This window comes from Sturnira hondurensis, unplaced genomic scaffold, assembly GCF_014824575.4.
Source record: "Sturnira hondurensis isolate 20B ecotype Veracruz unplaced genomic scaffold, ASM1482457v3 Scaffold0024770, whole genome shotgun sequence".
Taxonomy (NCBI): Eukaryota; Metazoa; Chordata; class Mammalia; order Chiroptera; family Phyllostomidae; genus Sturnira; species Sturnira hondurensis.
The window spans coordinates 194,672-266,760 of NW_028097401.1; the positions used below are offsets into that span (position 1 = coordinate 194,672).

A 72,089-nucleotide genomic window follows, 5' to 3' on the forward strand; every position below is an offset into this window, starting at 1 on the left:
TCTTTCAACTCTTTCCAGCCTTTGCCCAAGGGTCATCCCAGTGAGGCTTTCCTGACCTTGTGCTAGAAAACACCAATTCAAGGACTGTCTCATTATCACCCACCCCACACACCTTTCTTTTTTCCTATAGAATGCATCGTCTGCTTATATGCTATGTATTTTACCTACTTATTTGTTTTGTTGTCTGTCCCCTTGATTGGAATGTGAGCTTAGTGACAAGGACTGGGTGAGTTTTGTTCCCTGCTGAATCTGTTGGACAAACAGTGCTCAGTGAATATATGTGGCACAAGTAGGTATTAATTTTACTATTAAATAGAGGACACTGAAGCAGGGGGAAATTGAGTCATGGGTTCTGAATAGTCCAAAAGAGTAGTTAAACCTGGTGGTCAAGAGCTTAGGTTTGGGTCTCAGCTCTAATCTTGGCTTTGCCACACATTAGACCCATGGCCCTGTGTGTGACCAAGCCCCTTGTCTCGGTTTGCTCACACATAAAATGGGAGACAACAAACAGCCTGGGGAGGGCTGTGTGGGAAGTACATGTGATGTGCCATGTCAGGCCAGCACACTCAGAACCCCTCAAGATCAGGTGTCACTGTGGCCCCGACCAGCTCCCAGGATCCCCAAGTCTAGGCCACCCCACTAGGGTCACACCACCTATTTTATACCTCAGTTATGAAGAAATGTAGTCAGGAGGTCTGTTTTTATTTTTTAAATAAAAAATGGCCCCTGTCCTCAGAAAGCAGACATTCGACAAGAGGGCATGACAAGGGAAGCAATGAGCAGCACCCACTCTCAGCTCAGGGAGGCCGACAGGAGTTCTGCTAGAAGGGGCATACTGGCCTTTAATTCTAAAAGGTGAGTAGAAGCTAGACAGATCAGCTTCTAGTCTGTGCTCTGGGTAAACCTAATGCAGTCCATAATCTTTACAAACCCCACAATCTATCTCCTAGGCACAGGGGTTCACTGGGAAGGTGATTTAAAATACAGTAAACTTGTCCACATACTAGCAGCTTGCTTGTTCCATCATAGTTGTGTTTACATCAGCACATGGTTTGGTGAACTCACTTCAAGTCACTCAAACCTATAATCTTCTACATCGGAAACAAGGAGAGCTTGTGAAAGATATCATTTTATGGAGCTGGAACCTTTGGAGACTGTCTCCCTCAAAGGCTCTGTCCAGGACTCAGATGGGCAGTGGGTTGTGCAGCCACCACGAGGGAAGACAGCTGGTAGCTCTGGTAGTTCTGCCCTGATGAGCTCACTCCTACAGTGAGGCCGGATGGCTGCGCCCACCCTGAACCTGCAGTGTGCTCCTTCTGGGGGCACAAGGCTTGGCTCTGGCAGAGACTGAGTGTATAGCTCCGGAGTAGGGGCCACTTTCCCCTCACTGAGAGCCTGAGCAAGCTTCCCCCAAGTAGGAAGGACCACACGAGCTTGGTCCTTCTGACCTGGGTAGCCCCACCCCACTGAACTCACACTTTGTGGAATGGTCTGTGGGTTGTGGCCAGCCTAGACCCACTCCAAAGTCTTTTTTTCTTGGAAGGGCACAGGGGTGACCTCTATTACCAAGGAGGTAAAAGACTTGTGTCAGAAAATTATAAGATACTAAAGAAAGAAATGGAGGAAGATACAAATAAGTGGAAGTGAATTTGCTGTGATCATGGATAGGAAGAATTAACATCATCAAAATATTCATGCTGCCCAAAGCAATCTACACGTTCAGTGCAATTCCTATTAAAATAGCAATGGCATATTTCTCAGAACAAGTATGGATATTCCAAAATGTTATATGGAACCAATAAAGACCCCAAATAACCTCAGAAATCTTGAGAAAGAATAACAAAGTGGGAGGAATCACACCACCTGACAACAAATAATACTACAAGGCCATAGTAGTCAAAACAGCATGGTACTGGCATAAAAATGGGTAATATACAGATCAAAGAAGCATAACAGAGAACTCAGAAATAAACCCATGCCTGTATAGTAAATTACCATCTGATGAAGGAGACAAGTCAACATACAGTGGGATAAAGTCAGTCTATTCAGTAAATTGTGTTGGGAAAACTGGGCAGACTCATGCAAGACAATGAACCCAGACCACCTCCTTATATCATGCACAACAATAAACTCAAAGCGAAGATCAAAGGCTTAAATGTAAGTCTGAAAACTATGAAACTTCTAGAAAAAAGGATAGGCAGTTAAATCTCAGACATTGCTCATAGCAACATTTTTTTCTGACATATCTCCTCAGGCAAGAGAAACAAAAGAAAAAATAAACAATAGGAACTACATCAAACTAAAAAAACACTTTTGTACAGCAAAGAAAACTATCAACAAAATGAAAAGACAATCCACTGAATGGAACATATTTGCTAATGATACATCAGATAAGGGGTTAATATCCAAAACTTACAAAGAACTTAGAAAAAACAAATAATCCAATTAAAAATTGCCAAGAGACTTCTCCAAAGAGGACATACAGATGGTCAATAGATCTATGAAAAGAAGCTTAACATCATCAATGATTAGAGAATGAAAATTAAACCACAATGAGATATCATACCACACCTGTGGGAATGGTTGAATAAATCAACAAACAACAAGTGTTGGCGAGGATGTAGATAAAAAGGAACCCTCATGCACTGTTGGTAGGAATGCAGATTGGTACAGTTATTGTGGAAAACAGTATGGAGTTTCCTCAAAAAATTAAAAATGAAACTGCTTCATGACCCAGTAATTTCCCTTGTGGGGATGTATTCAAAGAAATCCAGACTCTAATTTGAAAGAATATATGCATCCCTATGTTCATCGCAGATATATTGACAATAGCCAAGATTTGGAAGCAGCCCAAGTGACAATCAGTAGATGACTGGATGAAAAAGCTGTGGTTACATTCACACAATGGAATGCTACACAGATGAAAAAAGGAAATCTTATCTTTGCAATAGGAGGGGGGATAGACCTGGAGAGTATGATGCTAAGTGAAATAAACCAACCACTCAGAAAAAGATGAACAGCATATGATCTCACTTATATGTGGAACCTAATGAACAAAATAAACTAACAAAATAGAAACAGGCTTATAGATACAGAGAACTGACTGACAGCTGTCTGCTATCCAAGGAGAAGGGGTTGGGAAGCTGGGTGAAAAGGTAAATGGATTAAGCAAAACAAACAAACAAATAAACAAGAACAGACACAGACAACAGTGTGGTGATTGCCAGCAGGACAGGGATGGCAGAGGAGGGAGACCAGGGTAAAATGGGAGAAACAGAGATGGAAGGACCTGACTGGGTGGTGAACATAAAATGCAATATATAGATGATATATTTGTAAACTTGAAACTTGCATAATTTTGTCAACCAATATCACCCTAATAAATTCAATTAAAAACCCCAAAGAAATCATTTTAGCCTGGACCATGAATAAGAGCAGAGATCTCCTCCATACTCCCCAAGAAAAGGAGAAAGGAGAAAAACTTAAGAGTTAAAACCAGGCTTATGGGCTAGGCTCTCCCGACTCTTTGTTCTTCCTAAGCATCTGACATTTCTGGAGGCTAAAGCCATTTTGTATTTGGTGCTAAGGATGCCTTTCCTTCCAAAACAGTTAAGGAGTAAAGAAGTTGGTTGGAGGAAGGACACCGGGCCTGTTTTTATGCCATCTGCAAATAAAGGTGACACACTGAAAAAAAAAAACCAACAGAGGATATGCGAATGCAAGGTTAAAGCTGATTTACAATGAGGTACAGATGTCCGTAGGAACAATTTATACTTGAGTTAAAATTCTAGCTTATCGCGTACTAGCCCTGGACCTTGAGCAAGATACCTGGGGACACCGAGGCTCAGCTTTCCCATCTGAAAAGCAGGATAGCCAGGACCCCCCTGCTAATGGGGCAAGCAAGCCACATTCCACTGTGTCACACAGAAGAGCTGACCTGCAGCAGCCCACTCACCTGGCTGCTGCATCTTGGCTCCTGGGGCAGAGCTCCTGGGCCTGCGGTGCTCGGTTACTGCATGGACATGATTAAATGCTCTTTCTCTAACAACACTCTTCCAAATTATCTAGATTTAAGACACAATATTCAGACAGCCCATAGGCTTGGGTCACCTGGCCCAGCTGAAACTCCAGGTGACTGCAGCTGCATGAGGGACCCCAGGAGAGAGTCGCAAGCTCTGCCCAGCTGCCGCCAGTCCAAATTGCTCAAATGTGAGCAATAGAAGGTTATGCTCTAAGTTGTCATTTGGGGGTGGTTGTGTAGCAGCAGATAAATAAGAGAGCAGTTCTTCAAATCACTTATGACAAAAAGGTGTCATTTGTGACATCTTTTTGTCATAAGTGTCATTTTAATATAAGGTTTCCCTGTATCAAGTTCGGCCAAACAGAAGAAAGAAAAACAGTATGGATGCTACAGTGATAAGGCAGGAATTACAACATTCTGTTCAGAAACATACATATAGCAAGTGCTTTGACTTTGAGTGTTCTTTTTTTTTTTCAGAAAAAAATTGAATTCATCATGTCACTGAAGAAATATAAGAATTTACAGAAATTTTCCCAAGGTTAAAGTCAACTTATGTCAGTTCTCCACTAATTGAATTGATTGCCCTTCAGGTGCCTCTCACTGTGCTTTGATCTGTGACTCATGACACATAGAAATCACACACAGAACTTTAATACACAGCATAGTTAGAAAGCAGAAATACCACATTATGTAAGAAATAAATAATGCTAACTACTAGGGCTTATAGATCAAAATAAGAAGCTTCAGAAGACTGAAAGAGCCCTGGAGTTCAGGGCAGCATGGGAAGGGTCTTCGCCCAGGTCACCAGAGCAGGTGCTGACAGGTGAGGAGATGGAGCCACAGCCAGGAGCCTGAGTGACCACGGTGTCAGGCTGGCCGAGCCTCACAGGCTGTGGGTGGGACAGCAGACATGAAGTTGTAGGCAGAATAAAGTAAGAAGTCTTCCTTCTTTTCATCTATCAGGACTTTTCCCTGTGATGCTAAATATTGCTTTGACTCCTTTTACAAAGGTTGTGTGTGTGAACATAAGCATATAAGAGCGGGGTATTGGTGCTTAATTGTAAAAACATAAAACCATTTTAACAGAGTTCAGTCACTATCCAGTTGGCTTCAGTGAGGGAGTTCCTTCCATGTATCTGTTCAGACCCAGAGGTCTTACCAAAAGGACATGAAATGGCTCATGGAATACATGCGAAGAGCCAGCAGGAAAACACACAGACACACACACAGACACACACACACACACACACACACACACACACACACGAGAAGGAGGAAAAAATAAAAAAAAAAAGGAAGCACCCTTCCTTTGTTGGTTTCAAACTGTCCAAACCGGTTTTTCTGGTTGCCGTGTCTCTGAGGGCAGGTTTGCAGGCACCCACTAGCAGGCTGCTGATTGGTCTGTGGTCTCGCACAGCCCCATGAGGCTGCTTGTGTCCCGCGGTATCCGGCACCGTCCTTCTCCATCCCGTGGAGGACCCAGGCGTTCCCAATAGAGACTTCTCCACAAAGCCTGTCTCTCAGCCCAGCCCAATCCCAAAAGACCAAAGCAGTTGCCACCCTTTATGTTAACTTAAGTCCACGGGTCTCTGCCCGGTATTAACCTGCCTGCCTAGACGAGGAGGGGAGAGTCAGTTCTCTCCCACGGAGTGCGTTGCCCGTCCACCGGATGCCGGTTCTCCAGCGTTCACTCCGTCACCGGCGCCCCGGCCCTGGATTCAGACAGGGCTCCTGTTTCTCCCTGATGGTGCCAGCCCCCATTGTGCGCCAATTCTCCTCGGTACTCACGCTCCACCAGAGTTCGCCTGCCCTGGGTGCGCCCGGGCCGGGTGCAGTCCGCAGCCTGAGAGACCGCGGGCGCACAGCTGCTTTTGTCCTCACTCGCCTTCTGGATTCCTCGCCAACCTGCTGCTGTTTGGTTCCTCTGTCACACTCTCTGGTCTCCTATTTTCATAAATGTTGGGGAACTGTTGGTTGATTATGCTGTTCATCGGTAGATCTGCCCGGATTTTCCACCAGATGCAGGAGAGCTGGGTTCCCTCGGTGCTACTCTGTCGTCATCTTAACCCTCCCCCAGAAATAACATTTTCAAAAGTTACTTTTTCACCATTTAATTTTTCTTTCCTCTTGAGTATATGTTAGAACACTTTTTAGCACTTTCAAAGATATCTTTTTGACTGAACTCCAGTTTTTCATTTAATGTCTGCATTTGATACTTTTCTCTTAATTTTCATCTGAGTCCATTGGTCCTGCTTTGTGTTGGGCATAGCCATGTATTGTATTTGATGCTTTGTTTATTGAAGTCATTATATATTGCCATTTCAAAATGAATAATTATTTTCTTGTAGATTGTAATACTTCATTGAAACATTTTATTTTCATTCTTTATAACTTTGTTTCCTTTTTTGACATAAATTACAGTTATTTGAAGTCTTCTTTTTACTGGTGTTCTATTTGACTTGTCTCAATTTACCCCTGTTGCTCCCACAGTCACTCCCCACCCTGGTGTCCATGTCCATGGGTCATTTATACCTGTCCCTTGACTTGACATTTTCCCTCCTTATTGACTTCCTACTTCCTCTCTTGTCACTGTCAGTCTGGTCGTTGTTGCCATTCTTTGGTTCTATTTGCTTGTTTGTTTGTTTTGATCATTAGGTTCCCCTTGCAGGTGAGATCATATGGTATCTGCCTTTCACTGCCCGACTTATTTCAATTAGCATAATACTCTTCAGTTCCATCCATGTTGTCATAAAAAGGAGGAGGTTGTTCCTTCTTTAAGCTAAATGATATATCATTAAATAAATGTCACAGTTTTTTTATCTACTCATTTACTGATGGGCAGTAGGCTGTTTGTAGCACATGGCTATTGCAAATAATGCTGCTATGAACATTGGGGTGCATACGTTCTTCTGAATTGGTGTTTCAGGATTCTATAGTATAGTCCCAGCAGTGGAATCACTGGATGAAAAGACAGTTCCATTTTTAATGTTTTGAAGAAACTCCATACTGTTTTCCAGGAGCTGCACAAGTTTGCATTCTTACCAACGGTGGGCTAGGATTCCCTTTTCATCACATCTCTGCCAGCACTTGCTATTTGTTGATTTGTTAATGATAGCCATTCAGAATGGTGTGAGGAAGTACCTCCTTGTGGCTTTAATTTGCATCTGTCTGATAGCTACTGATGTTGTGAATCTTTTCATATGCAAATAGACCCTCTGTTTGTTCTCCTTGGAGAAGTGTCTGTTCAGGTCCTTTGCCCACGTTTTAATTGGATTGTTTGCCTTCCTGGTGGTGAGTCCTGTGAGTTCTTTATATATTTTGGAGATCAAACCCTTGTCTCAGGTATTAGCAATTATGTTTTCCCATATGATTGGTTTCCTTTTCTCTTTGATGATGTTTTCTTTAGCCATGCAGAAGCTTTTTAATTTGATGTAGTCCCATTTGTTTATTTCCTTTATTTCCCTCCTCCATTCCCTAGACTGGAAGGATATATTGGCAAAAATATTGCTGCATTGACTATGTGAAATTTTACTGCCTACATTTCCCTCTAGGACTTTTATGATGTCACAGCTTAGGTTTAAGTCTTAGGTCCATTTTGAGTTAATTCTGGTCAATGGTTTACATTGGTGGTCTAATTTCATTTTTATTACATGTAATGTTCCAGTTCTCTCAACACTATTTTTTGAAGAGGCTATTTTTAATCCCTTTTATGCTCCTGCCCCCTTTGTCGAATATTGTTGACCAAAAAGACATGGGTTAACTTGTGGGCTCTCTCTTCTGTTTCAATGATTTATGTATCTGTTTTTCTGCCAATACCAGACTCTTCTGATTACAGTGGCCTTGTAATATAGTTTGATATGAGGTATTGTGATCCCTCCTACTTTGTTCCTCTTTCTCAAGATTGCTGAGACTCTTTGGGGTTGTTTTGGTTCCATATATATTTTTGAAACATTTGTTCTAAATCTGTAAAATATGTCATCGGTATGTTAATAGAGATTGCATTGAATCTATGGCTTGCTTTAGGTAGTGTGTACATTTTAATAATGTAAATTCTCCCACTCCATGAATACCATATATGCTTCCATTTATTTGTATCTTCTTTAATTTCTTTCTTCAGTGTTGTGTAGTCTTCTGAGTACATGTCCTTTACCTCATTGGTTCAGTTTATTCCTACGTACTTTGTTTTTCTTGTGGCCATAGTAAAAGGGATTTTTTTCCTAGTTTCTGTTTCTGATATTTCATTGTTGGCTAGCAAAAATGCTTCTAAACTGAATATCAACTTTGCATCCTGCTAATTTGCAAATTAACTTATTAGGTCAAGTAGTTTTTGGTGGATCCTATAGGATTTTCTATGTACACTATCATGTTATCTGCAAACAATGACATTTTTAGTTCCTCCTTTCCAATTTGGATGTCTGTTATTTCTTTTTGTGGTCTGATCACTGCGCCTTGAACTTGTGATACTATGTTGAATAATAGTGGTGAAAGTGGACATCTTTGTCTTGTTGTTGATCTTAGGAAGAAAGCTTTTAGATTTTGCCCATTGAGTATGGTGTAGATTGGGTATAGATTTCTTGTATATGGCCTTTATTATGTTGAGGTATGCTCCCTCTATTTTCTCTCCGCTGGGTGTTTTTACCATAAATGGGTACTGTACATTATCAAATGCTTTTTCAGCATCTGTTGGTATGATCACATGATTTTTATCTTTCATTTTGTTTATGTTGAATTCTTTATTTGTTCCTTTGATTGCCTGTGTTATATCTGAAAATTCCACTGTTCTCTATTATGCTATACTCCTCTAAAAATTGTGGAGGTTTTGTGCATCTCCTCTGAACAAGCACTTTCTATGGGACCTCATCACTCTCAGTGACTTAATATATTTTATATGCTCCTAGAACATAACTTAATCTGTCCTTCCAGGCCTCTTCCCAAACTGCAGTGTTGGAGATCCTTGTTTACTATTACATGTCAATGTGAACAGCAGTGCCACTGAATCCAATCTCATGATAGCAAATTCAGTGTCCTTGAAGTCACTGCAAGGGCCCTAAATGTAAGAAAATAGGCTCCAATCTCCATGGGTTTTCTAGTAAAAATAGCACTTCTCAACAGATAAAGATAATTCACTCCTTTGGGAGGAACCAGTCCTTTGAGGTGCTCACCTTAACAAGCTCCATAGGGGCCACACACACCACATCATGGAGCTTAATCCATTCTCCTTGCAGGTATGGAGGTGGGTTCTACACCAGATCAGCTGCTTAGAATCCAGATACTTAGGGAATGTGGAGACTGTGCTGTGACACATCCTGTAACATCTGACTTGTCTGCCTGTTACATTCTCATGTCAAGATCCTGCTGAGTAGGACCACCCTGACATTTCTCCTGAGTTCTCACTTCTCTACTAGTATCACAGACACAGTCACTCACGTACTCACATGCACTCACACCTTCAGATAACAAAGCTGGAGGCTAGAGCAGAAGGTCAGGTTTGCTCTGTTCAGTAGGGAAGACATGGAATATTGGGAAGATGCTTTGTAATTTGTTCCTCTGGACTCCACAGGTATGTGTCTGGGGAATGGGTGGGCTTCAGGTGGTCAGAGTGTAAAGCCCTCTGGTCAAGAAGTCTCCTGAGCTCCCCTGTGTCTTGTTCTTGTGGTCTGGACAGAAGGGGTATCCGTGACTCACCACCCTGGAACCTACCTCAGGCAGTAGGTGCTTCAGCTCCAACATCTCCTCTTCCTGTGCATTCCTATCCAATTTGAGGAAAATACTGCAATTAGTACCCTCCTACATATATATCATTATAGATAAACTGGTTAATGACTAACATTAGACCAGGACAAAAGGTTGGCCAAAATCCTCAGGGTTAGAATGAAGAGAAAGACATCTTTGTGAAGATCCTTTCCTTGCACTATGCTGTGTGTGTGTGTGTGTGGGGGGGGGCGCGGGGGGTGCTCAGAGTAACATCTGCCATCCATGTTGTCAAAGCCTAGGTTTCTCACTCCTCTTGGTTAAAACCCTTCCCTGGTCACATTTATGGGGGGGGGCCTGGTTCCACTACATGCCCCTGTCTCATGGTAGCAACCTGAGAGGGGCATAAAAGCCATCTACTGCTGTTTCCTCCTTTTAAAGTGGAAGGTGAAGCTGGAGCTGTTACACAATTTCTCCTTCATGTCTTCCTATGCAAGAACCATCTGCTTCTACCACCTCCTAGAAAAGAATTTACTATTCTAACTAGGTGGCCCTCTTTTATTTTACCATCCATTCCATGGGTTGTAGCACCTTGTTCTTTGTTGACTGTCCCTCTATTACTGCCTCTTTCCATTTAAGTATTGAAAAATAATACTTCCCATTAATGTTAAACATATATGCTCATCATTTACAATTCATATGAACAGTTTCAGGGAAAAACTAGGTGTACATTTGTTACACCAATTATTTAAAGGTATTAAAGATTTGGTTAATTTTTATTGATTAATAAAATGATTCAATTTATTGAATAATTGAAGAATTACCCATGTGAAAAGATTTACTTGGAAAAGAAGAAGTTGGAAAAAATTGGAAAAAGAAGAAATTTCATTTTTATGAATCATATGAAATTACTCCTCTGGAGTAATTTCTCTAGCCAAAAGAAATTATAGTGGGGTATATTATGGAGTGAGGTTCCATTTCAGGAGAATTAACATGTTTATAATTGTGTAAATTATGCATTTACTTATTATCAATATAGTCACAATTCCTAGTGAGTGTGAGAACTTATTTATTGCAACAGAATGTGAAATAAATAAATTTATTGCACCTCCTGGCCCTTCATGATGTGGCATTAGGCTTTCCCTCTTCCTCTGAAGGAAGCTTTCTATAGTTTATACTCACTGATTCATTTCAATCATATATATATGATCATCATATATATATAATCATATATATATATATAGCTCACTGAATTGAATATCTGTGAACTTAAAAAATTGTATTAATTCCTAGTCTGGGTTTCAAAGGTTGAATACAGTCTTTCTCCATGTGTATCCTAACTGTGTAAACTCAGTAACTGCATATGTCATAGGATTTGGGAAGGAAGAAAAAACTGCAGCAGAAGGACATGGTCCTGCAAACCTGAAGGGCTGCTTGTCCATTCTCCCAGATTGTACTTTCCACTTAAACTCCATCTCATTGAGCTAAAGTTTGTTGTGTTGCGTGATGGAGAGATATTTCTTATGAAAAATACGGAGTCCTATTGCAGAGTGAATGAGCAGGCTGAGTGAAGGGACAAAATCAATACAGGTTGTGTAGGAGAACGGGGAGAAGGAGAAACCTGCAGACAGTGTGGGAGCCGAACTCACTGTTTACAACCTTGGGGGCAAACTGCTGAGCCAGTAGCTAGGCAAGAGCAGAGCTGGGCATTGGGTCTCAGGAAAAGAATTTGGGCCATGTATGGTGCCCAGAAACTTTGAGTGTTGAGCTGTGAATTATGTAGATATACAGGCTCTTTACATGTTCTCCAGTGTTTTTCATCACAGTAGTGTTGGGTCACCCCTTCTCCTCAAAAGGTTAAGTCTGAACCCTGACTCCTTTGACTTTCTCATTTGTAATCACCCAGCCTCTGGTCTATGCCCTTGAACCCTAGGGATGGCAGCTTCACACAGTTCTCTTGTTCATCCCAGAGCTCTGTGTTTACTGTTGTAGTTCCCCAGTATCCTTGTAACCATTATGTTGTACGAAAGTCTCTCTACTATCATCCAACACCAGCACAGTTTTTGTTCCCTCTTTTGTTTCCATCTTTTTCAAAGAGAAAAATTACAGAGGATTCATGTTATGGTCAGGTGTGAGATAAAACTCAGTCAAGACTAGAGGCTGGGAAAAACCTATGGTCCCCAGCTGCCCTGTGTAGCACCTACTCTATTTGGAGGGTTAGTAGGTTGGGAAATTGAGTTCTTGAGCCATAGTGAATGCAAGGTGTGGTCATTGTAATGTGTGAAGGAGTCCCAGAAATCATTCTAGAGTTTTTAAATGAATGAACATGCACTCCACAGTGAGTGAAGGAATCATCATAGCCAGTGTCTTGTCACAAGTGTCCCTGTGGAGAACACCAGAAATTAGTCCCTGGACAGCCCCTTTCCCCTGGAAGGGAGCTGATGGCAGTGTGCCTGGTGCATCTTCATCCCTCCCTACACCAAACACTCAGAAGTATATTGAGAGGTGGTGGAGTGGAGCAGAGAATAAATCATCTGTTCTGGTTCGGGCACTTTTTCTCCTAAGAGATCCTTATGAAATGGCAATTTCAATACTACCTCACAGATACTTTTCTCTATATTAGTGTGTTTTTGATCAACCCAAGTTACATTCACTTCTTGATTTTAGCTGGAAGTCTGTGGTAAGTTTCATATATTGTCCAGTCTTTTTTCACTATTCAATTTCAGACAGGATGTGATGAGGAATCACAGTGAAGAACAGAATTGTTATTGTCCGTCAGTGCCAGGTGCTTAAGTTTATAGACAAAGCTAATGGGATAATTAGAGACACCATCTCATTTAGAGACACCTAAGGTTGATCGTTTAGTGTAATATTTTTTGTTTAAATAAAAAGATATATTAGGTGTTTGAGAGAGTTGCTTGAAAGTGTTCCGACTGTCCCATGAAAGTCAGTCATGTTTCCATGAAATAATGGACCAAATTGACCGCTAAAGGAGTTTGTGATGGAAGAGTGTCATGAAGGTTTTATTTTTGAAAGTGCAAATCCACTTGGTGAATTATTTGAATATAAGAATCATCATTATTTGAGTCATTTTAACAGACCTGTCACTCCAGGCAGGTTCCACACAGCAGCAGATAGGAATTGTCTTGTATGTCTTCAGCCAAGACATATGGAAGAACATTGAATATGTTTATTAAATATCGGTGGATTTTATTTTTGTATTTTAGCTACTTGCAGCAGGTAGGAGCACAAAGAGGTGATACTCCCTGGTCCTTCTGCTTTAGTTTATTGTATCCTTCATCATTGGACGTTTTAGAAATAGCACTGCTGTCTTCTTTCTCTCCAAATGTGGCAACAAAGCTGAAACGAAAATGGCTAACACTTTTCTATACATTTAGAGCCAATGAGTCCTATAGTTGGCAGAGACCTGTGTATTTTTCTTGCTCGCCTTTTCCCATAACATGGGAATCCAAATCTCTGATTTAAAGCCCTCGCTGACATACAGCTCGGTCCTCCTAAAACAACCAGCTTTCTTCACAAAGGTGATTCCAACTGTTGTGGCTTTATTTCTTTTTTAAAATATATTTTATTGATTATGCCATTACAGTTGTCCCATTCCCCCCCCTCACTCCTCTCCTCCCTGCACACCCCTCCCCCACCATTCCCCCCTTTCATTCATGTCCATGTGTCACAAGTTCTTTAGATTCTGTATTTCTCATTGTGTTCCTGCCCTACCCCCTGTCTATTTTCTACCTACTGTCTATGCTATTTATTCTCTGTCCTTTCTCCCCCCTTTTCCTCCTCCCACTTCTCTGTTGCTAACCTTCCATGTGATCTCCATTTTTGTGGCTTCGCTCCTGTTTAAGGTGTCCACTTAGTTTGCTTTTGTTTTAGGTGTGATTGTTGATACCTGTGAGTTTGCTGTCCTTTCACTGTTCATATTTTTATCTTCTTTTTCTTAGATAAGTCCCTTTAATATTTCATATAATAAGGGCTTGGTGATGATGAACTCCTTGAATTTGACCTTATCTGAGAAGCACTTTATCTGTCCTTCCATTCTAAATGAAAGCTTTGCTGGATAAAGCAATCTTGGCTGTAGGTCTTTGGATTTCATGATTTGGAATACTTCTTTCCAGCCCCTTCTTGCCTGCTAGGTCTCTTTTGAGAAATCCACTGACAGTCTGATGGAGACTCCTTTGTAGGTGACTGTCTTTTTATCTCTTGCTTCTTCTAGAATTCTCTCCTTCATTTTCATCTTGGCTAATGTAATTATGATGTGCCTTGGTGTGTTCCTTCTTGGGTCCAACTTCTTTGGGACTCTCTGAGTTTCCTGGATTTCCTGGAGGTCTATTTCCTTTGCCAGACTGGGGAAGTTCTCCTTTATTATTTGTTCAAATATGTTTTCCTCTCGTGGCTTTTCCTCTTCCCCTCATGGTACCCCTATAATTCAGATGTTGTAATGTTTAAAGATGTCCTGGAGGTTCCTAAGCCTCTCCTCATTTTTCTGAATTCTTGTTTCTTCCTTCTTTTCTGTTTGGTTGTTTCTTTCTTCCTTCTGGTCCACTCCATTGATTTGAGTCCCAGTTTCCTTTCCATCACTATTGGTTTCCTCTGCATTTCCTTCATTTCAATCAGTTTAGCCTTCATATGTTCCTGTAATTTGTGGCTAAAATCAACCAATTCTGTGAACGTCCTGATCACCAGTGTTTTGAACTGTGCATCTGAAAGGTTGGCTATTTCTTGGTCACTTCGAATTATAGGTTCTGGGGCTTTGAGCTGTTCTTGGGTCATAATGTTTTGTCTGTTCGCTCCTGTTATGTATGAGGGGCAGAGCCTTAGGTGTTTGCCAGGGCTGGGCAACCGAGGTCGCTGGGTTGTGACATTGTATGTGGGGGCGGGGTCAGAGAGGGGAAAAAATGGCACTTTGCTTTCTCCACTCTCTCTCAGATTTCTGTCCCCTCTGGGGCTTCTCACAAGTGAATTGGGCCCTTCTGGTGCTGGTTCCAGGGTGTGTGGACCCGTGTACTCTCCAGGACCCTGTGGGTCTCTCCAACGAACTCTCTCTGAGCCTGGGAGCCTCTCCTGTCCCCTCGATCCAGATAAAGTGTTTCCAGTTGGTGCTTTCAGGCTCTAGTTCCCATCACTGAGGTCCTAGCCTGAGCGGTCTGTCTCACTGTTTGCTCCTTTGCTTAGTTTATCTGTGCGTGAATGTGTGACTGCAGTCAGCCAGCCACTGTGCACCCTCACTGGGTCCGCCCATTTCCACCCCACACCTGGAATCTACCAACCACCTCCGCCTCTGCTCCTGGGTCAGTATGACCGAACAGTCTTTCCAGCCTGACCCCACTCTGCTGCTGACTCCACCCCTCTTACAGGTCTGGCTGAGTGGTTTGTTGTTGTTGGACTTCTGTACAGTTCAATTTTCACTGTTTTGGCTGCATTTTTATTCCTAAAACTTCGCTGTCTCTAAATTTAGTTGTGGGAGGGGGCACGGTGTTTCCACCTACGCCACCATCTTGGCCGGAAGTCTGTTTCTTGAACTAAGATAAAATCATCTGCCAGTGTTTCTGCTGTGAGTTGTGATTCTTCTTTTGAAGCAGAGTGAAACCCTCACACTTTTGCTTATCAGACCTTGCAAGTATTAATTTGTGAGGATATTTGAATTGAGAATTGATATGGGACCAGAATTATGAGTTTTATTGAAATCCTTATTTTAGTGAAATTCAGATGGATGCTGGACTGAAGAAGGATATGGAGTCAGACAGACAAGGAAACAGATGCAGTGGTTTAATGTTACAAGTCAAACCTCGGAATTCTCACCCTGGAACAAGTTCTTTCCTAAAGATTGATAAACCACAGAAAGTAAAGATTTATGATGAGTAGTATTCTCATGTTACAGTTAAGCTGTAAAATATGTTAAAGGTTCTAAGGATATGAGCATATAGTTAGAGCTTTAGCTCTTGCCTTGGTTATTGATCCGTAGTTTTAAATCCCAGGAAAAGACCCATCAAGAAATTATTCCACCAGCGTTTTACTAGTGAAGTAGAATAGAAAATTATATATAGAAAATAGCAACTAGTCTTCCACATAATAAGGATTCAAGTGCATGTGTGTGCATATATGTGTATGTAACTATATACCTAACATATATGTTATCCCCACACATGCAGGCATAGAATATAAATGTTCATTGTAGAGTTTAGAATATCATAAGGATTATACTCACATAAGATGTACCTATATGCACATGATATTCATATGATATACCTTATACCTAAGGATTCAACTGCATTTGTGTGTTTTTATTGGTTTGTAACTATACACATAACATATACTTTATTCTCACATACAGGCATAGAGCATGAATATTCATATAGGGACGATTGTGTGATGGGTCATATCTCACCATGAAACAGCATGATGAGAGTAGCACGCCTGTGGGTCCAAAAGTCAAAAGGCAAATTTCCCTCCCTAAATCCAGCTAAAGTTGTGGCAGTCTGCTTATAAGTCATCTAATGAAAGCACAAATCTGTGAGATTCCCTGATAGAAGGACCTCCCACAGTATCCTGGTCCTCCTTCCCACCCTCGTGTGTGTGGGTACAGATGCAGGCCCACAGCCCCCTCCTTACAATGGCTGTGTGTGCACTGCAGGTAGGGCCTCCTCCCAGGCAGGCCTCCAAAGCACTCCTGCTGACTGAGTAAAGTGTCCACTGTTAGGGAGGCAGTAGGCATGTTAACGTGTTAGGAACTATTGTGGAAGTTTGGAAATAAAGGTAAGATTCAGTGAACAGTGTAATAGAACACTGGCATTTAATTTACCAAGGTGAAAAAATGTCCTTCTGTGTCATTTGCCATGTGTAGCTAGTGCTCAGTAACTGATGAACAGGACAGAAGTGTCCCAGAATATGTTTTCTGAGGGAAGAAACGATGACACACACAGATCTACCAAATTAAACACGCCCTTTGGGGGCTCAGACATGCTGAGCTCTCTCTTTTGTTCTTTCCCAGGACAATGGGAGGCAACCAGACTTCTGTCACAGAGTTCCTCCTAGTGGGATTCCAGCTCAGCCCTAGGATGCGGGTGCTCCTGTTTGGGCTCTTCTCCTTGTTCTATGCCTTCACCCTGCTGGGCAATGGGGTCATCCTGGGTCTCATCTCACTCGACTCCCGACTGCACACCCCCATGTACTTCTTCCTCTCCAACCTGGCCACTGTCGACATAGCCTATGCCTGCAACACGGTACCTCAGATGCTGGTCAACCTCCTGAGTCCAACCCAGCCCATCTCCTTTACTGGCTGCCTGACACAGACCTTTCTCTTCTTGATTTTTGCTCTCACTGAATCTTTTCTTCTGGTGGTGATGTCCTACGACAGGTACGTGGCCATCTGCCTGCCCCTTCGGTATTCTATCATCATGAACTGGAAAGTCTGCCTCACCCTGGCAGTGACTTGCTGGGCTGTAGGAGTCCTCCTGTCCCTAGTACATTTGTTGTTACTCTTACCATTGCCCTTCTGTGGACCCCAGAATGTGAATCACTTCTTCTGTGAGCTTCTAGCTGTTCTCAAACTCGCCTGTGCAGATACCCACCTTAACAAGATTGTGATTATGGCTGCGGTAGTGTTAGTGTTGCTGGGGCCAGTGTCCACAATTGTGGTCTCCTATGGTCACATTCTACATGCCATCTTGAAGATCCAGTCAGGAGAGGGACGCTGGAAAGCTTTCTCCACCTGCTCCTCCCACCTCTGCGTGGTGGGGATCTTTTATGGCACAGCCATTATCATGTATGCTGGACCCCAACATGGGGACACCCAGGAGCAGAAGAAATACCTCCTCCTGTTTCACAGCCTTTTCAATCCCATGCTGAATCCCCTGATCTACAGTCTGAGGAACAGAGAAGTCCATGCTGCTCTGAGAAGGAGGCTGGAAAAGGAGAGACCTTCGTGAGCGCCTCACTGATAAAAAATAACTGAGTGTAAAGAGACCCAATGTGTCTCTCTACCTGATATGTGCACAGGAATACAGAGACCTGCTCTACGCCTAGGGCAATCTTTGCCTGTTCTTGAACTTCTGTGACTCTCTCCTGAAGAAGCCCATTTTGCTCTCTCTTTACAAGGATGCTGCACAAGGAAATGAGCCCCTCTTCCAGCTCTGTGCTTGGTACATGCACTTGTAATATGGTCATGAGGGATGTTCTGAATAAGGTGAAATAAATTCATATATTCCATAATCAGGATTTGTAGACATAATTTTATTGAGTAAACCGAAGTATTGGCAGAATTTGTAAAATATAGGAATTGAGACTGATTACGTAGCAACTATTGAAATATTTTAAATTTGGCAATGGTCATTTTTAAAAATGGGTCTACATTTAAGATATTTGGTTGTTTTTCTGTATATGTCTATGACAGTGATGTTTTCTGAGGCATGAAGAACTTAAATTAGGAAGAGCATGAGCCAGGACTTCAAGGGAAAGAGGATTAAGGGTGTAACTCTGATGGAACTAACAGTAAGAAAAGAACTCTGAAGGAAGTCAGGCTGAAACACACAGACACATTGGAACTTTCTCTGCCGCTGTGTTTCTCAGCCTTTGCAGTGTAGGTGGAGATCTGGGATGGTGGGGATGAGAAAGAAGTCAGAATGGACGTAGCTGAGAGTTCTCCGCAGAATTACCATTATCTCTCATTAGTTTGGTCACTTGTCTCCTATGGGAAATGACCAAAAGTTAGAACATTCTCATAAATAACAGCAGACTGTGTAATTCCTGTGATGACTGTTTGACCAATGATATGAGACTATAAATTATCAGTAATATTTGCTCTTTAAGTTAGAAATGTGAGGGGAGTTAAATAACCATTTAGCATGAAACTCCAAGACAATTATGAAGTGATAGATCTCAGTTAAGAAGTTTGGGAAAGAGTATATAGAGACTTTTTCAAAACTGTTCTCATATTATACACTCGATGAAACCTGAATACTTAAAATGCATCACAGGGAAAATATTTACTTTTAAAACTACATTTTCTATGTGTGTGAAGAATTTTTAAAGAAGAACGTGTATTACTTTTTTCTTACAAAGCATGCTTCGATTCTTTTAAGTTTAGATGTTTTATGTGTAAAATAAATTTACTAACTAAGGTTTATTGAGAGGAAATTCTATGTGCAAAATGCTTAGCAGAATCTATGAATTATAATTAGAGCTCAAAATTGTAATATTAATATTATACTCTGCATACTTTTATCATTTTAAAAGAGCAAGAACTATGACTTAATGAGACAAATAAAATGAAATTTGCTACTAAATGTCCTGGGCATTTGGCTTCCCCTGGCCCTTATCCTTGTGTTTGTTGTCCTGAGGCTGCCCACTTGGAGGCCTCAAGAAGTTGAGCACTTCTTCTGTGAGATCCTGTCTGTCCTCACACTGGCCTGTGCTGCCACTGGGTTCACCTGGCTTGTCAGCTTAGTTGCTTCTGTGTTTGTCTTAATGGGACCCCTAAGCTTGGTGCTGGTCTCCTGCACATGCATGCTCTTTGCCATCCTGAAGATCCAGTGTTAGAGTCCTCAGTTCATTAATGTCATGTCTTCCTGTTTTTTGGTTTCCTCTCTTGTTTGGGGGAAGTACATCCTACAATAGCACTGTAGAGGTAAAAAGGTGTAGCATGGCAAGTTATGGTGGGAATAGTCATGAACACTTCTAATTTCTCATCATTGCTTATATCATTTTATTTTTGTTCAAGTAGCTCATTGAAATTCTCTGTGCCTAGTGGTCTTGAAAAAACTAGGAACTGAAGCCCTGTGAAGGAGGAATTTCTGTCTCGGCAGAAATAATGTTAAAATGATATTAGGTGCAGCTATGGGTTTTCATTTAATTGTGATTTGCAAACATTTCTATTCCTAAATTGACCTTCATTTAATAAAGGTCCATCACTAATGATGGTGCCATGTATGTGTTGTAATATTTATTCTTACTGAAATAAAAAAATTAATCAATGTAAATATTAATAACACACAAGAAATGTAAGGTTTTTGAGAGTAAATATTTTGCTCTAGTGTTTCAAAAATTAGCAGCCAAAAAATTTCAAAAACATGATAAACCATGACACCTCTTGGTACCCACTGTGAGCTGTGGTAAGTGCCATCGTATTGTCCTCATAAAAAGAAATCAATGTGGTACCCTGACTGGGTGGTTCAGTTGGTTGGAGCATCATCCCCTACACCAAAAGGTTGGTGTTCAGTCCCCAGTCAGTGTGTGTTTGTGAGGCAGCTGATGGTTGTTTCTCTCTGCTCCTTCCTCTCTCTCAAAAATCAATGAACATATCCTCAGGTGAGGATTTAACATTTTTTTTAAATTAAAATTATAATTATGCATATCTGAATGAACATGCACCAAATCATTATCCTTAGCTCTCTCTGGGTATTGATGGGTGAAATTTATTTTTCTATAATAATCTTGTTTTGCTTGTGAAACAGAGGAAAGATGAACAATGTGAGAATATTAAGAGTAAAAAAAAAAGTGAGTTCNTCACCATGAAACAGCATGATGAAAGTATCACATCTGTGGCCCCAAAAGTCAAAAGACAAATTTCTCTCCGTAAATCCAGCTAAAGTTGTGGCAGTCTGCTTATAAGTCATGTAATGAAGGCTCAAATCTGTGAGATTCCCTGATAGGAGGATCTCCCACAGGCTCCTGGTCCTCCTTCCCACCCTTCTGTGTGAGGGTGCAGATGCAGGCCCACAGCCCCCTCCTTACAATGGCTGTGTGTGCACTGCAGGTAGGGCCTCCTCCCAGGCAGGCCTCCAAAGCACTCCTGCTGACTGAGTAAAGTGTCCAATGTTAGGGAGGCAGTAGGCATGTTAACGTGTTAGGAACTATTGTGGAAGTTTGGAAATAAAGGTAAGATTCAGTGAACAGTGTAATAGAACACTGGCATTTAATTTATCAAGGTGAAAAATGTCCTTCTGTGTCATTTGCCATGTGTAGCTAGTGCTCAGTAACTGATGAACAGGACAGAAGTGTCCCTGAATATGTTTTCTGAGGGAAGAAATGATGACACACACAGATCTACTATATTAAACATGCCCTTTGGGGGCTCAGACGTGCTGAGCTCTCTCTTTTGTTCTTTCCCAGGACAATGGAGGGCAACCAGACTTCTGTTACAGAGTTCCTCCTAGTGGGATTCCAGCTCAGCCCTAGGATGCGGGTGCTCCTGTTTGGGCTCTTCTCCTTGTTCTATGCCTTCACCCTGCTGGGTAATGGGGTCATCCTGGGGCTCATCTCACTCGACTCCCGACTGCACACCCCCATGTACTTCTTCCTCTCCAACCTGGCCACTGTCGACATAGCCTATGCCTGCAACACAGTACCTCAGATGCTGGTCAACCTCCTGAGTCCAACCCAGCCCATCTCCTTTACTGGCTGCCTGACACAGACCTTTCTCTTCTTGATTTTTGCTCTCACTGAATCTTTTCTTCTGGTGGTGATGTCCTATGACAGGTACGTGGCCATCTGCCTGCCCCTTCGGTATTCTATCATCATGAACTGGAAAGTCTGCCTCACCCTGGCAGTGACTTGCTGGGCTGTAGGAGTCCTCCTGTCCCTAGTACATTTGTTGTTACTCTTACCATTGCCCTTCTGTGGACCCCAGAAAGTGAATCACTTCTTCTGTGAGCTTCTAGCTGTTCTCAAACTCGCCTGTGCAGATACCCACCTTAACAAGATTGTGATTATGGCTGCGGTAGTGTTGGTGCTGCTGGGGCCAGTGTCCACAATTGTGGTCTCCTATGGTCACATTCTACATGCCATCTTGAAGATCCAGTCAGGAGAGGGACGCTGGAAAGCTTTTTCCACCTGCTCCTCCCACCTCTGCGTGGTGGGGATCTTTTATGGCACAGCCATTATCATGTATGCTGGACCCCAACATGGGGACACCCAGGAGCAGAAGAAATACCTCCTCCTGTTTCACAGCCTTTTCAATCCCATGCTGAATCCCCTGATCTACAGTCTGAGGAACAGAGAAGTCAATGCTGCTCTGAGAAGGAGGCTGGAAAAGCAGAGACCTTCGTGAGCGCTTCACTGATAAAAAATAGCTGAGTGTAAAGAGACCCAAAGTGTCTCTCTACCCGATATGTGCACAGGAATACAGAGACATGCTCTAAGCCTAGGGCAATCTTTGCCTGTTCTTGAACTTCTGTGACTCTCTCCTGAAGAAGCCCATTTTTCTCTCTCTCTACAAGGATGCTGCACAAGGAAATGAGCCCCTCTTCCAGCTCTCTGCTTGGTACATGCGCTTGTAATATGGTCATGAGGGATGTTCTGAATAAGGTGAAATAAATTCATATATTCCATAATCAGGATTTGTAGAAAAAATTTTATTGAGTAAACCAAAGTATTGGCAGAATATGTAAAATAGAGGAATTGAGACTGATTACGTAGCAACTATTGAAATATTTTAAATTTGGCAATGGTCATTTTTTAAAAAATGGGTCTACATTTAAGATATTTGGTTGTTTTCCTGTATATGTCTATGACAGTGATGTTTTCTGAGGCATGAAGAACTTAAATTAGGAAGAGCATGAGCCAGGACTTCAAGGGAAAGAGGATTAAAGGTGTAACTCTGATGGAACTAACAGTAAGAAGAGAACCCTGAAGGATGTCATACTGAAACACACAGGCACATTGGAACTTTCTCTGCCGCTGTGTTTCTCAGCCTTTGCAGTGTAGGTGGAGATCTGGGATGGTGGGGATGAGAAAGAAGTCAGAATGGACGTAGCTGAGAGTTCTCGGCAGAATTACCATTTTCTCTCATTAGTTTGGTCACTTGTCTCCTATGGGAAATGACCAAAAGTTAGAACATTCTCATAAATAACAGCAGACTGTGTAATTCCTGTGATGACTGTGTGACCAATGATATGAGACTATAAATTATCAGTAATATTTGCTCTTTAAAGTTAGAAATGTGAGGGGATTTAAATAACCATTTAGCATGAAACTCCAAGACAATTATGAAGTGATAGAGCTCAGTTAAGAAGTTTGGGAAAGAGTGTATAGAGACTTTTTCAAAACTGTCCTCATATTATACACTCGATGAAACCTGAATACTTAAAATGCATCAAAGGGAAAATATTTACTTTTAAAACTACATTTTATATGTATGTGAAGAATTTTTAAAGAAGAACACGTATTATTTTTTTTCTTACAAATCATGCTTTGATTCTTTTAAGTTTAGATGTTTTCTGTGTAAAATAAATTTACTAACTAAGGTTTATTGAGAGGAAATACTATGTGCAAAATGCTTAGCAGAATCTATGAATTATAATTAGAGCTCAAAATTGTAATATTAATATTATACTCTGCATACTTTTATCATTTTAAAAGAGCAAGGACTATGACTTAATGAGACAAATAAAATGAGATTTGCTACTAAATGTCCTGGGCATTTGGCTTCCCCTGGCCCTTGTCCTTGTGTTTGTTGTCCTGAGGCTGCCCACTTGGAGGCCTCAAGAAGTTGAGCACTTCTTCTGTGAGATCCTGTCTGTCCTCACACTGGCCTGTGCTGCCACTGGGTTCACCTAGCTTGTCACCTTAGTTGCTTCTGTGTTTGTCTTAGTGGGACCCCTAAGCTTGGTGCTGGTCTCCTGCACACGCATGCTCTTTGCCATCCTGAAGATCCAGTGTTAGAGTCCTCAGTTCATTAATGTCATGTCTTCCTCTTTTTTGGTTTCCTCTCTTGTTTTGGGGAAGTACATCCTACAATAGCATTGTAGAGGTAAAAAGGTGTACCATGGCAAGTTATGGTGGGAACAGTCATGAACACTTCTAATTTCTCATCATTGCTTATATCATTTTATTTTTGTTCAAGTAGCTCATTGAAATTCTCTGTGCCTAGTGGTCTTGAAAAAACTAGGAACTGAAGCCCTGTGAAGGAGGAATTTCTGTCTCGGCAGAAATAATGTTAAAATGATATTAGGTGCAGCTATGGGTTTTCATTTAATTGTGATTTGCAAACATTTCTATTCCTAAATTGACCTTCATTTAATAAAGGTCCATCACTAATGATGGTGCCATGTATGTGTTGTAATATTTATTCTTACTGAAATAAAAAATATTAATCAATGTAAATATTAACAACACACAAGAAATGTAAGGTTTTTGAGAGTAAATATTTTGCTCTAGTGTTTCAAAAATTAGCAGCCAAAAAATTTCAAAAAGATGATAAACCATGACACCTCTTGGTACCCACTATGAGCTGTGTTAAATGCCATCGTATTGTCCTCATAAAAAGAAATCAATGTGGTACCCTGACTGGGTGGCTCAGTTGGTTGGAGCATCATCCCCTACACCAAAAGTTTGGTGTTCAGTCCCTACTCAGTGTGTGTTTGTGAAGCAGCTGATGGTTGTTTCTCTCTGCTCCTTCCTCTCTCTCAAAAATCAATGAACATATCCTCAGGTGAGGATTTAAAAATTTTTTTTAAATTAAAATGATAATTATGCATATCTGAATGAACATGCACCAAATCATTATCCTTAGCTCTCTCTGGGTATTGATGGGTGAAATTTATTTTTCTATAATAATCTTGTTTTGCTTGTGAAACAGAGGAAAGATGAACAATGTGAGAATATTAAGAGTAAAAAAAAAGTGAGTTCAGCACAACAGTGAAGGGCATTGCAACAAGAGCATTCAGTCTGCCAGTGCAGGGAGTCCAGCTCCAGCTGAGCCAGCTGAAGAGGGCTCCAAGAGTGCTGTGATGGACAGGGAGTGTGTCTGAACTCAAGTGAGTGAAGAAAGGATGAGATGGACTCGTGATGAGAAATGAGAATTTCAAGAGTGACAGTTTTGGGGAGGAGGTTTTGACTGGCGCAGACAGTGTGTGCAGGGGAATAGGGAGGCAAGTGGCAGAGACTCATTTGGACACAGATTATTTTAAGGGAGAAAAAACCAATTTGTCTCCTGTTACATACTTCAATATGTTTTCTGCTCACCAGGAGATTAAACATAGTGATGTTATTGTGTAGGGCTCCTTCCAATGCAGTTTCAGAATTAAGATTGTCTAGAGAACTCAACTAAGATACACTTAGGGAGTTGGAATGGGAAAGGCTTTGCAATCATCAGACGTTATCAGTGAGAGAGAAAGAGATTTGTTTTTCATGTTAGCTGTGGGCTTTAACCCAGGATGAAGGAAGAAAAATGTGGCTCAGAAATCTGGAGATGTTTGAAATGGAGGGCAAACTATAGAAAATTGAGGGAGAAGTATACCTAAACCACCAGGTCAAAACTGTGTGTGAGCAATGCACAGTGATTATTTGGCAGCCACATGTTCTCTTTTGGGAGGTGACAATTTCTCCAAGATAGCATCTTAACAGGATCCTTGGGACCCCTACCACGAGAGATCAAGAAATCACACTCACCTCCACAATTAAACAGGAGGAATCAGTAGAGCAATTTTAAGACTGATAAAATAAATATTGAGAAAAAAGTAATTAATGGCTGAATTTTTATTTTCAATGCCAGGACGTGCATACTTTAGAGACATCCTGGCCCCACCCAATCCCAATCATGCACACATACACAGTCACAACCCCCAAATGAACACACACCAATTCCCCTGGGGTACTGGGACAGCAAAATGCATGGACGTGAGACATGCACTCACTGGTTCACCGCCACAGGAGGGTAGCAAAGGCTTTCAATCTCTCTGGTGAGAGTGTGAGTGGATGTAAATCCCCAGGGTCTCTCCCTGAATCATTGTCTGCATCTATGGGGAGGGAGGTGGGTTCTGGTGAAGATAGAAAAGGCCTTTGGTGGCAAAGCAAGTCTATTATCAAGTTCTCTGATGAGAGCTGTGTCTGGGCTTCACTCCCAAGGAGTCCCCTTCAGAGAGGAGACTCAATCCCTTTTCTTTCCCCCTCTGTGAGGTTTCCTCTAACTCTAAGGCCATGTTTGGAGATCAGAAAATAGATTATACCACTATAAGTAATAAATGATCATTAGCCCTGAGGAGGGGCTTGCAGGTAGGAAGGGAATGAATGAAATGACTGGCTTTAAGTGTTGGTGCAAAAATGCCTGGCATGTGTGGTCCTAAGCCTGTCTCCACAACCAGGGACCTGAGGACATCACTAGGGGCTGCTCCCTCTGCCCATGGTGTGGCCCTGATGCCTCTGACCCTCTAGAACCATCCTGGTCATCCTCATGTGGCTGGCAGCTCCTGACTTGACTATGACAGTGTCAGAGAGATGGAATCAGCCAGCCACCCATGCAGAATGTGATCTGGCTACAGAGCTACCAACACCTTCGGGGTCACAGGACCCAGGTGCCACTTCTTGCAAGGAAAACCCCGCCACAGTCACAGATAGGTGGTTCCCTTGCCCTGACTCTGATCTTCCCTCCCCACCCTGTTTCCTGCTTGTCCCTGCAGATTCAGGGGAACACTGTCTCGACAGAAAGGCCCCACGCCTCACTTGTCCAGAAGCCAGGTGGCGTTCTCTTACATGTCAAACACAGTGTCTTTTGCCATTAAGATTCTCTGGCTAGTCTTTATTTTAGTGTAGGAATATTAAGCATGTAACGTGTTTCTTTATGGTTATTGGATCCAGAAGTTTCTCTCCAATGTCGGTTGCTAAAATCCCTAATATATCTCTAGACACTTACTAAGTGCCTTATGTCAGTTAATTCATTTAATTCTGTCAGCTCTCTTATGAGGTGTGGTCTGCTTTCCCCTCGTTTTTGCAGGTGTTGAAGCGGAGGAGCAGAGAGGCCCGGAGAGTAGTCCGGAGCAGAGTTGGGATTTGAGTCCAGGTGCAGCGCGCAGATTCCACGTTTGTTTTAGAAACTACAGTACCTGTCAAGGTCCAAATAACTATTGGAGATGGTAAATAATTTCTCAGTATGAAAATCTGAGGAATCTGCAGTGCCCAACAGGACAGCCCAAGGCCGTCGCTCTGCGTGACACACTTGTTGCTTGTGTCCATGTTTCTCATTTCAGATCTGCCCCCTCCCTTTTCATATAGTAGTTGCAGTCCCTCTCTCTCCATCTGTCTCTCTCCCACTGGGATAGTTTGTACAGCAGAACTCCCTTTTGAGCTTTAAATTGTATTTTCTACTCCAGTCCAGAAGTGGCGTTTCTTTAAAAGATTCCTACATATCTTTAAATTCCTTTGAAAACTTAATTTTAAAAATATAGTATATAAAATCATTAATAGAGATGAAATTATAATGGTGTGCTTTTTGCTAAAAGTACAAATTAACCAAAAAGGAAAGCAAGATAAATCTGAAAGAACTTACCATGATTTCATTGGCTCTCTATTCCCAGTGACTTGGATTCCGCCTTGAGTTTGGTGGTTTCTTTGATACTGTTAATAACAACTCATATTTAACAGCTAATATCTACCAGGAGAATGGTCTTCATTCTTCACATCCGCCCTTTAACACGCAGTTTGTGTAGCTTTCATTACCGGTGTTCCTCACACCTGCCCTTTACATGCCCGTTGTCACTATTTCAAGGGTGAAAACAACGAGGCTTAGACTAAGAGTCTCCTACTCTGGGCGTCCACCTTGAGATTTGAGATCTGAATGCTGGGCAGATGGACGGACGCTGTTAACCAGGCTGCTCTCACCAATATTCAAGGACCTTGCTCTTTGCAATCCCCACTAATCTTCACTGCATGGAAGAACAGAAACATAGATTCATGAAACTTTCCCCCTTACTCTGTGCACTGTATATCTTTCTTCAATGTGTAGCTACAGTAGTCACTTATATCTTCATTTCAGGTACGTGTCTGTTTATTGTATCTGCTCCATGCTTTTCTTCAGATAAAAAAAAACCCAAAACCAAAAAGTGAAAACAATAAAACAAGCAAACAAAACCCACCTGGTTTCTTGACCTGGGAAATTTTAGATGCAAAATCATCTAAAGTCATCACCAGTGTTTAAAAGAAAAAGGAAGTACTTTCACGTTATTGTGTCTTTTTCTACTTTCCTTGTGGTCACAGATGAGCTGATCAACAACTTGTGTGTGTCAGTAGCCATCATGACAAAGGTGTTCCCTCCTGACCTTGTTTCGCTAAGAATTCTATTTGCCTCCTCATTTGTTCCTGCCATTTACAAATAGTTTTTTCCTAAATAATTGGTTGTGTCTTTCAAAAATATTTTACTAAAATGTATGCAAAACTCTATGAGTCTACATTGTTTTAATTATGTACTTTGATTAGTCCATTCTAATCATTTGGGAAGAGGAAGCTAATGACTTGCATATGAGATAGCTGAAGCACCCACGTTTTATCCTAGGCCTGGGTGCAGTGGGAAGGCAGAGGAGCCCAGGAGCTTGGCCTTTTTTGCACTTCAGAGGGCCATCCCAGGCCCTTCTCTGAGCTGGCCTGCCTCTCCCCTTCAAGCTCTTACCCTCGCTTCACCCCTTGGAGGTCTCCCATGGCTCATTCAAGCACTATCCCTGGAAAGAGAGCTAGTCTTTCCAGGTTCCCAGGTTCTCATTAGCTCTAGAGACATGCAGACAGGGCCTTTTCTGAAGACATTATCTAATTCCTTTACCATTCCCTTTGTTCCTTACTTTCCATGATGACATGCTTATTCCAGAAGAGACTTAAAAATACACAACATGGCCATGCTCCTGGAAGTCTCAGGGAGTAAGAATTCTCTGATCCCCTGATTCAGCTGCATCCAGGGGGACCTGTGAGCACAATGCTTGCTGGGTCCACAAAGGGCCATTTTCCTTCCAGTCATTAATATTATGTCATCCAGAAAGTTGGTCCATTTCCCATCTTACATGTTTGCTGATGGTAATTTCAATATATATCCTTTAACTGTGCTCTGCTTGCATGAATTTAAAAATAAATCAATTTGTAAGAAATCAAAAGTATATCTGTCAGCTCCAATAGAAAATTTTCCCAGATGTGTGTAAAAAGGCACACAGGACATTGAGTAAATACGTTCATGTTATAAACTAAGTCAGATCACATTGTACACCTAAGTCAGATCACATTGTACACTTTCTTTGTAATTTTTTTATTTCACTGTATAAAGAGTCTTATATTATCTTGCTTGGTGCAATATTGTCCTTTTCAGTGGCCACATGGTAGCCAAATATTTCAATACATGCCCAAGTTACAAACTTTTACATCCATTTCAACAAGTATGTAAACCCCGGTCACTAGGGTTCCAGTCCCCTGGATTTCTTCCTGTTTCCGGACTCCCCAAGTCCCCTCTGCCTGGGGGCTGTGCCTCTGCTGCTGGGTGGGCAGAGCACAGCCCACCTGGGATGGAGGCAGGTGGGCTTCCCTGTGTCCTTCAGATTCCGCCCACGCGTCTCCTCTTTGGTGGGACCTTTCCTGACAATCCCACCTAAGGAGGCCCCCTTAAACCAAGTCACTTCCTGTCATTTTGGCCTGTTTATTTCCTTCATAGTGCCTTTTACTCTCAGCATGTGTTTTCCTGATTTGTTTACTCCTGATGTTTTAGGGGTGGTCCTTCACTGTGACCTCTCCTTATTCCCAGTCTGGAGAAATAAAGTCAGAAAGAGGCACCGAAAATCAAGTAGAAATGAAAATAAGGCCTTAACCAGGCTTATTGGGGAAACATGGTTTGCGTTTTTGACAAAACTTCTCTCCAGATTTCAACCTTCAGCTCGCTCCCACCCTCCATCAGGACAAAAGGTGTTCTGCAGGCTTTACTCTGAGGCAGCAGAAATATACGGGACCAAAAACGGGAGGAGAAAAGGCACGTCCCCACTTCCTTCATCCTGTTTCACAAATCACGTAAATGTGAGGACAGACAGGGGCAGGTGTTCACCAAGGTGTTTCCATCCCGGGGCAGAGATGTTTCCCCCCCAAACCGAGAGGCACAGGTGACAGGTACACCTCTCTACTCCTTCACTGTCCCTCATCCCTTCAGAATATGTCGACTTCACCCACTGCCGTCCCTCCAGAGCTTAGAACAGAGGTTGGAACCCATGAGGCACTGGAGGTGCCTGAAATGTAAATTTAAAGGGATTAAAACTTTGAGGAACATTAAAATGTTGAGGAATTACTGAAATGTAAATTTAAACTGTATGAAATTATTCACACATCAAATTCGCCTAGGTTGTAACTGGTAATACTTAGTACTGACAACTGCGTGGGAAGGAGGCGGGGCCGCCACGTGCTCAGAGGGAGAAAGTGGTGCAGGTCTCCTGCAGGGAGGCTGGCAGTGGGTACCAAAGGCTCTGAGCATCTGCATCTTTAGCACCTGCAGTTTTGCTTTCAGAGTACATCCTAAGGAAATAATCATGAGTCTAGACAAAACTTCGATTTGAAAGAATGGTATTCTCATTATTATTAAACATTAGAGAAATAAAAAATTTCTATGAAGAAATTAAATAACTGTGATAATAGAACATTGTACTAATGGTTAATGACATCTGTAAGATAGTATTCCAATGCATAAAAATTGTTCACTATTTTAAGTGAAAATGGTAGTTAAAAACAGTCTGTATAGGATAATGTGCATTTTAAATATGAATCTAAGGATCTAAATTTTTTCTTAAAGAAAGCATTGGAGTTCTTTTTAAATATTCTTCTGGACATGAAACTTTGGGCTTGAAATTTAAAAATGAAGGTAGTTGAATCTGTTTCTTGAAAACATGTGAAAAAAGTGTACAGGGAAGCACCAGGTTGTGCGTGGTTCCTCAGTGTGATGATGCTGTCCAGCCCTTTTGTGACCCTTTCTTTCTTGGCTCCTCGACAGACCCAGGCACCTGCCAGGAGGGGCTCCTTAACAAGAACCAACGGGATGATGCTCCAGCTGAGCCCACCCCCTGTAGGTGCTCAGAATCCATTGGAGCAGCTGTGGGTGATCAGCAGGGGATTCGATGGCAATGAGAGTTGCCAACACTGAGAAGATATGGTGATGACAGAGGATCCTGGCATGCCAGAATGTGAGATAAGCTGTGACATCTGTCTTTATATTAAGTAATAAACAGGAAAAGAGAAACCACCCCCAAAAGTAAAATTATAATACAGCCGTCCTCTTTAAATATATTTGCTGGTCATGTTAATCTATTTTCCCTTTTTGTCTTCATCCTTGAAAGGACTGCAGAAATGTCATCAGGTTGAACTGAACTTAAGACACATGCCTGGGTTCACTTTGTGTAGCCATACTACCTTTTCACTGGTGTCTACCTTCCAGCATCCAGTGTGGATGAAGTAGCTAAAACTCTCAACACAAAGCTACTGGAGATGGGGAAAAGGAACCAGAGATGCTTCTAGGAAATATTGGGCAGCTGCTGAAAGAAGGGGCTTGCAAAGTTTGAAAGATATTACAGAATTGAGATGTTGTTTTGAAGGGATTTCAAATCATAAATAAGTGGGTAGAAGAGCATGTGGGAAGGCGGGTGGATAAGTAAGCAACCCAGAAAGAAAAGAGGAACCTAATCACTTCCTGTTTTGGACCAAGAAGGCAAGCAAGCCTAGGAAATGACACTACTTCCTACTGCAGATGTTTGGTCAGGGTCATTGCTCTTCATTCCACGTAAATAATCCAGACCCATGCTCTTGAAGGGAAGTCAGATCCCTGAGTTCTCCAAAGTAAAATACATCTACAGGTGTGTGTGTCCTATTCGGTAGAGTATATAATGATGTATTTCCCTACATTTTCTTACCTACGTGTAGATAGATGTACATTCTATTATTCCTCTGATGCAAGGGGAGTTTTTCCCAATGTGTATGAATACACCAAGTTAGCTTTGTACAGTATATCTACAACCAAATTATAGAGAATCCATTCAAAGTAGGACATTTCTAAATGCCTGCACGGTAACATTTGGTAAGTAGTTTGTGTCCTGCCTGCCTTACAGCTGTGATCCTCCTGCCCTGGCGGTGGGAGTGTCTGTCTCCTCCCCAGGAGACTGGGGGGCAACTGCACATGGATCACAGAAGTCACCCTGCTGGGCTTCCAGGTGGAGCCAGCACTGGAGTTTGCGCTCTTTGGACTCTTCTCTCTGATCTACACCCTCACCCTTCTGGGGAATGGCGTCATCCTGGGCCTTGTCTGCTCAGATTGTAGACTGCACAGCCCCATGTACTTCTTCCTCTCCAACCTGGCCGTCATGGACATGCCCTATGCTTCCAACAGTGTCCCCAAGATGCTGGCAAACTTAGTGAGCCTGAATAGAGCCATCTCCTTTGTAAATTGCCTTACACAGACTTTCTGTATCTGACCTTTGCTCATGCAGAGTGCCTGATCTTGGCGGTGATGTCCTATGATTGGTACATGGCCATCTGCCACCCCCTTTTTTACTCTGTCATCATGAGCTGGAGAGTGTGCACGGTCTTGGCTGTCACGTCCTGGGTGTTTAGCTTCCTCCTGGCTCTGGTCCATTTAGTTCTCATGCTGAGGCTGCCCTTCTGTGGGCCTTATGAAGTCAACCACTTCTTCTGTGAGATCCTGTCTGTCCTCAAGCTGGCCTGTACTGACACTGGGCTCAACCACCTTGCCATCTTTGCTGCCTGTGTGTTTACCTTAGTGGGGCCCCTCTGCTTGGTGCTGGTCTCCTACACACACATCCTCTTTGCCATCCTTAGGATCCAGTCTGGGGAGGGCCACAGGAAGGCCTTCTCCACCTGCTCCTCCCCCCTCTGTGTGGTTGGGCTCTTCTTTGGCTTTGCCATGGTTGTTTATATGGTTCCTGACTTCAGTCAACGAGAGGAGAAGGAGAAAATTCTGGCCCTGTTCTACAATCTCTTTAACCCAATGCTGAACTCCCTCATCTACAGCCTGAGGAATGCTCAGGTGAAGGATGCCTTGTGTAGGGCCCTACAGGTGAGGTCCAGGTGAAAGGAAAACTCAGAAAGTTCTCCCAAATAAAAGTTTCCTAGCTATGTTCCACACAGCTGAAGTTTCACAGCTGAAAAGAGTAGCCGTGTTTTACAGTTCTGCAAAACCTTTAAGTGTTGGTTGAGCAGAGAACAGCTGGGTTGACATCTTCTGCATTCTCTCTGCCACCTCATCAAATGTCATGTTGCCTCCAGGAACCCCCACTGTGCACTCCTGAGAGAGTGAGGATGAAGAAGGCAAAGTGTCTGAGTATTATTGTGAAAGCAGTTCAGACCTCATAGAGCCTTGGGAAGGTTCTCAGAGATTCCCTGTCATCCCCAGGCAACACTCAGAGGACTCATAACAGTGCACTCAGACTTCGAGCTCCACATCTGTAAAGTGAAAATTATGATCAGACTGAACTGTGTGGTGTCACTATAAGGTGTGTGGCACATTTTCTTAAACACAAGGAGGACTCAGTAGTTGCTGCTCATGGATGTTATAATCTGTCCTCATTTGTATCTATGAACCCTGAGTGAAGATGGCGACACGTCCTGGCTTGGAGGGCCTGTTCTCTCTCAGGTTCGCCCTAATAGGTTCCAGGGAATCCCACCCTTTACAGATGTAGAGAAGCAGGCATTTATAATGCTAATCATTTCACGAGCATGGCTGCCATCATTCGAGATGTCTGTCTCAGGGGTAAAGCCCCTGAGATCCCTGCAAGTTCATGCAGAAGCAGCACAGTGCTAACAGCTGCCCTTCCTGGTCCCCAGCGCTCTTCCTCTGGGGACAGTCACACTCAATCTTTGCTTTCCTCCTCAGAGGGAATTCAGAGAGATTTTCTTTTCCTGTAGGGAGAAGATAACCAGGCAGAATATCTTATGACCCTTGTGGGAATCTGAACTCTCAGTAGAAACTCAGAAGGTTTTTAGTTTATTTGATTCTCAAATGGAAGCTACGCCCCTGGGCTTCTCTGAAGGACTCACAGCAACACCTGCGGCCCCTCCAGTGTCTGGGTCTCCACCTGCAGAACCTGCAGAGGGGCAGGCTGCTGCCCCTGTTCACAGGTGCACATCTCCCCTCCGTGGGGTTTATTCCAGGTCAGAGTAGGTGCTCGTGAGAAAATCCCCCACAGAAGAGACTGATTTGTGCTGGGAGGTCATGTTCAGTGTGAGTAGTTGAGGCTCGATGGAAGAGCAGCCAACATCGCTCTGTCTGTGTGCACAAGACTGGTATTGCTGGGTGCTCTTTCCTCCTGACTCCCACGGGGCACTTCACGTCAGTGGAATTGGCACCTAGATTTCTTCCTTCCCCACCCCAGGGACTGTCTGTCTCCTGTGCTGTGGACAAGGCCCTGATCACCCTCAGCAATTGTCACACTCTCCTCCCGATGTGCTTGCACAATGGTGGTCAGAGCCAACACACTGTCTCAGTCATGGCTTTATAGCCAGGCATTGGGTCTGAGTAAGGCTCTGAGGAGCCAGATTAGATGTAGTCTGTGTTACCTAGTCTGAATGACGAGAGTGACGTCCACAGCAAGTTCTCTCCATGGAAGAGAATCTTCCAGGAAGCGTGACAGTGAATCATTTCTTTGCTGAAACCAGGTAAAAATGTAAGTTTACCAAATAGTTACTCCTTTCTCGACCATCCCAGGTGATCAGCTCATGGTGATGATTGTCAGATTGGAAATCACAGAATGTGATGTAAGTATCTCTCCTATCATCCAATAGTGCAGAATGAGTGTGAGACTCCTGGCCAGAGCTGGGGAAGTGGGATAAAGCTCCAGAGATGAGGAAACTCGGAGTCCCAGGACCACCCAGGTGAAGAGCTGCTTGTGCTGACCTCTTGGACCTTCATATGTGCAGCACTAGTATTTTATTTTCACTGTGATGTTTTCTTCTCTGTTCCAGGGTGTGTCTGCTTAAGAGATTGAGTCTGTCTCCTATTTCATTTTCATGTTGCTTATTTTTAATAGCAAAATGATAACTGTGGTAGTGAAAATAAAAGTAAAATAAGTACATCTATAATAAAATAATCCATTCATGTAGACACAACACTAAAAAGTTGGTAAACAAATGTTCCTACTGACTAGAAATACATTGAGTTACATTCAACAAAATTATTATTCTTCATGTTCAGAGATGAAATATGTCTCAAACATTACTTACTATGTCCAACTGTGTTTGAGTAGAATTTGGCAATACTGATGTGGCTCTCTCTCACTTTCCATAACATAGCAGGATTCTTTAATTGTCGTAAAAATTGCCACAAACTTAACACACATTTACATAGAACCTTCCCAAATGTATTTATATTTATGAAAGTGAAAATCTAGGATTTTGTCTGTTTCTTCCAGGGATCAAATTCTCACTGTGCTTTTGTAATAACATAGAAACCATGCCTTGGTCAATAGACTCTGGCAAACAGAAAATGCTTAACATATACATTTTTTTAACTAAAAATGACAATCATCTATTTAACAAACATTTCCTGAGTGCCTGTTTCATCTAGAACTATACTAATTGTTATGAGACACAAAGATGTGTAAGACATATAAGGATAAAAAGTTCATTATTTTGTGAGAGGGAATCTCAGCTTAAATAAGTGACATTTGATCTGAATCTCCTTTTATCTTTGGTATGTCCTGAAATTTACCCATACCCTTATAGAGAATGTAACTGTTGTAACTGTTGTTATTGGCCAAGCCCGTATTCTTATTTGGTTTCTGAAGAGCCCCCCACAAGAACCTAGCCTAACTCCCAAGGGTAGAAAGACCCCTTTTCAGGCTGCCTGACAGCCAGCCTTTCATTAGGGCCCAGAGATGATCAAGCAGACGGCTACCTCTCTGTGTTGTAACTGGCTGCACCCTATGATGTCATGGTTCAGATGAGAAGGGTGTGGTGCCCTGCAACACCCATTGGGGTAAAACAGTGAGGGCAGTGGTCCACCCAATGTGGCGGCACATGTGTTTGTTTGACCCATTTGTGTACCCACCTGAGTGCACACCAGCCCCAGAATGCTCAGTTACTGAAGACTGACTGCCCAGCCCCCCTGCTCCAGGGAAAGATAGTAATTCTCAGCAGTTTTAAAATTACCGAATTCATGCACACTCATAAGCCTTACAAAATATTTGAATTAAAATTATATCCATGGTCTTAAGAGATGAAACTTGTAATTACTTGGGAATGCACTGTCTCCTTCCCTGAAGCCTTACTGTAAGAACTGTGTGGTGCAGAGGGGTTAAGTGATGTTCACTGTGTTAAAGTAACTGTTTAACTTGTAATTGTTGCATAGATAGGAGCCTTCTTCTCATGTTCATACACAGTGAAGGGTCATGTAATTACAGGTGCCATTCACCCAGAAAACAGTGGTTCTGCTTAAGCCAGAAAGTGGAATTGAGGAGAAAATACGAGAGGAGACACTAATAAGAAATCCGTGTCTCTTGTTGTTCATAATGTAGATGTAAAGAGGTCTGAGAGGAAATCCAAATGCTGGTGTTGGGGTCCTTTCTTTCATGTGGACCATGTGGAACCTGGGGTGGAGGAGGTAGGACATGAAATAATGTCACATAGAATGTGTCGGTTCCTTCAAATAAGGGTAAATAGCTCAGGTGACAGGTCGAATAAGAGTAAGAGGGGTTTTCAGCCTGGTGACCAAATAGCTGCACACATTGTAAGTCAGGCTGTTCTAAGCTCTGTGGAGCATTTACCATCCATCTGAGAGAAGAGTGAACTGCAGGAAGGTGAAGACCAGGAGGTTTTCACCTGAGTGTGAGGAGAGAACCAGCGCCCCCTGGCAGGCAGCGTAGTAAGGGCAGCCACCCAAGTGGGACAACCATGCAGCAGAGGTGCATTCAGGAGTAAGGGAGTCAGGATTGCGGACTTAGACACCCTTCCCACTGGCCGTTTTCTGACAGAGCTGAGTCTCCCTGCTGCTGGGATTTTGTAGTTTGATCTTCAGATGACTAGAGACAGAGCAATACCTAACACAGATACATAAATTGTGTGACTGATTTCACTGAGCACTGTCAAATCAGAATTTACTGGAAGGATTCAGGAGTTTAAAATTTACTCACTGAAGCATTATACTGCACAAACCTAATGAAATAATAAATAAAATAGTTATACTCAAGGAAATAATGTACAGCTGTTCACAGCATGTTGCATAAAACTATTTTGACATGAAAAATAGTTTCTGATGTGTTCCTAAATGAAAGAAATACTGGCAAATAAGCTAGCAACAATGTGATATATATATTTAAATTTATGATACCTATGAAAATGTACAGCAAAATGGTATTACTGCATATACACACTATTAATAATGTTTATTTGTCCTAGCTACTGTGGCTTAGTAGATTGATAATCGGCCTGGGAACCAAAGGGTCACCAGTTGGTTTCCCAGTCTATGGCACATGCCTGGGTTGTGAGAGGCGCATGCCAGGTCCCTAGTAAGGGGTATGTGAGAGGCAACCACACGTTGATGTTTCTCTCCCTCTCTTTCTTCCTTCTTTCCCCTGTCTAAAAATAAATAAATAGAATATTAAAAACTAAAAATAAAAAAGAAATCCTTACATTAAAAAATAATGTGTATTTTGTGTTTTTTTCCAGAGTATTACCTCTTTAGTCTTAAATAGTTTCTAAGAAACATGTTTTTCTAAGAAAGTTTTGAAACTTGATGCCAGATGCTCTCATACAAGGTAAGAACCACTGTAGACACACAATGACCCATATTCTTCAACTTCAATCTTTAAAATGTCTGATTCTGTGATTTTCTAAGTAAGAATAAAAAAATAATATAAACATGGTAATTAATGAGGTATGAGTTGCAAATATATATTTTGCCTAAAAATAAGGTACTAAATAATGCCAAGACTGTTTTCTTCAATGCTAATGTTAATTCAGTGAAATAGTTTTGACTCCAGAAAAGGGAAGTCAGTTAAGCTGTTTTCAATGTTCACAAACATGAGAATGTGTTATCCCAGGAACAATTTGTATTCCTTGCCAAATTTTAAGCTTGCTGTTTTAAAAGAGGACATCAGAAATGTGGCAGAAATCATGATAAAAGTATAAGTTATTGACATTAAGATACTGGTTTATGAGTATGACTCTTCCATAAAGTAATCAGACCCTTTTGGAGAAGTGTCTGTGCCCGTGGCTGATGTGGGGAATGTATGAGAAAAGTGTGAAACAGCCATCAGAAGTAAGGAAGTGCTCAAAAACTATGGAGACATGTTAGAAAACAACAGGGCAAGCTTGGTGGGTTTAGATCTAGAATTATTAAGAATGAGTAAATAAAAAGAAAGAATTATAATCCCTTGATTACAAAATTCATGCTGCTGGAAAGATAATAGATGCAGATGTATAAAGATATATAGATGATTGATAGATAGGTAGGTAGATGATAGAGCCTGTCCTTAGGAGGAAATTGACAACCAATAAATGTAACAGCAGTGATGGAGTAAGAACGTCACATTTCACAATAATCACTACTAGTAATCAAGTCAGGCAAGATAACAGGCACTGAAATTAGTGGCTGTGAAACTCTATGGGAAACAGAATATTATATAGTAACATTAATGGATGCTCCAGAAATTACATGAGGAAAAAAGATAATAATTGTATAATGAAGATACTTGGGAGGCACCATGTTCACCAGGCGATCTGAGTGCGCGTCACCGATGATGGAACAGTGAACCTCATGCACCTGCCCATGAAACACAATGGAAGATACTTAATTTCCCTGCAGAAAGTGAATAATCTGAATAAAACAGTGAGGAGCTGCATGCAGTTCCATTTGGAGAACATTGTAGTGAAGAACTTCCTACACTCTTCCAAAATTCAGTGGTCATGAACGGCAAAGACAGACAGGGTAACTATTTCAGATGAAAGGAGACTAAAGATGAATGACATTAAATCTCACATGTCATTTTGGATTGGGTTCTGGGTGAGGGGAGTAGAGAGAGAGAATATGATAGAGTAAAGAATCATGTCAATATCAAATTGCCTGATTTTGATGATTGTAGTTAGATTACTGAATGCCTTTGTTCTTGGTGGAAAAAAAGAAGAATTTAAGGGTAAGTGGGTATCATGTCTATTTATGTTTTCATCTCAAGTGCTTCACAAAAAGGTAATACTCATATATAATAATATAGACAAAGAATTATACTGCAAATATAGAATTAATAAGAAAATTTGTTACATCGGGGCATACGGTTATATTGGAGTTCTTTGCATAATTCTTGACTGTTTTTTATAAGTTTAAATTTATTTCATAGGAAAGTTAAAAACAGGTAACCAGTTTAGGGGAAAAGGGGAAGCTTTCAAGGAGTGACAAGGATACAACCTTTTTTTGAGCTCACGTTGAGATTAACTCCACTTTGTACTGATTCTCCAGCCCTGAACTTTACCACAATTCAATTCTTGACCAGCTCTCTGTAAGGAATGGGAGGGAACCGGTCACGGGTCACGGAGTTCGTGCTGCTGGGATTCCAGCTCAGTGCAGAGACAGAAGTCCTCCTCTTCTGGGTCTTCTCCCTGTTCTACACCTTCAGTCTGTTGGCAAATAGCATGATCTTTGCACTCATCTGTCTGGACCAGAGATTACACACCCCCATGTACTTCTTCCTCTCCCACCTGGCCATCATTGACATGTGCTATGCTTCCAACTATGTTCCGAAGATGCTGGCAAACTTAGTGACCCAGAACAGAGCCATCTCCTTTGTCCCATGCATCATGCAGACATTTTTGTATATAGGATTTGGTCACACAGAGTGTCTGATTTTGGTGGCAATGTCCTACGATAGGTATGTGGCCATCTGCCACCCCCTCCAGTACACTGTCATCATGAGCTGGACTGTGTGCACAGTCCTGGCTGCCACATCTTGGTCGTGCGGATTTGTACTGTCTCTGATACATGCCGTTCTCCTTGTAAGGCTGCCGTTCTGTGGGCCCCAGGAAGTAAACCAACTCTTCTGTGAGATCCTCTCTGTTCTCAAGCTGGCCTGTGCTGACACTGGACTCAACAAAATGGTCATCTTCGCTGATTGTTTTTTGATCTTAGTTGGGCCCCTCTGCTTGGTGCTGGTCTCCTACATGCACATCCTCTGGTCCATCCTGAGGATCCAGTCTGGGGAGGGCCGCTGGTCGGGCTCTTCTTTGGCTGTGCCATGGTGGTTTATATGGTCCCTGATTCCAGTCGACGAGAGGAGAAGGAGAAAATATTGTCCCTGTTTCATAGTCTCTTTAACCCAATGCTGAACCCCCTCATCTACAGCCTGAGGAATGCTCAGGTGAAGGACGCCTTGTGTAAGGTGCTACAGGTGAGGTCTAGGTGAAGGGAAAACTCAGAAAGTTCTCCCAATTAGAAGTTTCATATACAAACAGTAATTGTTCAAATTCTAGCTCCGAAAATAGGAGAAACTTCCATGGAAGAGCATAGCTTTTAAAGTTCAAATGGGACAACTAAATTATTAGAATTTTTAGTCTTTCTTTAAAAAAATAATGAATTCTCATTTTCTCAAACCAGGAATATTACATGGAGAACAAGTCAACTGTGAGAATTGTATCAACACTCTTCTTTGGTTTATGTACTTAGACATTTGACTTCTTATCACCGTGTGGTACTTGAAAAACAGCACAGTAAAAGTAATGCCCCATGAGAAACCTTCCCAAGTGGACTGAAATTTTAATACAGAAAATACTGCAGAGTTATATGAATGTGCCTCACCAGTTGTGTGGTGAATACAATGAAAGGTTAAAGAAACTCTAAATTTCTTGGTGAAATGACTTAGTAGCAAAGGGGAAAATTCAGGGAAAGGTGTGGTGCAACAAGAAACTATGTAAAAAGTCCTAAAATATCTTAAAGGTCAAATAAAGGACATGTATTAGTAAATGTTTAAATGGTTCTAGAGGTAAACACTTTGAACATTACTCAAACCTTGCATTTATTCGTGGGTTATGATAATTTCTAACAGAGTAAGATTAAATCCCCTCTTGAAGTTCTTGAAATTATTCCTGCCAATATTCTTGTAGTGTCTGAACCACTCAGCTGAAGATGACTGCAGTAGCAGCAAGCAGCACAAGACAATTGTGACAGAGATGAGTGGGCAAGGGGGGAAAGGGATGTGGTGGGAAAGGATGCTGGGGAAGTTGACCCTTTACCTTTCTCCCCCAGGCCACCACCCCCTCCTTCTGATAGCTGTCAGTCTGTTCTCTGTATGCACGAGTCTGTTTCTATTTTGTTTGCTGGTTTTTGGTGTTCATTAGATTCCACATGTAAATGAGATCCTGTGGTACTTGTCTTTCTCTGACTGACTTATTTCACTTAGCATAATGCTCTCCAGGTCCATTCATGCTGTCACGAAGGGTAAAATTTTTCTTTTGTGTGTGTGTGGTAGTGTAGTATTCTGTAGTGTAAATGTTCCACAGCTTTTTAATCCCCTCATCTACTGATGGACACTTGGGCTTTTTTTAGTTTTTGGCTATTGTAAACAACAGTGTCATGAACATGGGGTTGCAGAAGTAACACCTGCTGGAGTGTGGTTGGTAGAGTAATGATATGGGGGTAATAATCTCTAGTTTTAATTTGAGCATTTTACCTAAAATGTCATGTCATGTGCTTGAGTGTCATTGTTATCTTACAGAATTGCATGCTTATGCTTTTGTGATAAGAGGTTTTGTAATAAAACATTTATAATACTATTTGTGCCTGACCCTATATTCTTTCAAATTAATGTTGTAGGCTTGCTTGGATGTATTCCCAACAGTGAATTGGCTAGGTCATCAGGCAGTTCCACGTTTAGTCATTTGAGGAAACTCCATACTGTTTTCCACACTGCCTGCATTTGCGGTCTGCATTCCTGCCAACAGTGCAACAGGTTTCCCTTTTCTCCATACCCTCGCCATCACTCGTTGTTATTAATTTATTGATGGTAGCCATTCTGACAGGTGTGAGGTGATTTACCCTGTGGTTTTCATTTGCATTTCTCTAATAGTTAGTGACACTGAGCATCTTTTCTTATGTCTACTGGCCATCTGTCGGTCCTCTTTGGAGAAGTGTGTATTCAGGTCCTTTGTCCATTTTTTAATTGGAGTGCTTGTTTATTGGTGTTGAGCTGTCTGAGTTCTTTATAGATTTTGGACATTGTTAACACCTTATCAGATATATCTTTGGTGAATAATTGTCTCCCATTCAGTGGGTGGTCTTTTCGTTTTCTTGATGGTTTCTCTTGCTGTGCAAACACTTTTCAATTTGAGTTCCATTTGTTTAGTCTTTCTTTTGTTTCCCTTGCCTGAAGAGATATACCAGCAAAAATACTTCTAGAATAAATATCCAAGATTTTACTGCCTGTTTTCTTCTAGGATTTGTATGGTTTCTGGTCTTCCAATTAAATGCCCCACTTTTCTTTTCAGATATCTGAGAAGCCCTGTCCAGGTGGCTCAGTTGGCTGGAGCATCATCCCATGAACCAAAAGGTCATGGATTGAGTTCCCATTCAAGACACATACAAGGTTGCAGGTTCATTTCCAAGTCAGGGTGCGTGTGAGAGGCAACCTATCAATGTTTCTTTCTTTTGTGGACGTCTTTCTTTTCCTCTCTCTCCCCTTTCCTTTCCCTTCTCTCTAAAATCAGTAAGCATGTCTTCAGGTGAGGATATAAATATATGAGAAATGTGCAAAAATAACAATATGATTCAAGGAAGCCAGCATCAGAGAAAATGGAATTGAATGATTTTGAAGGACATTTCTCAAAACTGTAGTAATACTTTCTCCTCACTTGGTCACAGCTCTCACAGTCTCCTGCATCTCTTGGCATATGGGGATGATGCTCCAGCAACTGGAATTTACTGGAATTTAAGTAAATTCCAATTTACTTAATTGGAATTTACTTAACTTCTTGGAGGCTTACTGTTCTTATTCACACAAACTCGTTCTGTTTTCAACATATTTTTAACCACGGCTTCATGAGAGAGAGCAGTTCCGGAACCAATTATTCTGACCCAGGCAGCTACAAACTGAAGTGTCTCTATCTTGGGCTGTAACTCAATAAGCCATAGTCAATTCTTTATTCTCTGTTTTTTCAAGATGCAAAGGAAAACATCAAATTGTTGACCTTTTAACACACAGTACTCCATAAATACAGTTGGTAACAATTTAGAGTTATTTCCACCAATCATACACCAACCATGACTTTCTGAACATCCATTTGTTCTTCAGTTGGATATTTACCAAATTGGTGAAAAAACAATGACTTGAAAACCAATTTTCAGGTAATTTAGTTTAGGAGTCATTTAAATCATCAGTGTGTTGACTTTTCCTCATTATGCTTTCAGATTGAAAGTATAATCAGAATTCTACAGGACCTCACCACACCCATAGGAGCTATAAATGCAGGTTGAAATTAGAGCTGTGATGCCAGGAAGTGCCCAACACCGATGGATAGCATACATACCTGAGCACATGTTTATTGCCGTTAAGAGCTGGCTGTGTTGTGTGTGTCAATGTCCTTTGTGTGTATTTGTATTTTGTGTATGTGTGTTTTTTGCTCTGATCACTTTTAGAAGTTACAGGAATATCAACCTTGATAATGAAATATAAACATGTCATTTTGAGATGATTCATGTCTCTACGTTAAAGTTTGTTTGGTGTCATAAACAGTAAATTTTATTTATTATTGTATTCAAATTTTCTAGTTTTTTAAAAGATTTTATTTATTTATTTATTTATCTTTAGAGGGGAAGGAGAGAGGGAGAGAAATATCAATGTATGGTTGCCTTTTGTGTGTCCCCTGCTGGTAGTTAGCCTGCAAGGAACCAGCCTGCAACCCAGGCATGTGCCCTGACTGGGAATCGAACCGCGATCATCTGGTTCGCAGGCCCGTGCTCAATCCACTGAGCCACGCCAGCCAGGGATTCAAATTTTCTATTTTTAAAATTGATGCTCAGATGATGACAAACTTGGAAAACTGTGTCCTAAACTACTGTTTTCACAGGGTCAGTTGGCTACTAGTTTTGTCACCTGTGTGTCAGTTTTCAGTTTTCTGAAGATCACCTGTAACATCAAACAGACAGGGAAGGTGACAGGTGGCAATATTTATGGATTGCCTAGTATGCAGCAGGCTTCTCATATGATCAGGGGCCATTTTTAGTGTTTCTGAATGTGTTTCTTATCAGTGTGGAAATGTAGAGTTAGAGCAGAGGTGGGCATGTTCCCAAAAGTTGGTTAACTGCTAGTTTTCCAGAGTTTAGTTCATGATCCCAGAAAGAAAGGAAACACACTGTAATGAATGAATTAGTTGTAAACTACATCCTTTATTGATATGAGATTTCCAAAATAACATTTTGACTCCATTACATTGAGTATGAGAGTAGAGCAGAGTACAAATAAACATGACACAGTCTTTGATAGCAGATCCTGTCCCTGTCCCAGAAGAGGCATGAAGCTTTGAGGGAAGCCACCTAGGAGAGGGTCCTTTCCTCCCCTCCCTGGAAGGGCTGGACTCCAAATCTCCCCACTTCAGGGTAGAGATTAGAGGGTGCCTCCAATGCTTTGTCCCCTGGTAAACCCTCCCTCACCTAGGTTCTAATAAGCCCCATGGGGACACCTTGACCATACTTTGGGGTTCCCAGGCCACCCCCTGCTGACTCCAAAACCAGCTATGTACATCATCTCCACATCATGAGTTGTCACTTGGACTCATGGGTTTTTGGGTGCTTTCGTGCCACCTCTGCTGCAACTCATGAGACCCAGATTAAAGAGAAGAGAAGCCTAAATATTGAGGTTAATGCCAGGAGCTTACTCATTGTCACACTGATCCTGCTTCCTTTCGGGGTCACTTGGACCAGGTTTGGGGACCAGGGCAGTACTGGGATGCACAACACCAAAACAGCAGAGTATCCGGGTTCTGCAATGAGTGATGTCATCTCGGAGAAATGCTCTGTGGCTGTGTGTCCTCCAGGGGCAAGAGAAGAAGCAGGAGAAAAAGTTGCTGTCTCCTTCCTGATGGCAGGGGGCACACACTTCATGTCATGGCCCACCCTCCAATGAGACCCAGGGCTGCTGACTAGGTTGAGGCCATTAGAGACTAAAACCCCCCTTTTCTGAGAATTCTGCTCTATTTTCAGTCAGAAACAAAGAAGAGGGTCTGTAGTGGCCACACTCAGGAGCTCCCAGAAGGCAGGACCCTGCCTGACCTTCAGGTGCTTTCCCTTTGGAGGTCATTGGGTCCAAATGCAGGTGTGAAATAGGTTGCCTTCTTTTATTTTACCTCCCTGGTGTAGGAGTCATTCTCACTGCTTCCAACCTTGGGGGCAAACTGCTGAGCCACTAGCTCACAAAGGGCACAACTGGGCATTGGGTCTCAGAGAAACAATTTGGGCTGTGTATGGTCCCCAGGAACTTTTGAGCATTGAGCTGTGAATTTTATGTAGATGTACAGACTGTTTACATGTTCTCCAGTGTCTTTCACCAGCACTTGCACCATGGTTAGTCCAGGTCTGTGTCATTTCCATCATGAGAATGCTTATTCTTACACAGGACATTTTACCAGACTCTGTAGGTGACTAGTAGTGTATAGCTGGCTCTTCTACCTTGGTGGCGGATCGACTTTTACTGATTCCTTCTACTTCTCAATCCAGTGGTTGGGGATGTGTCCCACACACCTAGGTGGCTTCTGAGGGTGTTGCCATAAAGTGTACTTTCTAACCTGCTTTGGGGTGAGGTTGGCCACTTGCTTCCAGAGTCTATCTCTATCTGACACTGAGAGTGAACAGGAGACTTAATCAGAAGGGTAAGTGTGTGCCCTTCACTTGGGGAGTAATGATTACTCAGTGCAACTGTCTTTTTCCCCACTAAAATTATCTTTAATATGAAAGTCATAAACTCATATTTAACAAAACGATAAAGTGATCAATTATTCCACCTTAACTCAATAGTTATTGAGTTAACTCAGGAAATAGTTATTATAAGAATTGAAGGGAAAATGTGAACCAATAATTACAAATGTTATATAATTGCAATTATGGTATGCATACGCAGTAAATAGCAAAATGTACGACATACAATAGTATAGTGTACATTGTAGGGTGGTAGGATGATGACTGTTTATAACTTTTACAAATTGTATTTCATGCTGTAAGAAGGTTTGGAGATGTCAGATCACTATGTTTACACCTGAAATAATCTAACCAGTACTAGCCTGTATACCACCTATGCTGAAATTAAAGTATAGGCAAAAATAAAAACAGAAATAAATTCACCTTCTAGTTTGTAAGATGTAAGAAAAATTCTCATAATTCATGTCTGTCCTTATTTTAAAAGTACAGCATAAAAGATCATTTTGAAAAGCCACCCAACTCTTACTTAGCTCCTGTGGGCACAGGGCTCACTGAATATGAAGATCAGATGGGCTCTTAGGAGAACAGCTACTGTATTAGTCAATCCCTCACCCAGTGCTGTGCACTGCACATCGATTGCACTCAATACAGAACATCTCACCCAGCCATCCTAACCAGTCCAGGAAGAACATCCCATTATCAGTCTGTTTTATGAGTGCACTTAACAGAAAGTAGCAAATGTCTGACTTTTACTAAATCACTGTCACTGCAGAGCCCTCCTTCCCTCTGGTCATCCCACCCTTAGTGAGCAGCACACCTTCTCTCCATCTGCGCTGTCAGTGTGGCATAGACTGGACCTCAGAGGGAAGGCCTGTGGCTCACAGTGCTGCGTGTGAGTAGCTAGCACGTTCGCTTCAAGGTAAGGATTCAGCAAATGTCTTTGTGCATCACATCTAAACCTCACCTTCCTGATGGTGTTTTTAAGTAATTCCTGTGTCTGTTCCTTAATGAGCTCTCAGGATGAGTGATGTGGAGGTTGTTCTTTACTGATAAACTTGAGACCCCTGCATCTGGTATCCAGCTGACAACTTTTCTTAACCAAACTGGGACATTCAGACTATTGATTTTAATTTTTTAATCTTCACCCAAGGACATGCTTATTGTTTGTTTAGAGAGAGGGAAGTGGAGGCAGAGAAACATAAATGTGAGAAACATCCATTGGTTGCCTCCTGTATGTGTGCCAACTGGGACCAAACCCACANGTAGCTAGCACATTCACTTCAAGGTAAGGATTCAGCAAATGTCTTTGTGCATCACATCTAAACCTCCCCTTCCTGATGGTGTTTTTAAGTAATTCCTGCGTCTGTTCCTTAATGAGCTCTCAGGATGAGTGATGTGGAGGTTGTTCTTTACTGATAAACTTGAGACCCCTGCATCTGGTATCCAGCTGACAACTTTTCTTAACCAAACTGGGACACTCAGACTATTGATTTTAATTTTTTAATCTTCACCCAAGGACATGCTTATTGTTTGTTTAGAGAGAGGGAAGTGGAGGCAGAGAAACATAAATGTGAGAAACATCCATTGGTTGCCTCCTGTATGTGTGCCAACTGGGACCAAACCCACAACCCAGGTCTATATGGGCCCTGACCAGGAACCAAATCCCCAAACTTTCAATTTATAGATGGACACTCTAACCTACTAAGCCACACCAGCCAGGGCAGATTATTGATTTTAGTGGCTTCTAATTGCTTATGTTGTATAGGTAGGGAGCTCTAAAGCAGACTGGGAGCCTAGAGCAGGGAAAAGGACCTTGCTCCTTCCTGTCTGCCCGCTGCTCTTGTCAGCCTTGCCCAACAGCTCTTGGCAGTGGCAGTGAAGGCCCCCTACCCAGCCTTAGTTATTCAGCTTCCCAGAGCCATCCTCGTCATTCCCTGCTGAAGCCAGAGTGCTGCTGGGGCACCCCTTCACCTCATAGGGTTAAGTCTGAACCCCGACTCCTCTGACCTTCTGTATTCTAACCACCAAGCCTCTGCTGTGTGCCCTTGAACCCTAGGGATGGCAGCTTCACACACTTCAGCTTGTTCATCTGAGAGCTCTGTGTTTACTGTTGTAGTTCCCTGGTATCCTTGTAACCGTTGTGTTGTATGAAAGTCTCTCTCCTATTGTACCACATCAGTACAGTTTCTGTTCCCTGTTGGATTCTCATCTGAATCAAAGAAAACACACAGAGGATTCATGTATTTTTTTTTTAAATTTTGAGCCTCTATAGTGGGTGTATTGTGGCATCTCCTTGTTTTAGTGTGTGTTTCTCTGATGACTAATGATGCTGAGCATCTTCTAATGTATTTATTGACCCTTTGTGTATATTATTTTTTGTGTGAAGTATCTGTTTGAACCATTTGCCCATTTATTATTTGGGTCATTTCATTTGTTTCCTTATTAAATTTAAGAGATCTTGATGTATTCAGGATAGATGTCCTTTGTCAGAGATACATGTTGGGGGGAATATTTTATTTAATTCTGTGGCTTGCCTTTTTATTTTCTTAAGGGGGCCTTTCAAAAAACAGAAGTTTTTAATTTTGTTAAAGTACAAGTTATCATTTTTATTGGAATCATTTAAAAATATATATACCTAAATCTAGAAGTGATTATAGATATATGTGTGTATGTAAGTTCCAAAATCCTTGCATGATGTCAGCTGAACTCTGAAATGAGTTTAGAGGGTTGGCAAGGATGATTTTGTTATAAGGATGAAATTATTTTCCTTTGTTGAAATATTATTTGAGTGTTATAAATAATCTTGAAATAATTTGAAACTTATAGAAAAATATGTATAGTTTGTAGTATGTATAATATTAGTCTAATTTTTAAAATAATGTGTTTTAATACATGGAAAGAACTCAATATCCCAAAGTGATTAAAAATTATTATATGCTCATACAATGAGATACTATACAACTATTAAAATTAAGTTTATTGATAGATTGCCTAGATTATTATGGTGAGTGTGACAGCAGAGGAAATTTTATGAGCTTAATTATGTTTTAAAAATATATATCTGAAAAAATGTAGCAACTGTTAATCAAATTTGCCTGAGTGGTGGCCTTGGTGAATTTTACTTTTCTCTGCTCTGAGTGGATACATTAATTTGAAGTCAAGGAAGGATGAAGGCATGAAAACAACTGTCCTGAGTAACAAGCACTAAGGCAAATGGAACGCGGTCACACAGCGTGACCATCTTGCCACATGGTGCACGTATTCACTCCTGTGCCTCCCGGCTACCTAGATGCAGCAAGGCAGACAAGGAAGAGAGCAGGGGTGAGGAGCCTGGACTTGCAGTCAGACGGACCCGGGTTCAAGATTACTTAACTTCTTGGAGGCTTACTCTTCTTATTCACACGAACTCATTCCATTTTCAGCGTATTTTTAACCACGGCTTCATGAGAGAGAGCAGTTCCAGAACCATTCTGGAACAGTTCCTGATGTGTACCAAGATTGTCAATTACTGTTCCCGGTTGAGCTCTTAGTAGAGGTAGGATTATATTTCTAGAGATAGATGTGAATGCCATGGGAGGTTTTTAGATAAAGTTAGCAACAAAATGTAGGTCCAGCCCTCACCAGTGTGGTTCAGGTGGTGGCTGTCATTCCCTAAAGTGAGGGATGGGTGATTCAATTCCCAATCAGATTCCAGGTCAGGACATATGCCTAGGTTGCAGGTTCAATTCCCAGTGGGAGCATGTACAAGAGGCAGCTGATGGATGTTTCTCTCTCACTTCGATGTTTCTCTCCCTCTCTTTTTCTTTCCCTTCCCCCTCTCTCTAAAAATAATAAATAAAATATTTTTAAAAACCCATCAGTCCAGATAGAGAATATGACCAAGCAGAGCACACAAACTTAAACTAGACATTTCTTAAATGTATTTCTGACTAGTTTGTTGAAGGGTCAATGGAAGGTAAGGAGCTTACCCTCAGGGTTAATTCCCAGTCACTGTAGGTTTTGTGTGGCTGACGGTGGATGCAGGAGGCAGCAAATATCAAGTCTCTGAAAACCCTCTGCCCCAAGTCATGAAGATGAGATGGCTTTGGGACTATTTAAGATTCTGTATGTGGCACCATTCCACATCAGTAATCATTAAATCATGGGAATTTCACATGGAACTCGACCTAAGAAACTGAAAACTTGCTTTGAACTTCATGATCTTGGCCCTCCTAAACTTCCTTTTGGCTTGCCCCCATTCTAGTTACAAAACCATGAAAAACCCCTCTTAGTCTCTTGATCAGTGATAAATAACTAATCTTTGATTAATATAGGAGTATTTCACATTTTTTATATATGATACAAGTTGCCACTGAGATGAGGGAAAAGGATAATTATATTGCTGCTTTCACTGCTACAATGTGTTCAGGATGTGAAGACATGAAACAACTTTGGCTGCCATGACCTGGCCAGATAGTTCAGTTGTTGGAGCATCATCCCCATATGCCAAGGTTAGGGTTCGAGCCCCAGTCAGGGCACATACAGGAATCAACCAATGAATGGATGGATAGGTGGAACAACAACTTGATCTCTGTCTCTCTCTCAATCAAATCAATAAATAAAAATTAAAAATAAATAAATAAAAAAGAAAGAAACTAGCCATCATGGCCCTGGGCTCTATCACATATTTGTGGAACTGATTAATTCAATCAGTTTTTATTATTATTATTATTAAAGATTTTATTTATTTAATTTTAGAGAGAGGGGAAGGAAAGGAGAAAGAGAGGGAGAGAGACATCAATGTGTGGTTACCTCTCAGGCGCCCCCTAGAGGGGACCTTGCAGGCAACACAGGCATATGCCCTGACTGGGAATGGAAGCAGCAACCCTTTGGTTCCTCATCTGGCACCCAATCCACTGAGCCACACCAGCCAGGGCTTCAGTCAGTTCCTTGTGACTCCTCACTCTTTAGCTGAGCTTCCTCCACACAACAGAACAGCTCCGTGTGGTGCATAGTTATTCAAAAGAAATAAATAAANTAACTAATCTTTGATTAATATAGGAGTATTTCACATTTTTATATATGATACAAGTTGCCACTGAGATGAGGGAAAAGGATAATTATATTGCTGCTTTCACTGCTACAGTGTGTTCAGGATGTGAAGACATGAAACAACTTTGGCTGCCATGTCCTGGCCAGATAGTTCAGTTGTTGGAACATCATCCCCATATGCCAAGGTTAGGGTTCGAGCCCCAGTCAGGGAACATACAGGAATCAACCAATGAATGGATGGATAGGTGGAACAACAACTTGATCTCTGTCTCTCTCTCAATCAAATCAATAAATAAAAATTAAAAATAGATAAAAAAGAAAGAAACTAGCCATCATGGCCCTGGGCTCTATCGCATATTTGTGGAGATTTTAGCCTTGATGAATTCAATCAGTTCTTTTTATTATTATTAAAGATTTTATTTATTTAATTTTAGAGAGAGGGGAAGGAAAGGAGAAAGAGAGGGAGAGAGACATCAATGTGTGGTTACCTCTCAGGCGCCCCCTAGAGGGGACCTTGCAGGCAACACAGGCATATGCCCTGACTGGGAATGGAAGCAGCAACCCTTTGGTTCCTCATCTGGCACCCAATCCACTGAGCCACACCAGCCAGGGCTTCAGTCAGTTCCTTGTGACTCCTCACTCTTTAGCTGAGCTTCCTCCACACAACAGAACAGCTCCGTGTGGTGCATAGTTATTCAAAAGAAATAAATAAACACAAAAATGCTACTTGCTGGTTTCTAATGGGAAAATACATTTTAATAATTATGTGATGACAAATTGCATATATGCACATTACAGATCAAATATTTGGAGTTAAGGTGTTGGTCACATAGAAGCATGATGGTAACATTATTGACATTAAAGGATATCAAATGGTATTTATGCTTCTGCGCGCACACAGTGAAAAAATGGGCAAAATAATGAAGACTGACTATTGCCTCAGTCTGCTCTGTTTGGTGCTGCTGCCTGCCTTTCTGCAATGCTGCGTCTTTAGTTGTACACCGTTAAGCCGTTACTGAGGAGTATAAGGTTGTTGCTCATCAATAAAAACCACAAAGTTTCAATTGATGTAGGGAATCCGTATCTGTTCATATTATTAAATTAGGAAAGAATGCTAAATGTATGTTTTCTGAGTCCTTTTTAACTATGGGTCTCAAACCTCTTTCCTTCTCTTCTAACCCAAGCATTCCCTATACACTGTGGTCTACGGCAGTAACATTGATGATGCAGAGAAGTGAAGAGAACATAAGTAAATTTTGGAAAGGAAGAAGAGCCAAGAATGACTCAGTTTCTCATTTGAGTAACTTGGAGGCATAGCAGTTAAACCTACTATGAAAAGTAAGGCAGGGAAAATTAAGAATTCCATTTTGAATACACTAAATTTGAGATGCCTGGGTTCTTGCCTTAAATATATACGCCTTTAGTCTTGAAGAAGTCATACGTTTTCTAGCATCATTATTTGTATCTTTAAAACAATACCTTTGGTTACAGTGGTCTCTAATGTTCCTTGCATGTATGAAAGCTTTTTTTAAAAACACCACTTTACATTGACTTCGAGCTTTAGAATTTACAAAGTGCTTTTTGTTTCCTTATAAAGAGGGAAGTTCTCTTTTCATGCTTGCAGTCCTGGGACCAGGCTTTGAGAAACACTTCTCTGTCACCTAAAGACTCTACCAAATGCTTAGCAGTGGGGAGATAGAAGGAGAATATAATGGTTTTCTTAAAAAAACAACAACAAACTAACAGACATACAATTTGTCCTTCAGAATCACATTTATTTTTTTAAGATATTGTTTATTTATTCGGAGAAGGAAAGGGGAGAGAAAGAGAGGGAGAGAAATATCAATGTGTGGTTGCCTCTCGAGTACCCCCCTGCTGGGGACCTGGCCCTGCATCCCAGGCCTGTGCCCAGACTGGAAATCAAATTGGTGACTCTTTGGGCCGCAAGTCAGCACTCAATCCACTGGGCCAGAATCACATTTATTAATATACCAAATATCCAATACTGACTTTTTGTGTTTAAAGATGATGTTGCTCCTTGTCTGTCCCCTTGAGTTTATACTGCAGTATTGGAGATAAGAGAGATCATGATGAATTTTGTCCCTTAATTGGAAAAAAATGAGAAGCTGTGAAATCCATTACTTTCCCAATCGGCAGACCTTTCTGAATATGTTGAGCAATGAAGAATAATGTGAAACGTTGCTGGCATATAGATGTTTCCAGGGGACCAGCAGAAGCTCCCTTTGAATGTGATGGATTTCTGGCAGGGAGCACTATTGAATAATCACATATTGGCCATCTTTGGTCATCTGCCTCCCCACCCTTGGCATCATAGTCTACCCACTCAGTCCTTGTTTCACACAGGCTAAGACCTGCTTTTCACTTTCACAGTGATGTTGCTGCATGTTTGTATGCTATTTATGACTAACCTTTGAATAACTGGTTCTTTGTAGATTAAAATGTTCCATGAATGCTACATGATGCTCACACCTGGACAGGTCAATACAAATGGGAAATGAAGCTCAAAGTGTAATCCTTCTCTTTGAGGCCAATAATGGCGCTCTCTCAGTGACTTAGGCTTTATTGTACATTTTTAAATCTGTAATGTTAACTGCAGTGTGGCTCTGTGCAGAATTTTCTTGTATCTAAAAAGCAGACTCAGAATCATTTAGAGGATTATAGAGAATATCTTAGTTTGTGTCCTGGCATAACATGTAGGTAGTAAACATGGCTCTTCAATTTCCTTCATTCATATTTTCTGATTTGCTGCCTATTTCTCTGGCCTTTCTTCTTGCTCTCTTTTGGAGGTGTGTCTTCCTCTGTCCATCTGTTAAATATCAGTCATTCATAAGATACTGTTCTTGTCTTCTTCTCACTGAACCTGCTGTCCTTAAATAACCTTTTTAATTAACCTTGGCTTTATCACCTAATAGGTATGATTCCCAAGTCCTTATCTTTGTCCTAGATATCTCTAATGAACTCTGAAACAGTTTAGTTAATTGGTTAATGGACACACCCAGCTATATATCCCGAGGCCCATCAAGTCCATCACGTAAAAAACTATACTCCTTTCAATCCCTTGCCCCAAATACTGTTCCCCAAGTGTTGTCTATATAAGTGAATAAAACCATTCTATATAGCCACATAGGCCAGAAACTAGGGAAATAGCTGACCTCTGCTTTTTTCCTTACCCTACGGGAAAAAATCATGAAATGTTGATAACTGAGTTTCCTTTACATGTTTCAAGCACACTCTCTCCTACCTGTCCCTGTGTTTACTCAGGTAGTCATCTGTCACTTGCACACCTCGACTCTTCAAATAGTTTGGCCCCACAGCCTCCACCCTTATTCTTTTAAACATTCCCCTACACTAAACAACAAGTAATCTTTGTAATCACACAGTTAGCCATATCATTCTACCCTTGATTTCACATGAAGTCCAATATCTGTGGCATGGGGCCAAAGCTTGTATGTGAACCTCCTGTCCAATGTCATTCTTATTCTTTTACTGTGCCCTCCACATACCCTAAGGTATGCCTGTCATGTCCCATCCATCCAATGTCTTCCCCCATGGTGCCTAAGCATCCCATTCACTGTGAGGCCAGTCTAAATCCCCTTCAGAGTTAATCTAGCACACCTTCCCTTTGTTCCATGGTATACTGTGCACACTTCTGAAACAGCCCCCAAATTGTTTTTTTTCATGGCTCACTCTATAGGAAGACCGTAATGACGTAGTGTCCTTGAAGTTCAAGGACATTATTAATGTAGTGTCACATTAATGTTTGCTCCTCCAGTGTATAGGATAATGTCCATATATAGCAGATACTCAATAAGTGTAAATAGAATGAGTGAATAATAAATAAATGACTCAAATATCTATGTATAAATAACTATGTATATAAAGTATTTGTGTATGGAGAGATACTATATAGAAATCGAAACTCATCTCTGTAATATTTATTAAAATCTCCAGTATTAGATAGTCAGTTAATTTATTTAATCTAGTTAAGTGCTTCTGTTAGTTTTGAAACCACTATGCATGGCTTCTAAACTTTTCTTATCACTTCCTTGGAGGTTTTAGGAAAGTTATTCCTTGAGCTTCTTTGTTTTGCCAATGGAAATATGTGTGTTTTGAATTATATATTAGGATGTATAAACCATGGGCATAGAAACCAAAAACCAAAGGCATATTTTCTTTCCTTTCTTGTTAACAGAGATATGTAACATATATATATAATATACCTCAATTTAATAAAGGCTATATATGAGACACCTAAAGCCAACATCATGCTCAACGGTAAAAACTAAAATCCTTTCCACTATGATCAGAAACAAGACAAGGTTGTCCACTTTCACCACTTCTGTTTAATATAGCATTGGAAATTTTACCCACAGTGATCAGACAGTAAAAGGAAAAAAAAGGCATCCAAATCAGAAAGGAAGAAATAAAACTATCACCGTTTGCAAATGACATGATAGTGTACATGGAAAATTCTATAGACTCTACCCCCAAAACTGCTAAACTTAAGAAATGAATTTGGCAGTTAAATATCTAGAAATCAAAGGCATTTTTATATACCAATGATAAAAAAGCAGAAGCAGAAATCAAGAAAAAAATCCCATTCGATATAGCAAAAAAATAAATAAAATACCTAAGAATAAACCTAACCAAGGACGCAAAAGATCTGTATGCAGAAAACTACACAACACTGAAGAAAGAAATCAAGGAAGTTACAAACAAGTGGAAACATACACCATGTTCATGGATTGGAAGAATTAACATCATCAAAATGTCCATACTACGCAAAGCAATTTACAGATTCAATGCAATACCTATTAAAGTACCAATGACATATTTCACAGACATAGAACAAACACTTCAAAAATTTATATGGAACCATAAATGACCCCGAATAGCAGCTGCAATTCTGAGAAAGAAGAACAAAGTCAGAGGGATCACAACACCTGATACCAAAGTGTATTAAAAGGCCACTGTGATCAAAACAGCCTGGTACTGGCATAAAAACAGGCACATAGATCAATGAAATAGAACAGAGAGCCCAGAAATAAACCCAAATCTCTATAGCCAGTTAATATTTGACAAAGGGGGCAGCAACGTAAAATGGACTAATAATAGGCTCTTCAACAAATGGTGTTAGGAGAACTGGACAGCTACATGCAAAAAAGTGAAACTCGAGCACCAACTTACACCATACACCAAGATAAATTCAAGGTGGATAAAAGGCTTAAATATAAGCCATGACACCATTAAAGTCCTAGAGGAGAACATTGGCAAGAAAATCTCAGATATTTCATGCAGCAACATTTTTACTGATATGTCCTCTAGAGCAAGAGACAAAATGAAAGAATAAACAAATGGGACCTCATCAAAATTAAAAGCTTTTGCATGGTTAAATAAAACCATATTAAAATAAAAAGAGAACCAACTGTATGGGAAAACATATTTGCCAATGATACCTCAAACAAGGGTTTAATCTCCAAAATATACAAAGAATTTACACAACTCCACTCTAAGAAGACAAGCAACACAATTAAAAAGTGGGCAAAGGACTTGAACCGACATTCCTCCAAGGAGGACACACAGAAGATCCAGAGACACATGAAAAGATGCTCAATATCACTAGCTATCAGAGAGATGCAAATTAAAACTACAATGAGATACCACTTTACACCAGTGAGAATGGCTATCATAAATAAAGCAACAAACAACAAGTGTTGGAGAGGTTGTGGAGAAAAGGGAACCCTAATCCATTGTTGGTGAGATTGCAGACTGGTACAACCACCATGGAAAACAATATGGAATTTTCTCAGAAAACTAAAAATACACCTGCCTTTTGACCCAGCAACTCCACTGCTGGGATTATATCCCAAGAACCCTAAAACACCAATCCCAAAGAACCTATGCACCCCAATGTTCATAGCAGCACAATTTACAATAGCCAAGAGCTAGGAGCAACCGAGGTGCCAGTCAGTAAATGAATGGATCAAAAAACTATGGCACATTTACACAATGGAATTCTATGCAGCAGAAAGAAAGAAGAAGCTCCTACCCTTTGCAACATCATGGATGGAACTGGAAAGCATTATGCTGAGTGAAATAACCCAGGCATTGAAAGACAAATACCATACAATCTCACCTTTAACAGGAAGCTAAACAACAGAACAAACAAGCAAACAAAATTAAAACAAAGACACTGAAATAGAGAACAGGGGGATAATGACCAGAGAAAAGAGGGGAGGGAATTTCAGGGGAAAACAAGGAAGGATTTACAGGAACTAGTTTAAAGGACACATGGACAGCAACTAAGGGGGGTGGAAATGGGAGGGAGGTGGAGAGCACTGGGAGAGAGGGCTGGAGTGGGAGTAAAAGACAGAAAACTGTACTTCAACAATAATTAAATAAAAAAATAAAAAAATATTTCTCTGAGTTTTGAGAATATTTACTTTATTGTTGGTTTTCAGCAATGTCACTATAATATTGCAGGATCGTGGCATTGTGTGTAAATGTGTCCTACTTGTGATGTGCTGAGGTTTCTGTGCTCATGGGAGCATATTCTTTACCACAGCTGGGAAATTCTCAGAAATAACATCCTCAAAAGTTGGTTTTTCCCCATTTAATTTTCCTTTCCTCTTGAGTATATGTTAGAAAACTTTTTAGCACTTTCAAAGACATCTTTCTGACTCAACTCTAGTTTTTCATTTTATGCCTTCATTTGATACTTTTCTACTAATTTTCATCTGAGTTCACTGGTCCTGCTCTGTGTTGGGTGTAGCCACGTGTTGTATTTGATTTTTTTTTTAAGATTTTATTTATTTATCTTTAGAGGGAAAGGGAAGGAAAGAGGGAGAGAAATATCAATGTATGGTTGCCTTTCGTGAGTCCCCTTCAGGGAACTGGCCTGCAACCCAGGCATGTGCCCTGACTGGGAATCGAACCGCGATTGTGTGGTTCACAGGCCCATGCTGAATCCACTGAGCTACACCAGCCAGGGCTGTATTTGATGTTTTTTAATTGAAGTCATTCTGTATTGCCATTTCAAAATGAATAATTGTTTTCTTATAGATTGTAATACTTCATTGAAATATTTTATCTTTCATTCTCTATAACATTGTTTCCCCTTTTAATGTAAATTACAGTTATTTGAAGTCTTTTTTTAATGGTGTTCTATTTGACTTGTCTTAGTTTACCCCCCTTGCTCCCACAGTCAATCCCCACCCTGTTGTGCATATCCATAAGTCATTTATACTTGTTTCTTGACCTTTTCCTTCCTATCCTCCTTTTTGCCCTGCTTCTTCCCCTGTGGTCACTGCCAGTCTATTCCTTGTTTCCATGCCTCCTGTTCGATTTGCTTGTTCATTTGTTTTGTTCATTAGGTTCCCTTTGGAGCTGAGATCACACGGTGTCTGCCTTTCACTGCCTGGCTTATTTCACTTAGTATAATACTCGCTGGTTCCATCCATGTTGTCATAAAATGTAGGAGTTTGTTCTTTCTTTCTGTTTCATGGTATTCTGTTGTGTAAATGATGCACAGTTTTTTGATCCACTCATTTACTTATGGGCAGTAGGTGGTTTCCAGTACTTGGGTATTGCAAATAACACTACTACGAACATAGGGGTGCATATGTTCTTTTGTATTTGTGTTTCATGCCTCTTAGGGTGTGATTCCAGTAGTGGAATCATTGGATCAAAAGACAGTTCCATTTTTAATTTTTGAAGAAATTTTATATGTTTTCCATAGGAGGTGCACAAGTCTGCATTCCAGTGCACCAATAGTGCACTAGGGTTCCCTTTTCACCACATCGTCACCAGCCTTTCTATTTGTTGATTTGTTAGTGATGGCCATTCCGAATGGTGTGAGGAGGTATCTCCTAGTGGTTATAATTTGCATCTCTCTGCTAGTGATGTTTAATATCCTTTGATATGTCTATAGGCCCTCTGTTTGTTCTCCTCGGAGAAGGGTTTGTTCAGGTCCTTTGCCCATTTTTTAATAGGATTGTTTGCCTTCCTGGTGGTGGGTCCTGTGAGTTCTTTATATATTCTGGAGATCAAACCCTTGTCTCAGGTGTCAGTGACAAATATGTGTTCCCATATAGTTGGTTTCCTTTTCATTTTGATGATGCTTTCTTTAGCCACGTAGAAGCTTTTTATGTTGATGGAGTCCCATTTGTTTATTCTTTCCTTTATTTCCCTTGGCTAGAAGAATATATCATCAAAAATATTGCTACACTGATATGTAAAATTTATTTGCCTTTGCTTTCCCTCTAGGACTTTAATGAGGTTACAGCTTATATTTTCAGTGTTTAGTCCATTTTGAGTTAATTCTGGTCAATGGTTTATGTTAGTGGTCTAATTTCATTTTTTTGGCATGTAACATTCCAGTTCTCCCAATACTATTTGTTGAAGAAGCTATTTTCACTCCATTTTATGCTCTTGCTGTCTTTGTCAAATATTGTTGACCAGAGAGACTGGGTTTATTTGTGGGCTCTCTCTTCTGTTTCATTGCTTTATGTATCTGTTCTTATGCCAATACACACCTTTTGATTACAGTGCCCTTGTCATATAGTTTGATATGAGGTATTGTGGTCCCTCCTACTTTGTTCCTCTTTCTCAAGATTGCTGAGACTCTTTGGGGTTGTTTTTGATTCCATATATATTTTTGAAACATTTGTTCTAAATCTGTGAAACATGTCATTGGTATGTTAATAGAGATTGCACTGAGTCTATGGCTTGCTTTAGGTAGTACGGACATTTTAATGATGTTAATTCTTCCAATCCATGAACACCACATGTGCTTCCATTTATTTCTATCTTCTTTAATTTCTCTCTTCAGTGTTGTGTGGTTTTCTGAGTACATGTCCTTTACCTCATTGGTTCAGTTTATTCCTACGTACTTTGTTTTTCTGGTGGCTGCAGTAAAAGAGATTTTTCTCCTAGTTTCTTTTTCTAATATTTCATCATTGGTTGGCAAAAATGCTTCTAATGTGAATATCAACTTTGCATCCTGCTATTTTTTAAATAAACTTATTAGGTCAAGTAGTTTTTGGTGGATCCTATAGGATTTTCTATGTACACTACCATGTCATCTGCAAACAATGACATTTTTAGTTCCTCCTTTCCAATTTGGATGCCTGTTATCTCTTTTTGTTGTGTGATCGCTGCATCTTGGACTTGTGATACTATGTTGAACAAGAGTGGTGAAAGTGGATACCTTTGTCTTGTTGTTGATCTTAGGAAGATAGCTTTTAGATTTTGCCCATTGAGTATGGTGTAGGCTATAGATTTCTCATATATGGCCTTTATTATGTTGAGGTATGCTCCCTCTATTCCCTCTCTGCTGGGTGTTTTTATCATAAATGGGTACTGTATATTATCCAATGCTTTTTCAGCATCTGTTGGTATGATCACGTGATTTTTATCTTTCATTTTGTTTATGTTGAATTCTTTATTTGTTCCTTTGATTGCCTGTGTTATATCTGAAATTCCACTGTTGTCTATTATGTTATACTCCTCTAAAAATTGTGGAGGTTTTGTGCATCTCCTCTGAACAAGCACTTTCTATGGGACCTCATCACTCTCAGTGACTTAATATATTTTATATGCTCCTAGAACATAACTTAATCTCTCCTTCCAGGCCTCTTCCCAAACTGCAGTGTTGGAGATCCTTGTTTACTATTACATGTCAATGTGAACAGCAGTGCCCACTGAATCCAGCCTCAGGATAGCCAATTCAGTGTCCTTGAAGTCACTGACAGGGCCCTAAATATAAGGAAATAGGCTTCAGTCTCCATAAGTTTCCCAGTGAAAATGGGACTTTTCAGTGGAGAAAGATAATTCTCTCCCTTGGGATGAACCAGTCCTTCGAGGTGCTCACCTTAACAAGCTCCATGGGGGCCACAAACACCACATCATGGAGCTTAATCCATTCTCCTCGCAGGTATGGAGGTGGGTTCTACACCAGATCAGCTGCTCAGAATCCAGATACTTAGGAATTTGGAGATTGTGCTGTGACATATGCTGTAACATTTGACTTGTCTGCCTGTTACATTCTCATGTCAAGATCCTGCTGAGTAAGACCACCCTGACATTTCTCCTGAGTTCTCACTTCTCTACTAGTACCAGAGACACAGTCACTCCCACACACACATGCACTCACACTCAAAGATAGCAAGGCTGGAGTTGAGAACAAAAGAGCAGGTTTGTTCTGCTCAGTAGGAAAGACATGGAATATTGGGAAGACGCTTTGTAATTTGTTCCTCTGGACTCCACAGGTATGTGTCTGGGGAATGGGTGGGCTTTAGGTGGTCAGAGTGTAAAGTCCTCTGGTCAAGAAGTCTCCTGAGCTCCCCTGTGTCCTGTCTTTGTGGTCTAGACAGAAAGGGCCTCTGTGACTCACCACCCTGGAACCTACCTCAGACAGTAGGTGCTTCAGCTCCAAGTTCTCCTCTTCCTGTGCATTCAAACCCACTCTGAGAAAAATACCATGCACAGTGCCCTCTTATATACAAATCATTATATATATATAATGATTTGTATACCAATATATATATACATATATATATACACACATATATAATGATATATATACACACACACACACAAAGCATGTGTGTGTGTTGACTGGGACCAAACCCCCAACCTAAATACAGTATGTGCTCTGAGCAGGAACCAAACCCAGGGATTTTCTGTTTATAGGATGATGCTATAACCTAGTGAACCACACCAGCCAGGGCAGATTATTGATTTCAGTGGCTTCCAATTGCTTACATTGTGTAGGTAGGGGTCTCTAAACAGATTGGGAGCATGGAGCAGGGAAAAGGACCTTGCTCCTTCCTCTCTGCCTGCATTTTGTTAGCCTTGCCCAATAGCTCTTGGTGTGGCAGCAGAGGCCCCCCTGCCCAGCCTTAGTTACTCAGCTTCTCAGAGCCAGCCTCATCATTCCATGCTGGGGCCACAGTGCCACTGGGGCACTCCTTCTCCTCATAGGGTCAAGTCTGAACACGGAATCCTCTGACCTTCTGGAATCTAATCACCCAGCCTCTGTTCTGTGCTGTTGGACCATAAGAATACCATCTTCACACACTTCTCCTTGTTCATCTGAGAGCTCTGTGTTTACTGTTGTAGTTCCCCAGTATCCTTGTAACTATTCTGTTCTATGAAAGTCTCTCTGCTATCATCCAACACCAGCACAGTTTTTGTTCCCTGTTGGGTTCCCATCTTTTTCAAAGAGAAAAACTACAGAGGATACATGTTGAGGTCAGGTGTGAGATAAAACTCAGCCAAGACTAGAGGTTGGGAAAAACCTATGGTCCCCAGCTGCCCTGTGTAGCACCTACTCTATTTGGAGGGTTAGTAGGTGGGGAAATTGAGTTCTTGAGCCATAGTGAATGCAAGGTGTGGTCATTGTAATGTGTGAAGGAGTCCCAGAAATCATTCCAGAGTTTTTAAATGAGTGAACATGCACTCCACAGTGAGTAAAGGAATCATCATACCCAGTATCTTGTCATAGGAGCCCCTGTGGAGAACACCAGAAATTAGTCCCTGGAGAGCCCCTTTCCCCTGGAAGGGAGCTGATGGCAGTGTGCCTGGTGGGTCCTTATCTATCCCTACACCAAACACTCAGAAGTATATTGAGAGGTGGTGGAGTGCAGCAGAGAATAAATCATCTGTTCTGGTTCAGGCACCTTTTCTCCTAAGAGATCCTTATGAGATGGCAACTTCAACACTATACAACACTCACAGATACTTTTCTCAATAGTAATGTGTTTTTGCTCAACCCAAGTCACATTCAGCTAGTCTTCTCGATTTTAGCTGTAACTCTGTGTTAAGTTTCATATGTTGTCCAGTCTTTGTCCACTATTCAATTTCAGAGAGGTTGTGATGAAGAATCACAGTGCAGAACAGAATAATTATTGTCTCTCAGTGCCAGGTGTTTGCTAATTATAGACACAGCTAATAGGATCATTAAGTCACCGTCTTGTTTAGAGACACCTAATATGGATCCTTTACTTTGATACATTTAGTATAAAATTTCTTGTTTAAATGATAAGATATATTAGCTATTTGAGAGTTGCTTTCAAGTGTTTCCATTGCCCCATGAAACTCAGTCATGTTTTCATGACATAATTGACCACAAAAGGAGTATGTTACAGAAGAGTGTCTTGAAAGTTTTATTTTTGGAAGTCAACTGCCACTTGGTGAGTTATTTGAATATGAGAATTATCATTTTTTGAGTCCTTTTCACAGACCTGTGACTACAAGCAAGTTCTGTACAGTAGCACTTAGGAGTTGTCTAATCTGTCCTCAGTCAAGATGTGAGGATGCACATGGAATGTGTTTGGTAAATGTCTGTGGGGTTTTGTTTTGTACTTTAGCTACTTCAGCAGAGAGGAGGAAGATGAGATGACAGTCACTGGTCCTTCTGCTTTAGTTTATTGTGTGCTTCATCACAGGACATTTTAGAAATACCATTGCTGTCTTCATTCACCCCAAATGAGGCAACAAAGCTGAAATGAAAACAGCTAACACTTTTGTATACACTTAGGGCCAATGAATCCTATAGTTGGAAGAGACCTGAGCATTTTTCTTGCTCGCCTTCTCCCATAACATGGGAATCCAAATCTCTGAGTTAAAGCACTCACTGACTTACAGCTTGGTCCTACTAAAACAACCAGCTTTCTTCACGAAGGTGATTCCAACTGTTATGATGTTAATTCTTGGACTAAGATAAGATTATCTGTCAGTGTTTCTGCTGTGAATTCTGATTCTTCCTTTGAAGCAGGGTGAAACTTTTACACTATTGCTTATCAGACCTTGCAAATATTAACTTATGGGAATATTTGAATTCAGAATCAATATGGGACCAAAATTATGAGTTTTTGTGAGATTCTGATTTTAATGAAATTCAGATGGATTCTAGACTGAAGAAGGATATGGAGTCAGACAGACAAGGAAACAGAAGCAGTGGTTTAATTGTTACAAGTCAAACCTAGGAATTCCCACCCTGGGACGAGTTCTTTCCTAAAGATTGTAAACCGCAGACAGTAAAGATCCGTGATGAGTAGTATTTTCATGTTGTAGTTAAGCTGTAAAATATGTTAAAGGTTCTAAGGATGTGCGTGTATATTTAGAGCTTAGGCTCTAGCCTTGGTTATTGATCAGTAGTTTTAAATCCCAGACCATTACCCATCAAGAAGTTATTCAACCAGCATTTTCCTAGTGAAATAAAGTAGAAAATAATATAGAAAACAACAAGTACAGTGCTACATGTACATAATAATAGTATAAGTATATGTGTGTGCACGTAACGGTGTATATAACTATATATATACTGTATACTTTATCTGCACATACAGGCATAGAGTATGAATATTCATATAGGAATGAATGTGTGATGAGTAGTATCTCACCATGAAACAGCATGATCAGAGTGGAACCTCTGTGGGTACAAAATTGAAAAGACAAAGTTCTCTCCCTCAAATGCAGCTAGAATGGTGGCAGTCTGCCTGCCATTCCCATAACTTAATTCAAGATGATGCCCCGAGTAAAATTTACAAGGCTAACCAATAAGTCATCTAATGAAGGCACAATTCTGTAAGATCCCCCAATAGGAGGATCTCCCACAGGCTCCTTGGCCTCCTTCCCACCCTCATGTGTGGGTGCAGATGCAGGCCCATGGCCGCCTCCACACGGTGGCTGTGTGTGCATTGGGGGTCAGGAATATTCTCAGCCAGGACTCTGAAGCAGTTGTGCTGACTGAGGAAAGTGTCCACTGAAAGTGGCCACACTGAAAGTGTCCAGAGCAGGCGTGTTAACATGTTAGGAACTGTGGTGGAACTTTGGAAATAAAGGTAAGATTTACCGACAGTGTAATGGAACACTGGCATTTAATTTATCAAGGTGACAAAAATTCCTTCTGTGTCATTTGCAGTCCATAGGATTTACTTAGTAACTGATGAAAAGGACAGAAGTGTCACTAAAGATGTTTTCTGAGGGAAGAAAATAACATACATGACTCACACAGGTCTACCATGTTAAACATTTCCCTGGGCACTCAGACTTGATGAGCTCTCTCCCATGTCTCTTTTCCAGGAAAATGGGGGGCAACCAGACTTCTGTCACAGAGTTCCTCCTAGTGGGATTCCCACTCAGTCAAGGGATGAGGGTGCTCCTGTTTGGGGTCTTCTCCCTGTTCTATGCCTTCACCCTCCTGGGCAACGGGGTCATCCTGGGGCTCATCTCACTCGACTCTCGACTGCACACCCCCATGTACTTCTTCCTCTCCAACCTGGCCACTGTCGACATAGCCTATGCCTGCAACACGGTGCCCCAGATGCTGGTCAACCTCCTGAGCCCAGCCCAGCCCATCTCCTTTGCTGGCTGCATAATCCAGACCTTTCTCTTCTTGATTTTTGCTGCCACCGAATGTCTTCTCCTGGTGATAATGTCCTTCGACAGGTACGTGGCCATCTGTCTGCCCCTTCGGTATTCTACCATCATGAGCTGGAGAGTCTGTGTCACCCTGACAGTGACTTCCTGGACTGTAGGAGTCCTCCCAGCCCTAGTCCATTTGGTGTTGCTATTACCGTTGCCTTTCTGTGGTCCCCAGAAAGTGAATCATTTCTTCTGTGAGCTTCTAGCTGTTCTCAAACTCGCCTGTGCAGATACCCACCTGAATAAGTTTATGGTTTCAGCTGGGTCAGTGTCAGTGCTGGTGGGACCAATGTCTGCAATTGTGGTCTCCTACAGTCACATTCTACGTGCTGTCTTGAAGATCCAGTCAGCAGAGGGGCGCTGGAAAGCTTTCTCCACCTGCTCCTCCCACCTCTGTGTGGTGGGACTCTATTATGGCATAGCCATGATCCTGTATATTGGACCCCAACATGGGGACCCCCAGGAGCAGAAGAAATACCTCCTCCTGTTTCACAGCCTTTTCAATCCCATGCTGAATCCCCTGATCTACAGTTTGAGGAACAGAGAAGTCCATGCTGCTCTGAGAAGGAGGCTGAAAAGGAAAGACCTTTGTGAGAGCTCGCTGATAAAAAATAACGGAGTGTAAAGAGACCCAATGTGTCTCCTTACCCAATATGTGCACAGGAATACAGAGGCATGCTCTAAGCCTAGGGCAATCTTTGCCTGTTCTTGAACTTCTGTGACTCTCTCCTGAGGAAGCCCATTTTGCTCTCTCTCCACAAGGATGCTGCACAAGGAAATGAGCCCCTCTTCCAGCTCTCTGCTTGGTGCATGCACTTGTAATATGGTCATGAGGAATGTTCTGAATAAGATGAAATACATTCATATATTCCATAATCACGATGTGTAGACATAATTTTATTGAGTAAACAAAGTATTGGCAGAATATTTAAAATGTAGGAGTGGAGACTGATTATATAGTAATTATTGAAATATTTTATTTTTGGCAGTGGTCATCTTCCAAAGTTGGTCTAAATTTAAAATATTTGGTTGTTTTCTTTCATATGTCTATGCCAGTGATGTTTTTGAGGCATCAAGAACTTAAATTAAGAAGAGCATGAGCCAGGACTTCAAGGGAAAGAGGATTAAGGGTGTAACTCTGATGGAACTAACACCAAGAAGAGAACCCTGAAGGATGTCAGGCTGAAACACACAGAAACATTGAAGCTTTCTCTGCCACTGTGTTTCTCTCCCTTTGCAGTGTAGGTGGAGATCTGAGATTGTGGGGATGAGAGGAAGAAGGAAGAATGGACGTAGCTGGGAGTCCAATGTTTTCTCTCACTGGTTTGGTCACTTGTCTCCTATGGGAAATGAACAAAACTTAGAACATTCTCACAAATAAGAGCAGACTGGGCAGTTGCTGTGATGACTGTTTGACCAGTGATACGAGGCTATAGATTATCAGTAATAATTTGCTCTTTAAAGTAAGAGATATGAGGTGAGTTAAATAACCATTTAGGATGAAACTCCAATACAATTATGAAGTGATAGAGGGCAGTTAAGAAGTAGTCAGAAAGGATATATAGAGACTTTTTCAAAACTTTCCTTAAATTATATGCTAAATTAAACCTGAATACTTAAACTGCATCAAAGGGAAATACTTACTTTTAAAATTATGTTTTATGTGTGTGTGAAGAGTTTTTAAAGAAGAAAATGTATAGATTCCTTTCTTACAAAGCATGCTTAGATTTTTGGAAGTTTAGATTTTTTGTGTGTAAAAGAAATTTACTAACTAAGGTTTATTGAGAGGAAATACTATGTGCAAAATGCTTAGCAGAATCTATGAATTATAATTAGAGCTCAAAATTGTAATTATTAATATTATACTCTGCACACTTTTATCATTTTAAAAGAGCAAGGACTATGACTTAATGAGATAAATAAAATGAGATTTGCTACTAAGCATCCTGGGCATTCAGCTCCCCCCTGGCCCTTGTCCTTGTGTTTGTTGTCCTGAGGCTGCCCTTCTGCGGGCCTCATGAAGTTGACCTCTTCTTCTGTGAGATCCTGTCTGACCTCACACTGTCCTCTGCTGCCACTGGGTTCACCTAGCTTGTCACCTTTGTTGCTTCTGTTTGTCTTAGTGGGACCCCAGTGCTTGGTGCTGGTCTCCTGCACACGCAGGCTCTTTGCCATCCTGAAGATCCAGTGTTAGAGTCCTCAGTTCATTAATGTCGTGTCTTCCTCTTTTTTGGTTTCCTCTCTTGTTTGGGGGAAGTACATCCTACAATAGCATTGTAGAGGTAAAAAGGTGTACCATGGCAAGTTATGGTGGGAACAGTCATGAACACTTCTAATTTCTCATCATTGCTTATATCATTTTATTTTTTTCAGCTAGCTCATTGAAATTCTCTGTGCCAAGTGGTCTTGAAAAAACTAAGACAGGACTGAAGGCCTGTGAAGGAGGAATTTCTGTCTTGGCAGAAATAATATTGAAATGATATTAGGTGTAGCTATGGGTTTTCATTTAATTGTGATTTGCAAACATTTCTATTCCTAAATTGACCTTCATTTAATAAAGGTCCATCACTAATGATGGTGCCATGTATGCTTTGTAATATTTATTCTTACTGAAATGTGAAATATTAATCAATATAAACATTAACAACACTCAAGGAATACAAGGTTTTGAAAGTAAATGTTTTTCCAGTAGTGTTTCAAAAATTAGCAGCCAAAAAATCTCAAAAAGATGATAAACCACGACACCTCTTCATACCCACTGTGAGCTGTGTTAAATGCCATCGTATTTTCCTCATAAAAAGAAATCGATGTGGTGCTCTGACTGGGTGGCTCAGTTGGTTGGAGCATCATCCCCAACACCAAAAGGCTGTGTGCTCAGTCCCAGTCACTGTGTGTTTGTGAAGCAGCCGATGGATATTTCTCTCTCTCCTCCTTCTCTCTCAAAAATCAATGAACGTGTCTGGAGGTGAGGATTTGAAAATTTTTTTTAAAGGAATTAAAAATGGTAATGATGCATATCTGAATGAACATGCACCAAATCATTATCCTTAGCTCTCTGGGTATTGATGGGTGAAATTTATTTTTCTATAATAATCTTGTTTTGCTTGTGAAATAGAGGAAAGATGAACAATGTGAGAATATTAAAAGTAAAAACAAGTGACTTCAGCACAACCGTGAAGAGCATTACAACAAGGGCATTCAATCTGGCAGCACAGGGAGTCCAGCTCCAGCTGAGCCAACTGAAGAGGTCTCTGGGAGCTCTGTGATGGGCAGGGAGTGTGTCTGAAGTCAGGTGGGTGATGAAAGAATGTGAGACGGACTTGTGACAAGGAATGAGAATTTCAAGAGTGGCAGTATTGGGGAGGAGGTTTTGACTGGCACAGACAGTGTGTGCTGGAGAATAGGGAGGTGAGTGGCAGAGACTCAGTTGGACACAGATTATTTTAAGGGAGAAAAAACCAATTTGTCTCCTCTTACATACTGCAATATGTTTTCTGCTCACCAGGAGATTAAACATACTGCTGTTATTGTGTAGGCCTCCTTCCAACACAGTTTCAGAACTAAGATTCTCTAGAGAACTCAACTAAGATACACTTAGGGAATTGGAATGGGAAGGACTTTGCAATCATCAAACGTTATCAGTGAGAGAGAAAGAGATTTGTTTTTCATGTTAGCTGTGGGCTTTAACCCAGGATGAAGGAAGAAAAATGTGGCTCAGAAATCTGGAGATGTTTGAAATGGAAGGCAAACTATAGAAAATTGAGGGAGAGGTATACCTAAACCTCCAGGTCAAAACTGTGTGTGAGCAATGCACAGTGATTATTTGGCAGTCGTGTGTTCTCTTTTGGGAGGTAACAATTTCTCCAAGATAGCATCTTAACAGGATCCTTGGGGCCCCTACCATGAGAGATCTAGAAATCATAGATTCACCTCCACAATTAAACCAGATGAATCAGTAGAGCAATGTTAAGACTGATAAAATAAATATTGAGAAAAAGTAATTAATAGCTGAATTTTTATTTTCAATGCCAGGGCTTGCATACTTTAGAGACATCCTGGCCCCACCCAATCCCAAGCACGCACATTCACACTCACACCTCCCATATGAACACATACCAATTCCCCTGGGGTACTGAGAGAGCAAAATGCATGGACGTGGACATGCACTCACTGGTTCACCGCCAGTGAGGGTAGCAAAGTCTTTCAATCTCTCTGGTGAGAGTGTGAGTGGATGTAAATCCCCAGGGTCTGTCCCTGAATCATCGTCAGCATCTGTGGGGAGGGAGGTGGGTTCCAGTGAAGATAGAAAAAAGGCCTTCACTGGTAACAGCAAGTCAATCATCAAGTTCTCTGAAGAGAGCTGTGTCTGGGCTTCACTCCCAAGGAGTCCCCTTCAGAGAGGAGACTCAATCCCTTTTCTTTCCCCCTCCGTGAGGTTTCCTGTAAGTCCTAGGCCATGTTTGGAGAACAGAACATAGATTATACCACTGTAAGTAATGAATGCTCATTAGCCCTGAGGAGTGGTTTGCAGGTAGGAGATGGGGAAGGGGATGAATGAAATGACTGGCTTTAAGTGTTGGTGAAAAAATGCCTTGCATATGTGGTTCTAAGCCTATATCCATAATTAGGGACCTGAGGACATCACTAGGGGCTGATCCCTCTGCCCATGGTGTGGCCCTGATGCCTCTGACCCTCTAGAACCCTCCTGGTCATTCTCATGTGGCTGGCAGCTCCTGACTTGGCTATGACAGTGTCAGAGAGGTGGAATCAGCCAGCCACCGACGTAGAATGTGATCTGGCTACAGAGCTACCATGACCTTCAGGGCCACGTGACTCAGGTGCCACTTTCTGCAATGAAAGCCCCCCCCTCCCCCGAAGTCACAGATAGGTCGTTCCTTTGCCCTGACTCTGACCTTCCCTTCCCATCTTGTTTCCTGCTTGTCCCTGCAGATTCACAGGAACACTGTCTCACCAGACAGGCCCCACATCTCACTTGTCCAGAAGCCAAGTGACTTACTTTTACAGGTCAAACCCAGCCTCTGTCGCCTTTAAGATTCTCTGTCTGGCCTTTATTTTAGTGCAGGAATATTAAGCATGTAACCTGTTTCCTTATGGTTATTGGATCCAGAAGTTTCTCTCCAATGTTGGTTGTTAAAATCCCTAATATATCTCTAGGCATTTATTAAGTGTCTTATGTCAGTTAATTCATTTAATTCTGTCAGCTCTCTTATGAGGTGTGGTCTGTTGCTCTCCCCATTTTTGCAGGTGGCGAAGTGGAGGAGCAGAGAGGGTGGGAGAGCAGTATGGAGCAGAGGTGGGATTTGAGTCCAGGCTGAGGTGCTCAGATTCCATGTTTGTTTTAGAAACTACGGTGCTTGTTAGGGCCAAAGTAACTATTGGAGATGGTAAATAATTTCTCAGCATGAAAATAGGACCAATCTGCAGCACCCAACACGACAGCTGAGGGCGCTCACTCTGCGTGACACTCTTGTTGTTTGTGTCAGTGTTATGTGTCCCAGATCTGCCCCCTCCCTTTTCATGCAGTAGTTGCGCTCCCTCTCTTCTCTCCATCCTTCCCTCTCCCATTGGGATAGTTTGTGCGGCAGAACTGCCTTTTGAGTTTTAAATCCTGTATTTTCTTCTCCAGTCCAGAAGTGATGTTTCTTTAAAAGATTCCTACATATCTTTAAATTCCTTTGCAAACTTAATATAAAAAATTAGTATATAAAATCCTTAATAGAAATGAAATTATAATGGTGTGCTTTTTAAAGTACAAATTAACCAACAAGGAAAGCAAGATAAATCTGAAAGAATTTACCATGATTTCATTGGCTCTCTAATCCCAGTGACTTGGATTCCCCCTTGATTTTGTGGTCTCTTTGATACTATTAATAACAACTCATATTTAACAGCTAATATCTACCAGGTGAATGGTCTTCATTCTTCACATCCTCCCTTTAACTCCCAGTCTGTGTAGCTTTCATTACCAGTATTCCTCCTCACACCAGCCCTTTAGATGCCCATTGTCACTATTTCATGGGTGAAAACAAAGGCTTAGACTAAGTGACTCCTACTCTTCGTGTCCACCTTGCAGATTCAAGATCTGAATGCTGGACTGATGTACACTTAGTTAACCTTTAACCAGGCTGCTCTCACCCTTCCTCAAGGACCTTTCTCTTTGCAATCCCCACTAATCTTCACTCTATGGAAGAACAGAAACGTAGATTCATGAAACTTCCCCCCTTATTCTGTGCACCATCGATCTTTCTTCAATGTTTAACTACAGTAGTCGCTTATATCTTCATTTCAGGTACCTGTCTGTTTATTGTATCTGCTCCAGGCTTTTTCTTAGATAAAAACAAACAAAAAAAGCAAACCAAAAAATGAAAACAATAAAACAAGCAAACAAAACCCACCTGGTTTCTTGACCTGGGAAATCTTAGATGCAACATCATCTAAAAGTAATGCAAGTGTTTAAAAAAAACAAAGTGCTTTCACATGATTCTGTCTTTTTCTACTTTCCTTGCACTCACAGATGAGCTGATCAACAACTTGTGTGTGTCAGTAGTTGTCATGACAGTGGTGTTCCCTCCTGACCTTCCTACAAAGCTGTAACACAGTGCACTTGGCCCCTGTAGAATATGTGGTTTTTCTGTGGCTCACCTCAGATGAAACAAGTGTTTCATTAAGAATTCTATTTGTCTCCTTACTTGTTCCTGCCATTAACAAATAGTTTATTCCTGAGTAATTGGTTGTGTCTTTCAAAAATATCTCACTAAAATGTACGCAGAACTCTATGAGTCCACATTGTTTTAGTCATGTACTTTGATTAGTCAATTCTAGTCATTTGGGAAGAGGAAGGTAATGACTTGCATATGAGATAGCAGAAGCACCCACCATTTATCCTAGGTCAGTAGCCCTGGTGCAGTGGGAACACAGAGGAGCCCACAAGCTTGGCCTTTGTTGCACTTCAGGGGGCTATCCCACGCCCTGCGCTCAGCTCACCTGCCTGTCCTCTTCAAGCTCTTACCCTCGCTTCACCCCCTCGACGTCTTCCATGGCTCATTCAGGCACCATCCTTGGAAAGAGATCTAGTCTTTCCAGGTTCCCAGGTCCTCATTAGCTCTAAAGACATGCAGACAGGACCTTTTCTGAAGGTATCATCTAATTTTTTTACCATTCCCTTTGTTCCTTACTTTCCATGATGACATGCTTATTCCAGAAGAGACTTAAAAATACACAACATGTCCATGCTCCTGAAAG

General features: G+C 41.3%; 3 protein-coding genes and 2 pseudogenes across 3 annotated transcripts; all 5 read left to right on the forward strand.

The window, feature by feature from the left end:
• Positions 1-16,725: 16,725 nt before the first annotated feature.
• LOC118981825 (olfactory receptor 13-like) lies at positions 16,726-17,658 on the forward strand. The gene has a single exon (XM_037038641.1). It carries the CDS (start codon positions 16,726-16,728, stop codon positions 17,656-17,658), a length of 933 nt encoding a protein of 310 aa, XP_036894536.1.
• Positions 17,659-20,843: 3,185 nt separating this feature from the next.
• LOC118981824 (olfactory receptor 13-like) lies at positions 20,844-21,776 on the forward strand. Its single transcript, XM_037038640.1, has one exon. It carries the CDS (start codon positions 20,844-20,846, stop codon positions 21,774-21,776), a length of 933 nt encoding a protein of 310 aa, XP_036894535.1.
• An 8,791-nt stretch (positions 21,777-30,567) lies between these two features.
• Positions 30,568-32,531, forward strand: LOC118981815 (olfactory receptor 2A14-like; annotated as a pseudogene).
• A 6,420-nt stretch (positions 32,532-38,951) lies between these two features.
• On the forward strand, positions 38,952-40,002 carry LOC118981821 (olfactory receptor 2A2-like; annotated as a pseudogene).
• A 24,486-nt stretch (positions 40,003-64,488) lies between these two features.
• On the forward strand, positions 64,489-65,451 carry LOC118981816 (olfactory receptor 13-like). The gene has a single exon (XM_037038632.1). It carries the CDS (start codon positions 64,489-64,491, stop codon positions 65,449-65,451), a length of 963 nt encoding a protein of 320 aa, XP_036894527.1.
• Positions 65,452-72,089: the final 6,638 nt, after the last annotated feature.

Coding starts and splice junctions, on each gene's coding strand:
- LOC118981824 (XM_037038640.1), top strand. CDS start 20,844: ATGGAGGGCAACCAGACTTCTGTTACAGAGTTCCTCCTAGTGGGATTC.
- LOC118981816 (XM_037038632.1), top strand. CDS start 64,489: ATGGGGGGCAACCAGACTTCTGTCACAGAGTTCCTCCTAGTGGGATTC.
- LOC118981825 (XM_037038641.1), top strand. CDS start 16,726: ATGGGAGGCAACCAGACTTCTGTCACAGAGTTCCTCCTAGTGGGATTC.